Below are 72,089 nucleotides of genomic sequence, written 5' to 3' on the forward strand. Positions count from 1 at the left end.
ACCCATATGAGTGTTGTGTTTGTGCTGTATGGCAACAATGTTCTTAAGCTCATTATTCGAGAAACTTGCATCGTTATGTGTTGAGCTTGTGGTTGCTGTTGTAATTGTGTATGCACAATGATAAAAACACAATGGTCACTGTTTGGGTCCTGGAAAATGTACATGATGAGTGAAATACATTATCATGTTTAGCAAATATTGCTGCTCTTGGTTTAATTCACTTTAAAAATGAAAACAATCTTTTAAAGCAAACTTTTTATTTTTCACTGTTCTTAAAAGAAGTTGAACAAGTGTGTTCTGCAAACAGCTGTTGTATTGCGTACAGAGCTGGGACGGCGTGGAGCTGAATACCAAATGTTACCAGATGTTACTAAAGACGGTGTAATGTGATGTATACATTTATCACATCCATATGGCAGAGTTGGAACTTGCATACATTAAAATGGGAGTGTCATTGTCACATTTGCAACCGATATCCTTAAGCCCTTCTAGAAACGTAAACATATAGCACATAAAAACAAGCGTTTTTTTTACAAAGGGAACACATTGACAGTAATAACAAGGTTGCAGTCAAAAGTATCAGCGCCATAAGAAAGCAACACACTGGTAACACTGGTAAATGCTGCCCTCTCAGCCCCCACCTTAAAAAGCAGTGAACTTTGCTGTTTTGGCATTTAAATGGCAAAAAGAACACATTTCATTCTTAGAAAAGTCTGTGGGTTTTCAGGGATTTGGCTGTGTGCTGCATTCTAAGCTTCACACCTACATAGGAGTGCCTAATTTCCAAGTAAAGTGTGGCCAATATTAGATTGAAGAGCGCACTTTTACTGAATGCAGCGTAATGTGTATATTGATCCCACAAGGTCATGAACTGGCATAGTGATCCAGCTTTCCTGATCTGTAAGGCTCAGAGCTAACATGTGGAAGGAGCTGCTTTTGAGGGCTGGCTTTGGTGCACTCAGAGATCACGCATGTGTGCATTCCATGGCTCGTGCACTCAAGGAGCATGCATGTGTACATTCAATGGCTGGTGCACTCAAGGAGCATGCATGTGTGCATTCAATGGCTGGTGCACTCAAGAAGCACGCATGTGTGCATTCCATGGCTGGTGTACTCAAGGAGCACGCATGTGTGCATTCCATGGCTGGTGCACTCAGGGAGCACACATGTGTGCAATCCATGGCTGTTGCATCCAGGGAGCACGCATGGGTGCATTCCATGTCTGGTGCACTCAAGGAGCACGCATGTGTGCATTCCATGGCTGGTGCACTCAGGGAGCATGCATGTGTGCAATCCATGGCTGGTGCACTCAGGGAGCACGCATGTGTGCAATCCATGGCTGGTGCACTGAATGAGCACGCATGTGTGCATTCCATGGCTGGTGCATTTAGGGAGCACGCATGTGTGTATTCCATGGCTGGTGTACTGAAGGAGCATGCATGTGTGCATTTCATGGCTGGTGCACTCAAGGAGCACGCATGTGTGCATTCCATGGCTGGTGCACTCAGGGAGCACTCAAGTGTGCCTTCCATGGCTGGTGCACCCAGGGAGCACACGTGTGAATTCCATGGCTGGTGCGCTGAAGGAGCACGCATGTGTGCATTCCATGGCTGGTGCACTGAAGGAGCACGCATGTGTGCATTTCATGGCTGGTGCACTCAAGGAGCACGCATGTGTGCATTCCATGGCTGGTGCACTCAGGGAGCACGCATGTGTGCCTTCCATGGCTGGTGCACCCAGGGAGCACGCATGTGTGCATTTCATGGCTGGTGCACTGAAGGAGCACGCATGTGTGCATTCCATGGCTGGTGCACTCAGGGAGCACGCATGTGTGCCTTCCATGGCTGGTGCACCCAGAGAGCACGCATGTGTGCGTTCCATGGATGTTGTACCTGTTATTTAAAGAGATAGCTACTGGCCACTTAACACTCAGAAGCTTTATGGTGGCTGCGGAGAAGAAAACTTTTGAAACATTGAGAAAGAACGTGGGCCATATGTAGGAATGTACTAGGCGCAAAAAGCGGTCACAATTTGTTCCCAAAACAAGGATTGATAATGAACCGCATGCTGCCTTGCCGAATGAAAATGTGGTAGGTAGAGTACCTGATCGCTGTGTGGAAGGGATACCGCAAAATGCCCCTTCTAGTGAATTATAAACTATTTCTAAACCCATTTCAGGAGCCAGTCAAACTTTACCAGTGCCTTTTTCTCCTAGTCTCCTGAAACCAGTGAAAATTAGAAGACTTCATGTTTAAATGGAAGCGAACTCTTGCACATGATTTGCTGAAACAGCAAAGGAACTGATTCCAAAAGCTTTTTCTGAGAGGACGCTTGACTTACTCCAGAATTACTTCTGAATTCCCATTCCAGCCAGATTGGAAACTGACAACAGCCTTTGCAAAAATGATCAAGCTAACCTCAAACTGGATGATCAAGCCAACTGCACCAGTTGAAAAAATAAGGCAAACAGCACATTTTGTAGGACAATTGTTTTAAAGATATTAATCAAAGAGCCATGTGTTCTGCACTTTTGAAATATTCCAGACGTATGGATGCTCCAACAGTACCCAGGAGCACAATTTCTCCAATGCAACGAATCAGGCATGGGCCTATAAAGAAATGTGCGCCTTAGGAGAACATGTGGTTAACATTTATTATGAATCACTTTTCTCTTATCCTTTAGTACCTCAACCATAAATTGCAAATAATGTTTGCACATGTGATGCAGTCTCAGTGCCCCCCAAAAAACCTTCTTTGTTTCTCACAAAACATGGCTAATGCATTAACGCACGCTAATGTATAGAATACCTTATGCTAAGAACACAAACTTCTGTAACATGCGAAGAATAAAGATGAAATGTCTCCATGTTGTTACTGAACTGGCCATTCTAATCATGGCACCCTCTGCAAATACAATCTTGATCTTTGCACAAAAGCACTCCTTTGCCTAAAAATGTAATTCCACACATTCCTTTGCCTATCTTCTCAGAGGAGAATTCTACTGAATAGGGATGACAATCATGTAGGGGAAGTTATATGCAATATTTTCACCTTTACAGAACTTTTTGGCTGCTACCCCTATCAAACAGGTTTTCCTTCTCAGTTTTGACAAGCCAAGTTTCAAATAGGCATTAGCCCATTACATGAAATAGTTCTGTTTTTGCTCATGGTCTACAGCCTGCTCTGAAGAAAATGCTCAAGTACGTTCACCTTTCTCCTGTTATCAAAATACACAGTTAAAACAACAATTCTTCATTAAAGTTGGGTGATTCCACCATACCGCAAGGGCCCAGGGTTTGGTTGGATGATAATTCCCTATTGAAGAACTGTGCTTGGATTTCTCAGCGAAAGCTGCCACAGAGGTCTGACTGACAGTGTGCCCAAGAACCTCACCGTAGAACAGTTCAATACAAACATGGTGTTGTTGATTAGAACAGGCAGCTGGTGAAATTGACCACCTTGATTCGTGCAGTGCATTGCAGAAATGGTGGTTGACTCTCGGCTAAAGACTGCACACCAGTGTGCAGGGCCAGCTTTAGCACTGGTGGCGCCCTGTGCGGCAGTGTTTGTTGGCGCCCCCCAATGACTATATCTAGCATGAATTCCCTCTCTACCACCATTTAACAGTGTTCCTCAAGTCTTTATAAGCACTCTCTCTCAGACAGTTTTAGCTTTATAGCGCCACTCATAGAAGTGTAGGGTGTCAGAGCACTTCAAATCACACACATTGGCACAAAGACAATCATACATGTGTAAATCAGTGTATGGGAAATTTTACATAAGACAGAGGACTACATTGTGTAGGAGTCACATGTCATCTGTACTGGTAAGCAGTATAGTTTAAGAGTCCTTGGTCTGGAAAAGCACAAATTCAGAATTTAAAACTTAACATCATCGTTAGGGGCTTTCTTCAATAATAAAAATTGATTTCTTCCACCCAAATGAACCCTTTTTGCAAGTTTAGGATAATAAAAGACAGGGAAAAAGACATATAGCTCTGATATATATCTTGTAGTTTGCATGGAGCTCTTTGATGACAGTTAATAGCTCACTATGCTATATTAGGATTTTAACTTCTATACTGCAAGTAACAAAGGATCCCTGGGACACAACCCACTGACCTGTTTACATTATACGTACTTTGTGATCTGCATGGGGCACATTCTTTGTAATAGGCATATTAACCCTCTGCGCTACCTTATGATGAGTTAAAACTTCCACTAGACAAACCTATGATCTCTCTGGCAGGAACATTAATCACTGGAGTGATCTTAACGTTTTTATTGACGCTTGAAAGTTTCTGGAAGCAAGGAACGTGGCAGCAGGTGCTTTTAAAAGGAAAATATACTTGCAAACAGGGCGCGCCGACCCCAGGTCAGCGCCCATTGTGGTGGCACCGATCGCACCGCCCTAGAGCCGGCCCTGCCAGTGTGTTATGTTCATGATGATTAGCACAATTAGTGCTGTGACCCAACGCTAGAGCAGACTGGCATGATTGAGCTGTCTTCCTTTCTTCTCTCTCACCGCCTCTTCTAGCTCTGTGAATGCCTGTGGTGGCAACACCGTAGTTTCTTTCACAGCACACGTGACAGCATACACATGAAAGCAGTTGCACTACAAATAAAGCATTGCAAAAATGTTTCACACTCACAATATGTCAAGGATGGCCACATTACGCTCTAGTCATCATTATGCCAGGAATGGCCACAATATTCTATTGTCCCTGGCACCCAAAATATCCCAGGGTGCACCTTTTACCAGAGTAATTTATAAGCCAGTAACAGGAGCAATAATTCCAAGCATTGAGCACTCACATCATCATACAGACAGATTATATTCACTATGGATCTAAAAGGTACAGACTGGGGCAGCGCAGTGATGCCTGAGGGAATGTGTGTAAAGAAGGTCTGCAAGATGGCCCATGCTTAGTATTGACAGATCTTTTTTTAAGTATCCACCACCAACTACATGACATTGGTGCTGTGATAAGTGAGTGGCACTGCCAGTGGGTTGATGTCTAGTGAGTTATTAAGGTGTTGGGGACGAATAAACATATACTAAATTAAAGGTGCTAAATTATGACCGGTATTTGGGGAGTTCATAGAAAATCAATTATTTTTCATATTGTACCTTTATTGTTTGAATGTGCTTTTAATGTTGTTGTGTTGGTTGCTTATGCAGTATTGGCAATGATATTAGATGCTATTGGAAGCCAACAATAAGGCATATCTGTTCTTTCCAGAATGTTCTGTTGGATATTGGTTTGATTTGTGGGAGCAAATAGTGAAAAACAGTGCTTTCAATGGAAAGAAATAAGTGCAGGTACTCAGCAAATGGAGCAGCTGTGGACTAGATGTGGTGTTTGGAGCTGGGGAGAAGGGTGGGGCAAGGGGTGGGGCTAGGATTTTTAACTTTTTCAAGCTTTGAATACAAGAAATATGCATGCTTTCAAAGAATGTTGGATGAGATGTGGAAAAGAAAGAATCATCTCAGTAACTTTACCAGACAATAAATATGGCTGACTCCCTCTATGCAGACACACACAAATTCAATATCTGGGCTCAGTTGGGATTCAAACCTAGTTGAAGCATTCCGAAAGTGATCTGACAACCCCATAAGGATTCTAGAAGTTTAGAAAGTTACCATATTCCTGAATTAAATAAATGCCAACATCCCAATGAATACTTACTTTCATATTTGTCCTTGTTGCCAATTTATTTGGGGCTGAGTTTAAAATAAATGCGTTTATAAGTTCACTGACAGGGTGTGCTCTTCCTGACTTTGTCCACTTTCTGCTGCCAACTCTTAATCACAAAGTATGGGATCTCAAAGGACTTTATACCATTTCCAAGACTTTTTATGAACCTTCCCAATTAATAAAACTGGTGTTGGTCTCAGAAGTGCCCATTTTTAAAATACATATGACAAACCTGCTGCATCATTTGCTCACAAAGTTAAAGATATTTTGTTAATGAAATTCACATAAAATGTCAACAGCTCCTCAACATCCAATTCAATTTCCATAGCCAAGTAAAGGAAAAAAGCTATTTCTTCACCCAGGCTTCGACGTTCTGGAGTCAGAAATGCTGCTGCTAACACCTTCTTTTGTATCTACACTGCTGAGGTAATTATTTATGCCGAATACATAAAGATTGTAACTTGACTGTTCTGGGTATAAATGAGATGGACTGTTGTGTACTTGTGTACTCGCTCACTCATACATGTCAAATATAGCCTCCATCTTTAAGTCACACATACGTATGAATATATACACACATACACACACTCAAAACCACCTCTTTGCTCATTTAAACCCCCCATTCATACTGTTTCAAACATTCTGTCACTTGCACACACAGCTACACACTGTACTACGTTTCTTTCTCAGTCATACTTGCGCACACACAAACATTTATGCTTTACTTTGTCTCCCACATCCCCTTACACGTGCTCTCTTTTTCGCACACATATACATACTTACACGGAGTGCAGCTGCAATTGTTCTTGTTGGCAGAATCAGAGCCTGTCCATGCCAGCTGATTGTAGGCTGCATTCCTGAAATTAGGAAAGTGTGTCACTTTACTAGGTCTGGGCCTTGGTTTACCAGAAGCTGAAGGAGGTATAAATCGTTCTGTCTCCTCCTGGGGTTCCATTAAGAGTTCTGGAGCTGTGTCGTAGTCAGGCTCAGACCAAGGTCCTTCAGCCAACTAAAGTGAGCCCGGTTAAATTCTCCCAGACCAGGCTGGATGGCACAAGGACAGTCTATTACCGAACAGAAGAGACACACTGATATGAGATTAGGTTGCTTTTGCAACAGCCTAAACATTCTGAGCGGATCAGGCAGAACCTAACCAGCTAATTGAATGCCCTTGAAAGAGGCAGGTTGGGACAACAAAAAAAGAATTAAGAAGAAGACGCTGCACAATGATAGCGTTAGCAATATATTTCTACTGCTCTCTTATTGGCTGAACAGGTGCTGCAGTTAGATGCTCAGAAGATGCATGGTTCAGTCTTGAGTGCAGGAAAGGTGCATAGTAAATTTTCAAAATGGTGCCAACCATGATGGTTTGATTACAGCTGTTGAGCAGGACAGCATCTGGGTTGATGCTCGGCCCTTGTGAGTACCAGTATTCTCCTTGTCTGAGGAGAAGTTATGGTACTCGTGAGATGAAAATTAAAAAGTGATGGTACTCAGTACCGGTGAGTATCTGCCCATTTGAAGCGCTTGTGAAAGCAATGCAATCCTGGCAATCATAGATACATAAATCCCTTACTAATCACCTAGCTAATATAAGACTTTGAATAGACAAGTCAGCTTTCCATTCAAATCTACATGAGGGATGAGCTGGTGAGATGAGGCATTGGCATTGGCACCGGTGTCTCATGATGTTCCTCTGTCAGAGCCTCTGTGTAGCTTGTGTTAGGTGATGGATCAGTGATGATCCAACTGAAATGTACCATCTGAGTTTGTGATAGAACTCCAATTGATTGCTTTTGTAACCACCCTATAGAAGGGAGTGAATATAATAAAGGCATGAGATGAAGAAAAGAAGGCAACTGTGGGCAATGCTTTAGAAAGAAGAGGAATGACCAACTGGATAGAGTTGAATGAAACAGAGAGTAGCATTCAAAAAACAACTCCATCTAAAAACCAAACCCAAGTATGTCTTGATATCCAGCACCAACTCCCATCAGAAGAAAACAGTATGCACCACAACCCTCAGATAACTCTTCACTCCATGACAAAGAGAACAGAGTTAGCTTCAAGTGATAACAAGGCTTGCATGTTTTGGCAAACGACAACTGAGCTTTTCTCAGGGTGGATTACATTTGAAGTTTCAGATTTCAGGCTTCTTGAACTGAACTGAGTATTCCATATGAGGTGTGATGACCACGTTGTGAAAGCCTCACAGGTAAAATAATGCATCAAGCAGGAATACAACATATAGTATTATCATCAAAATGTTCGTTTGGTGGGTTTGACAAGAATCAATGGTGATTTTAATTTATTGAGAAGAAATATTTGACAAAGTCATAATAATACCAGAAAACATATCTATATATTGTACTCTCAGTATACATTACTTATATTCAATACATAATATCAAAATTCATACTTTCAATTTCTTGCAATACTGTCTGAACTATAAGATGTATCTCCTAATTCAGGTAAGTATTTCCACATTTCCGATGCTTCACTTGTGGAACACACTCCGTCTGAATAAATGCTTTTAACTATATAACTACATGCATTTTATTGAACAGATGTTAAAAACGAGGAACATGCAAAGATGTTCCATGCCAATTAAGCATCTTGTGAAAAGTATTCGAATAAATAAAAAATTCCTTACTGGACACTTGTAAAATTGATCCCAACTGCACAATCAGAGGAGTAGGCAAGATGGAGCATATTTTATTGCTTAAAAATACAAATATAAATTTTTAAAATTGTTCTAGCTCTGGAAATCCCATACCATAAGCTGGATTTACATTGATGCAACACATATTATAGCATCCGTTTTGCAAATAAATCCAATCATCTGAAATCGGCTCCTCAAATTCATTTTAAATTAAATATTATTTCTTTATTACACTTTTTTGTAATAATTATTCACACTTCATTTTCAACATTTCAAACAAAGTTTATATTATTTTAATTTGTATTTGAGCGTAAAATATTGTATACCATTTGACTAGGTCAAATATTAGGAACTTTTCTCAATTATATTTTCAAAAGGTACAGGATTATAATTGTTGCTCTCTAAATTCAACACTAAAGTTGCCTTCGTTTGTTCACATGAAAGCCAGCACCAACTTTTTTGTTCTGGATACAATAGCACCATCACATTCCAGACTTTCAATTTTCCCCCTCAATGAAAGATATTAAAAAGATATTTTGAATAGCAAAATGATCATGTCACCTTACCATCCGACAATGCTTTTTGATGATCAGTTGTATTACTTTTACATTAATTTAAAAAGATATATATTTTTTGACAAAATGTAGTTTAGACTTTTAGCAGACTTTCTTTGGGTTGCATGTTTTAATTTAGAAAATGTGACAGATTCATTCCAAAATCATGTAAGGTCAACTGTAAAATGGAGCTATAAAAACCAGCATCTTCTTCTTGCATATTCGATCTGGAGGTAATATTTACAAATGCTGCTGGATAATAGTCTAAAAATCTAAAATGTGGTAAATCCAATCCTCTTTCTTCCTTAATTAAGCATAACTTTGACAACCTAATATAGGGCTTCATATTGTGCCATAAAAAGGTTTGCACCATACCGTCTACTGGCTCAAAGACTAAGAGGCCTATTCACAAGAAGAAATGTATAGTGGGTTTTATAGTACTGCAAAATGTACTACAAAATGATATTCACAAACCTACATGGTGAGTTTATGTCTCTGCCTCTTCTATCTTTTTCTGTGTGGAGATCTCTACCCTGAGTTCAGAGCATCCGCACCGGTAAGTATATATTTTAGAGGGAAAGAGGGGATATGCTACGAAATAGGGAGTGCTTACTACAAAAAGGAAGAGAATACAGAGACAAAATGAAGGGTTAAGAAGGGTATGGGAGCGGTTTACGGAGGAACAGCCACATATCCAGGATAAGACCCATTCCTAAATTGCACTTCTAAAGTTAGTACAACCAAAAAGATACACAAAAAGGTAGCAAATTACTTACCTGAAGTAAGTCCAGCACCACTCTCACATAGAAATCAATGGAGTTAGGGACTTAAAATAAAACCCCATAGGAAATAATGTTAAAATAAACTGTTAATTTAAATAGTTCAAAATATTAATAAATATAATTTAATGTGACAAATATATAAAACAGTACGTATTTTTAATGTAATCCTAAAATATGTTAATTACTTTGTTGTACTTAAAAATGAATTTAAAATTAAATGTAATTGCATATAATTAAGTTACTTTTAATTAATTATTTAGATCACTTTTAATATTTCTTAATGAATGATAAAAAATGGTTTTTTTACGTTAGTTGGGGAACACATTTTATTAAACCTTGAAAAAAATAATTTTAGTGAAATTAAAATATTTTAAATCATTTTAATTTTCAATTACACATTTAGTTTATAGTGCTGTAGCATGGTATTTCTTTAGTTCTATATTTAAAATAAACATGTATATATATTTTTTTTATTAGCATTTAAAACCACAACAGGTGCACCAATCAATTTCCCACCCAGTGAAAGTTTTCTCAAAATACATTAACTACCACAAATAATTGATCAGTTGTATCCTTCGGGAATAAAACAAATGAGTTTTAGCAACTGTGAAAATTTAGCCATAAGGATTATACAGTATGGTATACATTAATAATGACTAATGTACAGTACAGTATGGATTGATGCAGTACATTGGAGATCCCAAAGAGAGAAAAAAATGAAAGTGCAGAATACCATACTTAAAAAGATTAAACATGGAAATCATCCATGATAAAATTACTATATACAAGGAGTATTTTATCTAGAACATCAAGCGTGCACAAGGACTTCCCTAGCATATTTAACAGGTCAGCTTAAATAACGCAGCAGAAAATCACACTACATAAGCCCCACCCCAGATACCTTATCTGTGGATGGGACACAACCATATGGTCATCAAACAAAGCTGTCCATCCATTGTGTGACAGAGCACCAGATCCAAGCTCCCCATTTCTGCACCTATCATCCTTTACACTCATATAGCTTTATCTCAACATTATACATAGCCAGAAATCTAGATCTCCATTTAAAAAATATGGGGGGATCTGGGTTTAACCATCTTTTAACAATACACATTTGTGCAACTGCCAATGCAATAAAAACCATAGACCCCTCTTTTTTGGCTAAATGATTTTCTGTCGATTCCCCTACCATACCTAATACCCCCAATATAGCATTCATTTTAATCCGACCCCCAGAGACCTTTTTTACCAATCTCTTGATAGAAAGATCCTAATGCCGGACATGAGCTAAGCATGTGTACTATTTCAGCGGGTCCAGTGCCACATCAGTGAGCAGCAATTATTATCTCTCCTGTCCAACTTGAATAATTTCTCTTGGGTATAATACAAATCAAAGATCATTTTAAAATGTTGGCTCTTTAAAAAAGCTGTTAAAAGTACTTTGCTAGCTATATCCTGTGATTCTTGCAATATCGACCATCCACTCCCAGCCTCTTCTCCCATTTAGCATTTTGAGACTCCAAATCATCCAGCAGTTCTTGTAACAATAAATCATTGAGAGCGCCGATCTTAACCCTCTAGTCATTTGCCTTCACAATAGGGATTTTCACCAATGACCCTAAAGTCCTATGCAATTTATTAATATAATCCCGGATCTGGAGGTATCTGAAAAAATGTTGTTTAGTGAGCCCAAATTTCTCCTGAAGATCCCTGAATGGGCATAGTTGTTCTCCATCAAACAAATCCCACAACTTTAGAATCCCTCTCTGTCTCAAACTCCTAAATGTCAGGTCTTGAAATATCAATGGCAAAGATTGTGTGCCCCAAAAAGGTGTATAATAATTATATTTGGGAATTTTCATGTTCTTTTTAAGCTGTTACCACAACAAGACATCCCCCTTGCAAAACGTTACATGTTTTTCATATAGTAACTAAGTTCGATGTTTTTCAGAAGATAGCCTTTAGCCTCCTCTCCCATTATCAGCTCATATGTTGACAGGGAGACAGCTGGTCTGAGTGTGTATGTACTTCCTGTGATTAATATTCCTATATTTTGCAGCATACATGCCTAGTATTACAGAGCTATATTCAGTACACCCCATCCCCCACAATCCTTGGTAAGAGTCATGTATTTAAAGGCCCTCCTTGTTTTTTTTAAAATGCCCACTCTAAGCCATAACACAGGCTCTTGAATTTTACTAGCCACCTACGATTGACTTCTAGCGGGATTTCCCTAAATAGATATAATATTTTGTTAAAAATAGTAATTTTTTTAAAAGTTCCCCCTTCCCACCAGTGAAAGATGGAGATAGTTCAGTCTCCCAAGTTCCTGTTCAATTGAGCTTGTTAGGGGAGTGGTGTTTAAATCTACCATATGCTCTACCACTGATGAGATCCGAATCTCCAGGTAGGTTGACTCTTCCACCACCCGGGTATCAAACTGCCCAATATTACTGGTACAGACCACTGGGATTTTTCCCTGATTCAATTTATACCCTGACAAAACCCCATATACCTTTGCTGCTTCCTCTATCTCTCCCAAAACTTGCTGAGGGTCTGTTTTAATAATTGCTACATCATCTGTTTATGCTAATACCTTATATTACATATAAAAAAATGTACATTCATATTTAATGTAAAAATATTTCAACAAACTTTTTCCAAGTTGAAAACCCCCCTTTATGGCCATCATAAGAACATCATCCTTAGTAGACGCCACAATACAACACAGTCTTTGGTCCCAAGCTCCTTCAAGCAATGCTCACTCCACAAAGTCTGTTTCCTCATCCCCAAGCCACCAACTCTCAATAGAAGCAGCCAATGGATGCCATTGCTCTGAGGGGGGAGTGTCCTCCAACAGTGGTCAAGCTGCGAGGCCGTGCCTTAAGTGCTAGTTCTGCTGTCAAAGAAGGAATAGTATTGATATCAAAACTTTAATGGTTGTTCTTGAAACATAGTTTCAAATATCTGGCTTAGCCTGGTGAGGCAATCGGTACTGTCTCAGGAACCAAACATGAAAACCATTCCACGGGCTCCATAAACTAAAAGATTGTTGGCTTTAAACTGCAGAGATAATCATGAGGAATTACATAAATGTCAGACTGGATCCGCTACCAAGTCGAGCCATAATCTCCATGAAGATGTCACATCGAGGTATGGAAAAATGATTTGTGAAATGCAACCTGCATTGGCTGTGGGGTACCTCGGATCTACATAGTAAACAGCTTCCTTCATGGAGAAAAAACACCTTGAAAGGGAACAGAAACTACCCCACACTTTTAAACATTCTAGATTATATAAATCAAGTATGGTGATCTTGGTGTCCTTCCTCAAGGAGGCGTGTCGTTTTCAAGCTTTTGTTTCTGCATTTGGCTGCAATGGCCTTTGCATCTAACCATTACACAGAAAATGAAAAACGATAATAGGAAATCTTAACCTGGGGGCTCTTATGATGCTGACCACATTAATCACCCTCCACAACCCCACTTCTATGCCTTGTTAGATTGACTGACTCTCATCAAGTAAGTAGCCAGGTGCTTAGTGCATGGTAAGTAAGATACAAATGGAGTGAGCGGCATTCAAATTCACAGTTCCTCCCCTTCCAACTCTCACTAACGGGGGGCAATCATGCAGTACCTGAAGGGCTGGTATGACAGGTCAGTGTGTGGGCCAATGTTTTAGCTGTTTGTGGGCATGTTTTATGGTCTGGGGTTACGTTTCTGCTGGTTTCTCGATGATGTAGCTACAATTTGTGCCGCCCGTGGCGGTCCTTGCGTTTACCACCCACGCAGCCGCTGTCCGTGCAGGTAACTGCGGTGGGGCCATGGGGCGTGTATAGGGATATTTCGAGGGACGATGCTGAGGGAAAATTAAATATTTCATTTTCCTTCCGCATCCTCCCTCGAAATCCCCCTTTACTTGGCCCCACCGCTGTTACCTGCACGGACCGCGGCTGGGCCCACGGTGGGCACATGTAAGAGCAGGAGGGCAGCTGCAGCCAAAACTCGTGCTGCTCAGGGCAGACCTCGCCCCCGCCTCCCTGTAGCTATGCCACTATGGTTTCTATGATACTACCACAAACGTTTCCTGCAGCAAGCACAAATGCATTCAGTCTCCCATACCTTGCAAAACACCTACACTGCGTGTCTTTACAAGTTTAAAAATGCCCCAATTTTTGGGTGACCAGGCGTCTCGCATTTGCCAGGACAGTCCCGGATTTTCACCAGCTGTGACGGCAGATTTTAGGAAATGTAGCTTATGTCCCGGTTTTTAGAGAGGGGGACTGAAAACGGTGGGGGTGCTTTTTTTTGTTTTCCAAAGCAGGGGTAGTTAACAGCTGTTATAAGAGAGCAATTTTATTAACAGGCATGCTACTGACTTTAAAAATTGCATTTTATTCATGTTCTTACTGCCTGTTCTGTAATTCTCTGCTGAAGGGAGCTGTCATTCTCTGTACTCCGTTGAAGTAAAATTGTAGTCCTTCTTCTATGTTTTGTGAAATGTCCCGGTTTTTGGCTTTCATATTCTGGTCACCCTACCCAATTTGCGTATGTGGCCTACTTGTTTAGCTATGTGATTCGCCAATTGGGGGCACTTCTATTTTGGTGCCCGGGGCTATTTTTCTTCCCAGTCTGACCCTGTCACTAACTCACGTTCTAAAGTGAATTCTACGCGTTTGAACGGAGATATGCGTGTCGAATAACTCAAGCAGCATTTTCCCTAATCTTTTTTTTTTTAACGGCCTACCCTGGCATCGTCTCGTGCACCATTTCCTCGATTTGTTTTCTGCATATGGCTTCCAAGCGCGCGAGTAACTCTGCGGCGTAACCCTTCACTGTGCGCATTATTTCCCTTTCATAGCAGGCTGCGCCCGCTCTCAGCTTGCGCATTATTCTCTTTTAAGTTCTGGCTGCCACCAGCAGACTGTCCCACAATCAATATGTTTTGTCAGGGAGGAAAAAAGAGAGAGGGGCTCCGATAACGCATGCAGAGCTTAAGCCCTGGCCTCTCACATGAATAAAGCACTTTAGACGAGAACTGTATAATTAAGTGCAGGCTTGCACTCAGGCCTCCCAGCGCACCCAGGCAGTTATTAAGATGAGTGAAACCCACTATCATTATCCGGCGCAGGCCATGATGATTGGCTGCTCCGTGTCAAGCCTCTGGTGGCCAGCTTTGTCACAAATGCGGAAAGGAGAGTTCTCTTTCTGTCAAAACCGACTTGGCCAAATGTTATCATTTTAAATGCCGTGAAAGAGAGGGGAGCGGGGCCTAGGGGTATACACAGCCCCATATGCCGGTGACAGTGATACAAGTGTAATTCTAGACTATTAGAGTGACACATAAGATCATTTCTGCCCCAGAACATGAGACAGCTGAGGGGATTATGCAGGACAGGCTGTCACGCAATAAAATTTTCAGAAATCTGTTAACCCCCAGCTCCGATCCGGTGAATATTTCATCGAGTACCTCTTGGAAGGCGACATTCATTAACGGGAGGAAGATACAGGTAAGAGGCTGAGCAGATTAAAGGTTACAGGATGGCGGCCCTGCTTGACATCAGAATGTCTGCCGTGCTGAGGCAAGAAGCAGCCCTCTGCTGATTCAGACTTCTATGTGCCGCGCGCGAGACGTCTTGGTGAAAAGTTTGATACTGCGAGGACAGCATCTGAAAGAAAGATACGGTACATGCTCTGTCAAAGCGTCATATTATGAGGCGCTGAGGCAGGGAAGGACCTTTCACGGGCACTCTGCGCACCTGTCAAGTTTCACTCATTTACAAGACTTACTCCTTCCAAGAAGTGCCCCCACACAAAACCCAATTCCAAGGACCTTTTTGACATTGATGGAGTCCCACTGAATTTTCAAGCATTCCATTAATGCTGCTCAGCATGAACTTTACATTGTATTAGGTATACATTTTAAAGCTTGCTGTGCTCTAACTGGCATTTCTCTCCAATGTAAAGATTATGCACTTTGTTTCTTATTAATAAAACCCAGACTGTTTATGCACAATTAAAACCATAAACAAGCTATTCAGATACAATTCCTACTTATTGTTTTATGAAAGCAACAAGTGTCCATTGTGCTCAAAACATAAACACACCAACATTCGAAATGTGAGACTATCTATGTCACTGTGTTTGTAGGGTGAGAGCATGTGTATATTGTCTGTGCTGTGCATGTGTGAGAGACAGCATGCATACAGGTCTGGTGGAGAGTAGACTGCACATGAATGTGTGAAAAGGAGAGTATTAGTTAGTATTTGAGTTATAGTTCCTTAGTGGCCCCTCTGGGCTCTGGTGACTTATGCAATTCAAAACTGATATTTGCTATTTCACCAGAACTTCTCAGTAGCATTATGTGAGGGTGAAGTACAACCACGGCCACTGGAATTATGTAGTAGTGGAAGACCAGATTAAATATCCAGACTTTCCCTCTAAAACCACCAAACACTTTAGATACCCTCATCCTTTACCCCATTGGTTGACACATATCATAGTGAGATTAGAAAATGCAGTGGTTCAAGCACTCACAAAACACCAGACCTGAAGAATGGTCCCTGCCCTCACCATGGTCACAAATATTGCCACACCACATTTGTGCTTGGGACAAGGCTAGTAATGTTATTTTCTTATTACAGGTTATCAGCTTCTACATACTCTCATGGGGGATTTCAGTAGGCTTCCTAGTAGTGTAGGCAGTCAACCAGAATTCTTCAATTTTGCAGCAGCTGAGTTTTCTGTGTAATTAGAGAATTTGGCACTTGCCACATAATCTACCATCTGCTGCTAAATGTGGAAGATTCAGAAAAATACAGTGCAAGTCTACTTCAACAAATATCAAATATTACTAAGAATTATTCATATTGTTTTAATTGCCAAATACTTTGTTAACTTTCATTTGTTGATTGTTGCGTTCAAACAGAGAGGAAACAATTTTGCGTAGATGGCGTTAATAGCCCTAATGCATACACAAACATAAGCACACATTTGTATGTTACCAACTATCATCTTATATACAATACCATTCTGCAGGGTGGTCTCTAGATATAGAGATTTCCATTCAGAAGCTCCACAATGTATCCACAAAATGTTGTCTATTTTAAACAAATATAACAAATTTTCCTCAAAATAAAAAGTTTTCATTTTTTTATAAATACTTGTTTGATCTTGCAAACAAAGGTTTGTCATTATAATCAAGTACCAGCATTTAGTGAGTTTACACTTGGTCAGATTCTGGCTTACATGCTCATGTAAAACCATCACATGTCAGGGATCATCATGTACAATGGATTACCCGCATTATAACCAGACTCTGTATTATGTCGGGTGTGACATCCATCATGCCTACAGTACACCAAGAATGCTCAGCATTATACCATGGTCAGAAATAAGCAAGACATGATCTCGATAAAACCAAAGAATGCATTCTCTCAGTAGGTCAAACATATGCAAAAACAACAGTTGATGGACAGAATGTAGAACAATGTCATACATTCACCCCAGTACAGAGATATGGGCCTAAATCCATCGTTTTTTTGCTCACCATGCCGTTCCAGTTTGAACCCAGCCATATGCAAATCAGTCTTGACCCTGTGCCTCATGGGAACAGTCCAGCCCGAACTGCCAAGCCAGGTCCTCCCTGGACTGGAAACAAGCATCCTAGGACCGGTTTCGGAGTTTCACCCCGCTTCAGCCAGGATAGCTTGATTCCAGTGGCATGGAGAGCACGGGACCCACGTCTGGGCATATCCTTCCCACTCGGTGTGACAAATGCAAAAACAACAGTTGATGGACAGAATGTAGAACAATGTCATACATTCACCCCAGTAGAGAGATCTGGGCCTAAATCCATCGTTTTTTTGCTCACCATGCCGTTCCAGTTTGAACCCAGCTATATGCAAATCAGTCTTGACCTTGTGCCTCATGGGAACAGTCCAGCCCGAACTGCCAAGCCAGGTCCTCCCTGGACTGGAAACAAGCATCCTAGGACCGGTTTCGGGATTTCACCCCTCTTCAGCCAGGGTAGCTTGATTCCAGTGGCATGAAGATCACGGGACCCATGTCTGGGCATACCCTTCCCACTCGGGGTGACAAATGCAAAAACAACAGTTGATGGACAGAATGTAGAACAATGTCATACATTCACCCCACTAGAGAGATCTGGGCATAAATCCATTGTTTTTTTGCTCACTCACCATGCCGTTCCAGTTTGAACCCAGCCATATGCAAATCAGTCTTGACCCTGTGCCTCGTGGGAACAGTCCAGCCCGAACTGCCAAGCCAGGTCCTCTCTGGACTGGAAACAAACATCCTAGGACCGGTTTCGGTGTTTCAGCCAGGATCGTTTGATTCCAGTGGCATGAAGAGCACGGGACCCACGTCTGGGCATACCCTTTCCCACTCGGGGTGACAAATGCAAAAACAACAGTTAATGGACAGAATGTAGAACAATGTCATACATTCACCCCAGTAGAGAGATCTGGGCCTAAATCTATCGTTTTTTTGCTCACCATGCCGTTCCAGTTTGAACCCAGCCATATGCAAATCAGTATTGACCCTGTGCCTCATGGAAACAAGCCAGCCCGAACTGCCAAGCCAGGTCCTCCCTGGACTGGAAACAAGCATCCTAGGACCGGTTTCGGGGTTTCACCCCTCTTCAGACAGGATAGCTTGATTCCAGTGGCATGGAGAGCACGGGACCCAAGTCTGGGCATATCCTTCCCACTCGGGGTGACAAATGCAAAAACAACAGTTGATGGCATTATTCCAGGGTCACCATTAACCTAGGAGGGTGTCCCAGAGCTCCAAAGAATGCCCACCATTTTATAAGAATAATGATTCCGATGATAAGCTCAGCATCATGATAAGACAGAAGTCCTTAATGTGAACATCATCACATCCTTGTGTTTGCTTTGTATGCCCTAAGTTGGCAGGGTATCCCCAGACGTGGGTGGCTTGCTCACTTTGCCACTGGATTCAAGATAGCCTGGCTGATGAGGGGTGTTACACCGAAACCGGTCCCAGGATGCTTGTTTCCAGTTCAGGGAAGACCTGGCTTGGCAGTTCAGGCTGGACTGTTCCCATGAAGCACAGGGTCAAGACTGATTTGCATATAGCTGGGTCTGAACTGAGGTGGCGAAGTGAGCTAAAGAACGATAATGGATTCAACCCAGATCTGTGACTGGGGGTGAGTGCCTGAAAAGTTTCAGCGCTCTGTCCATCATCTCCTTGTGTTTGCATCATCACAGTCTGCCATGAATAGGCTCCATCTTGTCTGTAGTCACCTCTGCAACCTACCCAATTTCTAATCATCATCACAGTATGCCAAGAATGATGGTTATGCCTGAATCTGCATGATGCAAAGGACACCAACCCTTCAACATGACTGCAAGACCATACTAATGACAATACAATGCTATACAAATCTCTGCTGCATAATAACATAACATGACATTTAATAACATAACATCACATAATATCACATAACATAACAACATAATATAACCAATGAGAACCACAATTATGCCAAGAACAACATTATATCAGGCATGAACTCTCTACTGTCAAAGGTTGGCCACAATATAACAAGCATAGCCAATGGTATGCCAAGTCCAGCAATATAACAATATAATGTCAAAGAGATTTCCACAAAATTCTTAGAAGGTCCACCATTATGTCAAGAGTGGGCCCATCATCCTAAAACTCTTTGCGGTGTGCTGGAGGCTACCATCAGATTAAATATGTGATAGGCTAGAGATGAAAGGAGTAAGATTAAAGTGGTCACAAAGAATGGCCACTGCTACCAGGTCAGAGAGTCTCTGCCTCTCTCTCTACACACACACACAAGAAACATGTGCGCACACACACACATTCTTACATGCACACACAAAACATGTCTGCACTAGCAGAGATGCACCCTCCCACCCCCCCCACACACACATGCACAGACACACACACAGGTACGCAACCAAGCTCCCAGCCCCACAGCAGAATCTTATATTATTTACCCCTGGGCTCTGGCACTCCTAGACTTGCTCCTATCTCATTGTCTCAGCCCACACTCTTGCTATGGCAAATCACCATGCACCACAGCTTCTGATGGGGTATCAGCCAATACTCACATTCAGTCTGACTAACCCACTAACTAGGTGCAACAATTCAGTCACCCTGTACTTTTTTGCCACATTGTGATTGACCTTATTGTAAACTCTGCACAGAAAATCACACTGACTGAGAATATTGGGCCCCGCCATTGCCTGGATGCTCGTTGGGGATGTATACAGACAGTCATCTTCTAGACAGCTGACATATGTGGTTTTATTTCCTCTTCCTCTCCAACAGAGCCTTAGCAAACTCACTCTCAAATGAAACTCAGGGTGTGTGAAGGGCCATTCACCACATTAGATATGTGTAGTTGAAATTGAACTATGCAATAAGCTTCAGCTCTGCAGCTCCTCATCCTATAAGTGTGCCCTACATAACACTAGACACTCCAATTGACAGAATTTCTGGTGGGGCCTATATGTGTGTGGCGTGAATGGTTCAGTGTAAAAAATGGGTTACTTGGTTGTCCAAGTTGAGTGGTAAGTGACAGTACCCACCACAGACGCTGCCCTGTAACGATTAACCCCCTCGTGACTCACGCTCAGAGTTTTTTCATGCTTTTGTCTGGTCTTGCCACATTCATTTGCAGTGGTCCTGATTATAGCGACCAGAATATCCTGTTATGTAGAGAGAGTTAGAGGGCATGTATACTTGAATGTGCCTGTGTATCTGTTACTGGATGTCACGCATTGTATGTGTGTGTGGACATGTATAGCCCACAATATGAAGACTACACATGACCTCAATATTAGGTGTGACCTAACGTATATGTTTTTGAGTGTTTGTGTGTGAGAAGAGACAGCACTTGGTTTGTCTTTGCATATATGTGTGTGTGTGTGTGTATTTGGTTAAATGTGGTTCAATCATTTTTTAAAGTTGATTATTTTAACTCCTCTTCTTCCCTACATTAATCACAATCCTAATTATCTATGCATGCCCACAATCTGAATATCTATCACATTTGGTGGGCTTGTGTTTGAATGGAAGATTGGAATACATTCTGAAATGCGTGTTCTATTAAAGCTTACCAACGTCTGACGCCATCTTCTGCTAATAAGAATTAAGCTGCAAAACCGCCACACTCATGAGCCTGCACACTTCATTTCAAAGCAATATAAAGATGACTTGTTCCCAAGAATGTTTTATGACTGCCTCGTTGTCGCTCTTGTACTCATCCGACCTTATTAATGTGTCTGGTATTAACAAAATAATTTTCTCTTTGCGGATCTTGCTTTATTGCTTTCCAAATTTAGAAAAAAAGAGAGAGATGATAACGAGCTGGCAAACAGGATAACACACTCGTCAAGCCAAGTTGTTTTTATTGCTCATCACAAAGGAATCAAAATGTGCTCCGAGCACTTTCAGTGCAGGTTTCCGTGATTGCCCGAGACAGCGTTTGCCCAACAATGTCACAGAGGTCAGCCGAGAAATAAAATATGATATGCTTTTTTCAGAAAGCACAACATCTGAATGCAGTGTCCGTGGTGTAAGAAGAGCCCTGGGGGAGGGAGCGAAAGGGATGCACTTGCAGAACAAAGGCAGACCTTCTGCTAATTGACTGAAAAATTAGCCCGGTCCCCCTGTGGGAAGCACGCAGGCCAGCAGCAGATGGAGACAGTTCGGACACTGTTGCAAGCCAGGCTCCCCACAACCTGCTGTGAAGCTGCCCGCAATTAAGGGTCACAACACTTTCTTGTTTAACAGAACACAAGCAAGATGAGAAAAATAAAAAGGTCACAGGCTGGCAAAATCCAGGCTCCCAGCATCAAAATGGCTAACGTTTCTCGCAGGTGACTAGAGTGATGTGTTGGTTTACACCGGCTGTGTCCTTTCCTTTGCAAATGACCTTTGGTGCATAGAGAATCAGGCAGTTGACATTTGTCAAGAAAGACACTCTTCGGATGAAACGGGAACAGCCAAACAAATGTCAAGGATTGGAATAAATGTAGCACTTTTAAGGTATAGTTCTAGCTAATGGTGCAACACACACCAGTTCAAAATAATATTCTTCAAAATGTGACTCCGAATGGGGTTTCTACCGTGTTAGCAATCCTCACCTATAGGATCCCTCAACCCACGACCGCTCCATTTTATCCTAAATTAACTTGACACAGCGTTCAACTAGGTGATTGCGTTACACAACGTTACACTGAAGTGACATTTTTATTTGTTGCACGATTGCCGCTTGGAAATCGACTGAACTGCTATGGAGAAAAATGCTCTGGATTCCATCTTGGACTTGGCTATTGCAGTCAAATGGTGGTTGTTTGATTTGGGATTTATATTACGCCAGCAGAGTGACCTTATTGGTTTTTTTGTGGGGGAATGTACAGATGTAAAAAAAAACATACTTGGCAATTGATTAAGTAAAAAGCATTTACAATTGGCTGGATTTTCCCACCAGCATTTATTTAAAAAAATAAGTAAATTGTGAATTCCCAGAATTCTTACAATTGGCAAAATCCTAGGGTGAAGATGTCCCATAATTAACGTTGTCTACTGCCATACATCACTTTTGCATCTTTCCTACATGCTGAGCTCTTAATGCATTAATTCCCCTAATTTCTCAAGTATTTTACTGCCTTTTCATCCCTATTGCTTTATCTGTGCTCAATCTACTGTACCTGCTGCATGCAAACGCATTGCCTGGCCCGCAGTACGAGGAGTACGAAGATTGTATAGATAGCGTTATGTGTGCCCATTCTACTTAAACACTTTTCTAAGATAAATACTACAAGCAGTGAAGGAAAACTGCATGTTGGGTCCTTCACCATGTTCTGCTACCTTGCCTCGATATATTTAGGTGTTGAGCCAGTTCCCTCTTCCTTGACACTCACGCTGCAGCTTCCCAAGAGTAAATGTGTCCAATCAGAGGTAGGTGCATTTAGGCGCTTGAGGTTATCATCTGAAAATGACCTGGACAGGAAATTTCCACATGTACAGGGGACTTCTCTATAGAAATCCCTTCTCGGCCACTATCGAGCGACAAAGTGCCCCAATTAAAGTTATGAATACTTGGTTACCCATCACAAATGTACGATTAGCGTGTCCACCAAACTGATGACCAGCCCGCCCTATTAGTCATGTGGACCTCAATTTTTCTACCATCAGTACCCCGCTGGCTCTGCAGGCAGAAATAGTACAATGGCAGAATAACACGCTTGGGACCATTTGTGAACGTACCTTGCACTCTGAGCCCTATTTAAGGTGTACATTCTGATCTACTTTTTTTCTGTTCAGACCACCAGAAACAGCCTTCCATTATGGAATAGAAAGAAAAAAAATTAACCTCAAACCCTGTGAGATATCTCCCAAGGTGCCAGGTTCATTAGATTTCTTTTTTTTTAAACGATCTTTTACTTTAGGAGTACGTTTTGGTGGAAAAGAAAAAGTTTGCTTAGTGACCATATGAACCATGTCGGCTGCTCAGCAAACTATTATTATCACAAAAAAACAAAGGTTACAGGGGCATTAGACTTCATTTGTGTACAAAACCAGTGAAATTCAGCAGTTATAGTTACCTGAGCTAACAATAACGCACGCCCCCGCAATGCACTGCTTATAAGCTTACATTTTACACCACTAATTACATCAACCAGTGATTATTAGTGCTTTCTAAACGTTTTTTTGTGTTAAACGTATATATACTAACATACCACAAAAGGTAAATTAGTATACTTTGGTACTACTAAGAAGTGATTCCTTTCTTTAACATAGTTTATGTGAGACGCTGTGTGACTGTGTGTATCTGTGAGTGAGTGGGTGTCTTAGTGACTGTACAGGTGACTTAGTGGCTGTGTGAGTGGCTGTATACATGAGTGAGTGGGTGTGTCAGTGGCTGTATGGGTGGGTGAGTGAGTGGCTGTGTGATTGGTTGTATGGTTGGGTGAGTGGGTGTGTCAGAGACTGTAAGGGTTAGTGAGTGGGTACCTGAATGGCTGTAAAATTGAGCGACAGGGTGTGTAAGTGGCTGTATGGGAGAGTGAGTGGATGTTTCAGTGAGTGTTTGGTTGAGTGAGTTTGTATTTGAGTGGCTGTATGGAAGAGTAAGTGTCTGTGGGAATGGCTGTATGGGTGATTGAAAGGCTGTGTGAGTTGCTGTATGGGTGAGTGAGTGGATCTGTTGAGTTGCTGTATGGGTAAGTGTGTGGGTATGTTAGTGGCTGTTTGGGTGAGTGACTGGTTGTATGATCAGGCTGTATGAGTGAGTGAGTGAGTGAGTGGGTGTGTAAGTTGCTCTATGGATAAGTGAGTGGTTGTGTAAGTACTTGTATGGGTCTGTGAATCGGTATACAAGAGGCCTGGGCAGTGAACTTCGCTCCGTTCATGGAGTTTGCAGAGTTTTCTGCATTCCGCACTCCACAGAGCTCGTGGAGTGCAGAAAACTCTGCTTCGCGATGTGCAGCGGAATTTTTTCCCCACTCGAGATCATGAACGGTAAGTTCGCGATCGCGAACGGTAAGTTTGCGAGTGCAAACGGTAAGTTTGCGAGCACGAGTTGTCATTCGAGTAGAATTTCTACCTTAGTGGCAGGAATACCAGCACAAACTGCAGTTCACACTGCACTCCACCACTCGTGGAACTTCGCGGAGCTTTTTTGTAACTTAACAGAGTTCTGCGTAGCAAAACTCTGCGAACTATGCCCAGGCCTATATAAAAGTGGATGTGTGGGTGCATGAGTTGGTGTATGAGATATATGGTGTCAGGTTCTCACCTGTGTTTCTGAAGGAACGACATGCAAGACGGAATTTCCCAACTTCCCCTATTCACCCACGTGACCGACTATGTCAAAGCAACAATGGTAAATCAGGGGAAGAGGCGAAGAAAGGAGAAAAATAAATGTCCCACGATGTCTCTTACTCAAGAATAAGGCCAAGCAGTCCGGAAGATTTCCTACATGAAACAAGACGAGCAGAACACCTGAGTATGTGGGATAAACAGTGAAATATATTAGTAATATAACAATGTAATGTTTCTCTCTCATACTACCTGAGCAGTTTCCCTCTTCCTCTCTATAGTAACTAAAAGTGTCTGAGTAAGATCAGTAATTCTTATTTATAGAAAAGAGAAAACACCGATGAGGTAATGCGTAAATAATTCATAGAGTAAAATTAAATACAAAACACAAAATAACACCCACCTATGTTCGACTGGGACTGACCCACTGCAATAGGAAATCTACTAACCAAAACAAATGATATCTAGCAACTTGCTACTTGTGATGAGAATACCCTGCTTTCCTTAACTTCAGTAAGAAGTGACAGAGTGCTCTATGTTATTATTTACAGGAACATCTTTATAGTGGGCATTAAATCGGAAAGGCATCTCCAAAGATGAAGGACCAACTCTTAGGTAAGTTTCTGATGCATTATCACAAGAGTCAATAGCAGGCACAGAACGCGCTGTTACCACAATTAAGGCATAACTGGTTGATGTTCTTTCTTTTCTGTTCTGCAGTGTAGAAGAGATCCTGAGACAAGAACGAGGAATACCGGTGAGCAGAGAGGTGGCTGTGACAGATTCAGAGGAGGAGCGCCAGACATTAGATACAGAGATGTGACCAGGATCCAAGAGACAGTAGAGGAGGAACAGCTGAAACAGCAAGAAGGAATGTCGAGCTTTGATTAGGAATCGGAAGCATACGGTAAGTGACCTGGAAGTAAAGGTCCAAGTGTTCCTGATGCATTCGAACGTGAAGCGTTCCAGTACAGGATTGGAAGATCTCTATAATCCTCTTCCATAGCCTACGCACCTGATGCAGCAGGACCAGAGGGACTGGCAGGCATGACATATGGGGGTGTGAGTGGGGGTGTGAGTGGCTCTGTGTATGATATCATCAGTGATGTCATTTGAGATGTCATCAGTGATGTCACTGACCATATCATGTGTGATGTAATATGTGAGGTCATAAGCAATGCATTGCGGGGTCAAGTTTTAGTTAGCTCAGCTAAATATAACTGCAGAATTTCACTGGATTTGTATGAGTGAAATCTGAGCCTAACTATAATGTCCCTGTAAATGTTGTATTTTTCAGTGAATTTACACAGTTTTTCTATAATACCTCTCTAACTTTGGTTTTTTAAGTGAATTTGTAAGGTTTTTAAAAATGTATTTCTCAACAGTAACCACTAACCTTTGAGACTGACCTTGTGAGTGAGTGCATGCGTTTCTCAGTGGGTGTATGAGTGTCTGAGTTGGTTTGTAAGTCGGTGTGAGAGAGTATGAGTGGGGCTGTAAGTGGGTATATTAGTGTCTGAGTGGGTATGTGAGTGGATGTCTAAGTCTCTGAGAGGGTCTCTGAGTCAATGCATGTGTATCTTTGTAGATCTGTAAGAGGATGAGAGTATGAGTGATTCTGTAAGTGGGTGCATGATTGTCTAACTGTGAGAGGGAGTGTATGTATTTGAGTTCATCTGTGAGTGGGTGCATGAGTGAATGGGCCTGTGAGGGGCTGTGAGAGTGTATGAGTTATTCTGTGAGTGGGTGCATGAGTGGGTTCTGCTCGTTTGCTGTTAATTTTCTGCCTTTTTCTGCTCACTTCTCACCTTACTTTCCCTCTATCTGCTCATTGCTGATGTCATATACCACCTTCCTGGAACCCAGATGATTCCAATAGGGCAGCGATGCTAGTTTCTGAATCCTCCCGAGACTTGCCCTCAGTGTAAAGGAGGAGACACTGCTCCGGTGGTAAATCCAAAGGGGAATGGGGTGGGGATAGAGAAAGCGTGTAGTGTCAAATATGTTGTTGCTTGTCTACTCAACAGCAACATTGCAGCAGGCATTCACACCAGTCTGATGAATGATACCAGCAGATATGGTACCTATAAACAAACAAATAACAAAGCTTTAGTCTAGCATTAACTCTATCTCTTAAGGTATGACCTCATGAAAGCTTTTCAAATCCCAACCAACATTTAGTTTTGTTGTTGTCGTGTTTTCATTTAGATTGTCCGTAAAGGCTCCTTTATCAATATTTTCAAAACTCTAGTGAGTATAATTTCAGGATCAAACCCATATGCAAATTTGAATGGGGTTAGTTTCACCCAAGTCCTCTCTGGCAGAGCCCTAACACCAGTATGTACAAGTTGAACAAAAACACTGATTACCTTTGTTGTGACTGAGCTCAGCATGTAGTAAAATCAAGTCTGTTAATGCGTTTCTCCTTTTCATTTTGTTCTTCTTTCTATTCAGGTGTGAGACTAATGTGGGATGTTGTTTGCGGTGAGGACAAAGCGGAAGGATTAAGGGAGCCGGCAAGACAGAGTTCTGGAAGCCGGAAAACAGGTAAATGGCTGGTGAAAAGGCTAAGTGAAGGAGAGAAGTGTGGACGGTCTTTAAATAAGCCTGCTTTAGAACATTCATTAAGGTCACATTCTAATTGTTTGTAACAAGGAACAGGTGCTGATAATTAACTTGATGAGGCTGCCTTCTAGAAGATGCTTTAGAATGTTCGCAAAGGTTGCATTCTAATTGCTTATAGACAAGTGAAGATGATTAATTTTATGAGGTTGTCTTCTAGAAGGTGTTTTAGAATGTTCACAAAGGTTGCGTTCTAATTGCTTTTAGCAAGTAGTAGGTGCAGATGATTTATATAATGAGGCTGTCTTCTTAGAAGGTGTTTTAGAATGTTTACAAAGGTGCATTTTAATTGTTTATAGTAAGAACAGGTGCAGGGTATTAATTTGATGAGGGCTGTCTTCCGGAAAGTCAACGTTGAGTTAATCTAAGCTGGTTGTTTGATACCTGTTCTAGTGGATTTTCTGGATGTTTCCGTGGCGCCTGAAACCCGACCTTGCATATGCATGGAAAACATTTGTAAAAGCTTTAATCCATTTCAATCAAACTGGGGAACACCAGCTGCAGCTAGCTATTACCAACAGCATGTAATATGGTCAAAAGTCAGTATACAAGATGTTTGTTCATTCAAAAGTGTTAGGAGGAATGATATGAGTCATAATGGTAAATTGTGGTAGTCAAGAGAGGTGAGGTGAGGCAGGAATCCTGACAGTTGCAACTCCCAAAGGCAGTCTTACAGGTCATAGTTTTGTGGGGTAGAGGGCATGAAATCGTCTTACCAGACGGGAGCATGGACTCAGGAGGCCGGTTCCCAGGAAAGCTCTGAAGGGTCATAACCCTTCAAATCTATATGGTAATATATTTTTCCCTGAGATCGTTTAGAGTTCAAGATGCAGTGAACTTCATATTCTTGTTGGCCATTAACCAGAATGGGAAGGGATGGGGTATCTTGTCGTGTGGCGGGATGGTATGGCTTGATCAGTAAAATTTTAAACACTTGGTGGATAGTGTATTCAGTGGAAAGCCATAGCTTGATGGTGACTGGATTAATTATCTTGATAATGTTATAAGGACCTACAAACTGTGGTCTTAGTTTCCTTTGACCTTCTAGTTGTAGGTGTCATGTTGATACCCATACCCTGTCTCTTCCTTGTATATAGGTGCTGGGGTTCTATGCTTGTCAGCATGTGCCTTCGTGACCACTTTGGCTTTTGCTAAACTTGTCCTAGCATGATTTTGAATCTCATGCAGTTCTTCTAATCTTTCTGTGACTGAAGGCAGCATAGTAGAAACTCCAGATGTATCAATGTGAAGGGCCCAAGGATGTTGTCCTTCCAGGAAGAAGAAGGGTGTATAGTTTGTGGCTGAGTGGGTGCTGTTATTATAAGGTAATCACGATTCTCCTATCACCATGACTAGAGAATCTGGATTTCATTAAAGACACGGAGGCTGACACTATGCAATATCTTTTAATGCAGTCTCCAAGCAGCCGCATACATAACAATACAAAGGTTCCAGAAAAAATCATTGAAAGAACATAAATGGCATGAGCTGACAACAATCTGCCTCTTTTAAATGACATGGAGAAAATTAGTAAGTTCAGAGATATGATAAACTTCTGAGATTCCTGATTGAACACTTTTAAAGCTTCTAAAGGATCTTAGTTAAGGCGTGAAGAAGGAAGTAACCAAACGAGGAGTAAACCAAGGTGACGGGCGGTTATGATGAAGGGTTACCTGAAAAGAGAGAGAGCAGTAAATGTCTCCAGAACAAGCAAAGAATATAACACCTAGATAAATAAGGAAATAAGAGTTATTTCAAAAGCATCACAGGTATCAATATAAACAAATAAGCATTGTTGAGGAAATCACCAAACACTAGGGAATGGGATGGGTGGGATAATGTCAGCCTCTGTGTCTTTAATAAAATCCAGTTTCTCTAGTCATGGTAATAGGCGAATCGCAATTTCATTACAAGAACGGAGGCTACATTATGCATGTTGGTAGCTTTGTAACACTACATTAGACATATGTTTGATAGGCTTGCATTAGTGCCGTGCAAATGTGCTGGCGTTCGACCAGTTGGCTGCTTTAAGAATGTCATCCAACTCACCTCCAGACCATAGAGATTTACTGGCCATAGCACCTCTAACAGAATGAGCTTGACATTTTGTTAAATCAATACCTGCTAAGTTCATGACAGTTTTAACCCATCTAGCAATGGAAGTTGAGGTTATAGCTTTATGAGGTTTAACAAAGGAAATAAGTTGTTTCTCATCTGCGGGGAGTAGAGTAGACATTCTCTGTTCGTATACTTGCATGCACTCAACCACACAGAGTTTTGGGCAAGGGTCGAAACGTGGATAGAAGATTGAATCAGACATGGTTTTGGTTCTTCTGTAAATTTCTAATTTGACCCCAAAGATGTTATAAGATCTATTAGAGATCTCTAGGGCTTTGACATCAGAGACCCTACGACAGGAGATAAGACTTAGAAGAGTTGCAAGCATGATGGAGAGGAATTTCCTATTCAGAAGGGAATTATCTGGCCAGGAGTTGAAAAGGTCCAGGATTAAGTTTACATCCCAGAGGGTTTCGTATTTGGGTTTTGGAGGTCTTCTTAGCCGAATGCTTTTCATTACTCTGCAAACAATGGCATTTTTACCAACCGTTTTCCCATTGACGAGTATATGGCCAGCGGAGATGAACGACCAATGGCAATTGATAGACCTATAGCTTAAACCCTTATCACATTGTTCAACCAGAAAGTTCACTATGTCAACGATAGGTGCCTGTAGGGAATCCAAGTTCCTTTCCAGGCACCAACGAACCCACAGTCTCCAAATGTTGTTATATCTGTAGTGAGTGCCTGGGGCCCAAGACTCTACGAGGAGAGTTGCAGCTGATGACGAAAGCCCTGATATTTCATTGGATCTCCTGACACTCTCCAAGCAAGAAGGTTCAAACTCCCTGTTTGGATTAGGGGGTGAAAACCTCCGTTTACGTCTGTTAGGAGATTCTCTTGGGAAGGGATTAGGAAGGGGGGGCTGCATGCAAGTTCCAGAGTGGTTGGGAACCATGCCTGAGAGGGCCAGAACTGAGTTATCAGGACAAGGGAGCACTGGTCTTGTCTCACTCTCTGCAAGACACTTTGGATCATGGCAAAGGGAGGAAATGCGTATGCATTGATTCCGGACCAGGGTTGGAGAAAAGCGTTCACTGCTAGGGCACCGGGATCGGGCATCCAGCTGAAATATTTCTCGAGTTGTGACGTTAGTCTGCTCGCAAAAAGGTCTATTTCTAGTGGGCCCCAGATCTTGTTCAGGGTTCTGAAAATGAAAACATTGAGTTTCCAATCGTTGTGATCTAACAGGAATCTGGAATTCCAATCGGCAGAGATGTTCGACTTCCCGTGAAGGTATTCTGCTTTGAGCGCAATTTTGTGCTCCAGACAGATTTGGTACCTCCCAGATGATTGATGTAAGCAACCGCGGACATGTTGTCCATCTTTAGATGACTGACCTCCCTTGGAGATAATGTTTGAAGCTCATTAGGGCATAAAGGCCAGCTGTTAGCTACAAATTATTTATGTGGTGAGAAAATTCCTCTTGGAACCAGATCCCGCCCGTGTTCTGATTGAGAAGGCATGCACACCAACCATGGAGGGAAGCATCTGTTTCTAAGATAAAATCTGGCTCTGAACCAAAGATTGCTTTGCCATTCCATCCCTCTAAGTTGTCTAGCCACCAGGTTAGTTCCGATAGGGCTTCCTGGTCCAGGGTAATCTGATCTTCGTACCAGAGACCAGATCTTAGGGCTCTTCCTTTTATCCTTTGTAGGTCCCGATAATTCAAAGGTAACAGAGAAAGGGCAAACGGCAGACCAAGGTAAGGCACATCCAGACCACATGTACAATACATTTGGAAAAATGGTGCAATCCCTCCCTACACCAGCCGTCCGGAGGTGTCAGAAATCTCCAAGTTTTCAGGAAAAGAATGGAAGGTGCACTCGTTGTAAAGTCAATACACATGTATAACAATCTGTTCAAAAGGTGCTTCTTTTTTATTCAGGTTAATCTTTAAAAACTGGCACACAACCAACGCGTTTAGTTCCCAAGTTTTTTGCCAGAGGGATCTTCGTCAGGGCTCTTCTATGTGAAGCTGGTCTGTAGCAATGACAAGTAGTTAAAGTGGATTGGGCACAGCAAAATATTTATTGTGGAGTCTAATACCTCAGGTATATAATGTAATCCAAAAAAATACAGAAAGGAGATCCAATAAGTGCTACACCATCCAAGAATTTTATTTAAATGACGGCATTCTGTATGTGCTATTAGTGCAACGTGATCTCCTGAGGCAGCATCTCTGGTTTGATTGCCAGAAGTTCTCTTTCAGCCACCATATAGTTTTGCTCCACTGGTAGAAGGTTTTTGGAATAAAATGCTATGGGATGCATGTGGCCTGTTCTTGTGTTTTTTTTTAGATAAAATTCCTCCTATGGCTACCTGCGAACCAACAGCTTTGATGTTATAGGGCTGGTTTGGATTGGGATGCTGAAGAATGGGCAAAGTGGTGAATTTAGTTTTTAACAGTTGAAATGACTGATTGGCTTCAAGAGACCACACAAATGATTGCCCCTTTTAGCAGCTGTGTTATGGGTGCCACTATCTCTCTATCTCTGAAAAGTGTGGGATGAAACAAAGATAAAAATTGGCGAAGCCAAGTATCTGTTGAATTTCCTTGACATTTGTTGGAGATGGCCAACTGGTAATGGCTTCTTTCGTTTTAGGGTCCATAGTGATGCCTGTCGGAGATAAGTGATACCCTAGAAACTCTACTGACTGTAAATGGAAAGAACATTTGTCTAATTTAGCAAAGAGTGCTTTTTTCTAAGGCGTAGCAAGATGGCGCGTACATGTTATCCATGTTCTTGTTCTGAGTTTGAGTAAATCAGAATGTCGTCTATTTACACAATTGCACAAACATCCGGAAAATTACTTCCAAACCTCGTTGATGAAATATTGAAATGCTGTCGGAACAATACATAGCTCAAAGGGCATAACAGTATACTAGAACAGTTCGAACATAGTCCTAAAGACAGTTTTCCATTCATCACCTTCTCATACACAGATTAAGTGGTAAGCACCCCATAAATCTAGTTTTGTGTAAATGGTGGAATTCGGACTTGATCAAGTTGTACCAGAATTAATGGGAGAGGATAGCGGTTCTTAACAGTCACCCTAATGACCGCCCTATAATACTCACAAGCCCTCAACTCCCCATTGTTCTTGGGTACAAAGAAGAGTGGGGAACATACATGTGACGTGCAGTGGCATATAAAACCTATCTCTAGTAGTTCATCCAGATATTTGCATAGATATTGAGTTTCAGTTTCTGTCAATGCGTAAACTCTACTGCAGGGCAGCCTTGCTTCCGAGAGGAGATCTATGCGGCAATCAAAGGCTTTTTTGTGAGGGTAGTTGGGTGATTTTCACAGGAGCAAAAACATCTCCAAAGTCCTGGTATTCTTTGGGTAGTTTAAGGTTTTCTGTTCCTTAGACCAAGGTGCAAATTAGAGGTATTCCCACCTCTGGAGCCTCTTGGAGGCATGTAGTAGTGCAGAATGGTGAGTCTAAGGTTATGGTGCGGTGTACCCAATCGATTTTTGAATTATGGTGTTCTAGCCAAGGTACTCCCAAAATTACCTCAAAGGATGGAGTGTCTTTTAGAGCAAAGAAAAATTGTTCAGTATGCCCATTATTGCACACTAAGGTTAGAGCCTCTGTCTGAAAACAAATTAGTCCAGAAGACAACTCTGAACCATTTACTGCTCGCACAGGCTCCGTTTTTTTTCTTTGGCAACTTTTGTGAGCCTGAGCTTGGCAGCTAGGGTCAAATCAAAGGAATTACCTGTGGCCCCTGAGTTAATAAGCATGGATATTATGTGCCTCCGCTGTGGGGATCCTATTACTGTGGCATGGAATTTGTGTTTAAATACTGTGAGATCTGTACAGCTTTTCTCAACGAGGCAATCTCTCTTCTGGTCAATGGCCTTAGTTTTCCCTGTTCCTGATTGACCTCTACACTAGCCACAGCCTTAGTCTTTTTTGGTTTTGCAGAACTTTCCCTAGTGAAATGACCAGCTTTGCCACAATAAAGACATGGACTTAATTTGCAGCAACATTCCTGTTCCACATTAGATAGTGGACCCTTTATACCTCCCGTCTGCATAGGTTCAGTATCAAGAGTCTTGCTGTCATACTCCTTCTTCTTGGTTTTGAGAACAATTGCTCTGGTGTCACTGTGAGATCGGTCACCATTTCGTTCGCACAATCAGTGATCTAGCTTAACCACAAAAGCAATAAATTCTGCACAATCGTAGGGCAGATCAACGATGTGCGAGAGGGAATCTTTAAGGTCATCTCTTAACCCTCAATAGAATAAGGATGTTCTTTTCTCTTTTGGCAAGTGCGTTTCTGCCACCATTCAATTGAAAGTAGTGATATAAGTCAGCAGGTCCTTAGAACCTTGTCGTAGGTTTAATAACACATTGTCACTTGCTTGGATAAAAACATATTTTGCAAATAACTTAGTCATGGCAGCCTTAAAAGTCAGAATAGTTGTACAAAAGGAGATCATTTGTTTCTATTAAAGGAATTGCTCAGTTAGCGGATTCACCTCCCAAATAAGAGATTACAAATGCTACTTTATTAGCGTCATTGGGGAACGCCTGAGGTTTGCATAGGAAATGCAAGTGGCATTGACTCATAAAGGCTGTAAATTTAGTACTGTCACCATGAAAGTGTTCCTGAACTGCTAAGGGCACAAGACTGGGTGCAGAGATAGATACATGCAGATTCTGGCCAGTAGATATAAACTCCTGTCTCTGAAATGGTTCTCAAAACACAGGCTGGGTTTCTTATCCCTCCACTGTGTGAAATGTGTCCTCTCTCATTGCAACCCTCGTTAAGTGTTGCATTTTCTGCTTTTAACCTATTCAGATCTCTTTGCAACTGCTGCATTAACTCAAACAGATTTTTAATGTCATTGAGGTCCCCTAAATATTTGTTCTTGATTGGTCATCTTGCCGTCCGAAAGGAATGTTAGGTGTGTGGCTTAGCCTTCTGTCATAAGCCACCTACCTGAATTTCAGATAATTCCAATGGGGCGCCGACGCTAGTTCCCGAATCCTCCAGAGACTTGCCCTTGGTTTATAGGAGGAGATACTGCTCCGGTGGCAAATCCAAGGAGGAAGGGGTTGGGATGGAGAGACCGTGTAGAGTCAAAGATGCCATGGCTCGCCTACTCAACAGCAATGCTGCAGCAGCCACTCACACCAGTCTGATGAATGGTACTGGCAGATTAGGTACCTATAAGCGAACACATAACAAAGCATTAGTCTAGTGTTAAGTCTATCTCTTAAGATATCACCCCACGAAAGCTTTTCAAATCTCAACCAACCTTTAGTTGTGTTGTTGTTTTGTTTTCATTTAGATTGTCTGTAGAGGCTCCTTTACCAACATTTAAAAAACTGTAGTGAGTATGATTTCAGCATCAAACCCACAAGCAAATTTGGATGGGGATAGCTTCAGCCAAGTTCTCTCTGGCACAGCACTGCCAACAGTATGTACAAGTTGAGCCAAACACGTGTTATCTTTGTTTGCAGAACCATGTTGCGACCCAGCCTGTAGTATAATCAAGTCTTTTGATCCGTCTCTACTTTTCTGCTTGTTCTTTTTTCCATCCAGGTGCGTGACTAATGCAAGAAGTTCTTTGCAGTGAGGTCGAAGTGGGAGGATCAAGAGAGATTGCAAGACAGAGTCCTGGAAGCCTGGAAACAGGTAAGTGACAGGAGAAGAGGCTAAGTGAAGGAGAGGAGTTTGGACGGTCTTTAAATAAGACTGATTTAGAACGTTCATAAAGGTCAAATTTTAATTGTTTGTAACAAGGAACAGGTTCAGATAATTAATTTGATGAGGCTGTCTTCTAGAAGGTGTTTTAGAATGTTCACAAAGGTTGAGTTCTAATTGCTTATAGCAAGGAACAGGTGCAGATGATTAATTTAATGAGGCTGTCTTCTTAGAAGGTGTTGTAGAATGTTTACAAAGGTTGCATTCTAATTGCTCATAGCACGGAACAGGTGCAGAGTATTCATTTGATAAGGACAGTCTTCTGGAAGGTTCACATTGAGGTAATCTATGCCGGTTGCTTAATGCTTATTCTGGTGGATTTTTTGGATGTGTACATGGTGCCTGAAACCTGACCTTGCATATGCATGGTAAAACATTTGCAAAAGCTTTAAGCCCTTTCTAACAAACCGGGGAACACCAGCTACAGCAAGCTACTACCAACAGAATGTAATATGGTCAAAAGTCATTTGTTCATTCATAAGTGATGGGAGCAATGAAATGAGTCATGCCGGTATATTGTGATAGTAGTCAAGAGAGGTGCACTTTGGCAGGAATTCTGACAGCTGACATTTATTTTTCCTCTTTCTGCTCGTTTCTGATATGTATTTTTTCACTTCCTTTTTGTTTCTGACATTTATCTTTCCTCTTCCTGCTGTTTTCTGACCTTTATTTAACCTTTTTTTGCTCGTTTCTAATCTCTATTTTGCCTCTTTCTGCTGATTTGTGAGCTTTATTTTGACTTTTTCAGCTCATTTTTGAATTCTATTTCCCTCTTTCTGCTCATTTCTGAGCTTTATTTTGCCTCGTTCTGCTCATTTATGATATCTGTTTTGCCTCTTTCTGCTCTTTCCTGACCTTTATTTTGCCTCGTTCTGCTCATTGCTGATCTTTATTTTGCCTCTTTCTTCTCATTTCTGGTCTCTATTTTGCCTATTCCTGACCTTTATTCCGCCTCTTTCTGCTCATTTCTGACATGTATTTTGCCTCTTTCTTCTTGTTTCTGACCTTTATCTTGCCTTTCTGCTAATTTCTGATCTCTATTTTACCCCTTTCTGCTCCTTTCTGACCTTTATTCTGCTTATTTCTAATTTCTATTCTGCCTCTTGCGGCTCATTTCTGACCTTAATTTTACCTCTTTCTGGTCGGTTCTGACCTTTATTTTGCCTTACTGCTAATTTTTGATCTCTAATTTGCCTCTTTCTGCTAGTTTCTGACCTTTATTTTGCCTGTTTCTGCTAATTTCTGATCTCTGTTTTGCCTCTTTCTGCTCGCTGCTGGCCTTTGTTTTGCATCTTTCGGCTTGTTTCTGACCTTTATTTGTCTCTCTTTCTGATCTTTATTTTGCCCCTTTCTGTTAGTTTCTGACCTCTATTCTGCCTCTTTCTCCTCATTTCTCACATTTATTTTGCATCTTTCTGCTCATTCCTGACCTTCATTTTACCTCTCTGCTTGTTTCTCACCTTTATTCCATCTCTTTCTGATCGCTTTTCACCTTGATCTTGCCTTTTTTTTGCTCATTTCTGACATTTATTTTTCCTCTTTCTGCTTGCTTTCAACCTCTATTCTCTTATTCTACTAATTGCTAACCTTTATTTTCCCTATTTCTGATCATTGCTGACCTTTATTTTGCCTCTTTCTGCTTGTTTCTGATCTCTATTTTGGTTCTTTCTGATTATATAAAAGCAATTGTGGGACAGACACCCACTCACAGACACACAGACACTCACAGACCCACTCATCCACTTACACTGAGGTAATTCAGTTTTCCAATCCCGTGCATATTTAGCCACCATTTTGTGTCTTTCCGCCATTTTGTGTTGCCCTCACTCAGGCAGCACGGTGAACGAGGTGTTGTTTTCCTCTTTCCTTCTGCAACGTGTCAAATAACCTCCTGCCTCTGTTTAAGCTGGTGTCAGGGTCTGGCCGACTCCACTAATCCTCGTCTGGTTGACTGATCCCTGTTTCAACTATCTGTTGGTTCGCACCATTCTTTCCTGACTTTATCTTATCCTCTGGCCTTCGCTATTCTTTACCCATATTCTCTGATTTCACAACTGTCCTCCGGGGCATACAAATGTGTCCCGCCACGTACAAGTCGACTTGTAAACACTACCACTGATTAACTTGTGGAGAAGGATGACAAACCCAGATGGAAGAGAGGCTTATTTGAGTTACTTAATATCTTGTTTTCACATTCTTCTGATTGGTTAACCCTGTATGCATTGGGAGTGTTCTTGGTGAATATGTGTATTATAAAAGATTGTGCGCCACAAAGTAAAGTGGCAGTCTCCTGAGAACATACCGAGTGTACTTCTGGGACAACTGTACTTAGCTGCAGCTAATAAACCTTATCTTCTACGCCTAACGGAGTGTCCCGTGTCTCTGTTCGACAAAGCAGGTGAAATCAGGAGATTAAGGTGTACCCTGCGCCGCCAAGCCTTAAGTTCTTGGTTCTTCAACACCCCCACTCTCAAAGGTGACAGGTTACTTTTAGGATTAAATGTTTGAATACCTTAAAAATTCACAGAAAAAACAAAGGTTACAGGGTTATTATATTTAGGCTCAGATTTCACTAATACAAAAAAATAGAAATTCAGCAATTATAGTTTCCTGAGCAAACTGTAACTTACGCCCCCACAATGAACTGCTTATGACCTCATATATTATTTCATTCATGACATGGTCAGGCACATCACAGATAAAATCACTGATGATATCTCAGATGGCATCACTGATGACATTATCCACAGAACCACTCACACACCCACTAACACTCCCATTCAATCTCTCGTATACCCTATTATGCATGCACACAACCACTAACATACCCATTCACAAACCCATACAAATAATAATACACTCACTCACTCACTCACTCATATAGCCACCCACACAGCAACTCACTCACTCATACTGCCAATCACACAGCCACTCACAGACTCATACAGCCACTCACACACCCACAAAACCACTCACACATCCACTCACAGACCCATGTAGCCACTCACACACCCACACAGCCACTCACTCAACTGCTCACTCACCCATATAGCCATTCACACAGCAGCTCACTCACTCATACAGCTACTAACAGAGCTACTCTCCCATATAGCCACATACCCATTTAGCCACTTACACATCATTTCACTCATCCACAAGACCACTTACATGCCCATTCAAATATTGACATAATCACTCATGTGCCCACTCACTCACTCCCTCCCTCATTCAGTCACTCAGTCAGTCAGTCACTCACTCACTCACTCGTACAGCCACTCACACAGATACCTACTATGTAAAATAGCTACTCAGGCACCCACTCACTTACCCAAGCACCCACTAAAACAGCCAATTACCCATGCATCTACATGCACACCCAGTCACTTACCCATAGAGCCATGACACAGCCATGTCATCACCCATAGAGCTACTCACACACATTGACTTACCCATAGAGCCACTCACACAGCCACTCAGTCATCAATATAGTCACATAAACAAACCCTCATCCACCTATACAGCCACTCACACACCCACTCACTCACCAGTCCAGCCAGTCACACAGCCACAACCTCACCCACACAACTACTCACACATCTACATATGCACTCATACAGCCATTCACACATAAACACCCATACAGCCACTGAGACACCCACTACAAGACTGATACAGACAGTCACAATGCCACTCACATCACATGAAACAGTATCATTCATTAGTAGTACTAAAGGAATAGTAATTTAACTTATGCAATAGCTTAGTATATATCTACCCTTTCAGGCCCCGGAGACCCATCCTCCAGGGCCTCGGCCATTTTCTCATTATTAAAATAAATGGGGAGGGGGCTGTGCGGCCCCCATCCTGAGGCTGATTTGGGCCCCGGGGACCCCATCCTCCGGGGCCTTGCCAATTATTTTTTATGTTTATTTTCAAGGGAGGGCGGTGAGTGGCCCTCCTTCCTGGCCATTTTTGGCCCCAGTGTCCCTATCCCCTGGGGCTAGGGCATTTCTTTTTTTTGTCTTTTAAGGGAGGGGGGCCACAGGGCAATTTCAGCCCCAGGGACCCCATTCCCCGGGGCCAGGCCATTCCTTTTTATAAACAAAAAAAAGGGAGAGGGGACCAAGCAGCCCCCCCACATGGGCCATTTTTGTCCTGGAGACTCGATCTCCCGTGGCATGGCCAGCCGGTCAGGGACCGTGTGGGAGCCTGAAGACCCACGTGGTTCCGGCCAGTTCCTGTCTCCTGCGGGAACTGGCATTGCTTTTTCCCCCATGGAGCTGCTATAATCCAGCTCCCTAGGGTAGAAAGCAAAGTGTGCTTACTTTGACCAAGCGAGAGCAAAGTGCTCTTGCTTGGTCAAAGCGAGCACTCTTGTTTTCTATAGGATGGAGGGAGCACAGATCCCGCCATCCCTTAGCAAACTGCATTGTCCTTGGCCCCTTCCCTTCCTTGTGATAGCCCCAAGGAAGTGGCTGCCCATGGGGCTGCGTGGGGACCCATGTGGCCTCCCCACACTTGAAAGTATGAGCCCCAGTGAGGTGGTGGTCCCCGGGGCTGCTGGGGTCAATGCGGTCCCCCGCATGCTGGATTCACGATTCCACGTAAAATCATGCTGAAAATTTAAAAAAAAATGTAAAAATTTGTTTAGGTCGGTGGGGGTCCCTGTCGGACCCCACTGAATAGACCCAGGGGGTCAGGGTGTTTCTACCCTGCCCCTTTTCTTTTTTTCACGTTTTTGCTTGTGAGATGGCTGCCAACACTTCCTGCTTTAAAGTGTTGGCAGCCAATCAGATCTCATACACGAGATCGGGAGGGTTCGCAGATCCACAGCGGCCACAGTTGTATATTAGAGAAATCTTTACATTTCTCAGGAACTACTGAATGGATTTACACCATTTAGAGCAATTCCGTTCAGCAGCTCGGGCTGTAACTGTGTCTAAAATTTCCTATGGAAATTAACATGAAGAAAAAGCTTTTTTGGACCCCACCTTTTTCTCGTCCCTCACTTTATGGATCACTCCATAACATTTTCAACACAGCAACTGAGGTGAGTGGCTCATTCGTTTTAAAAATTTTGTGAAGATTCGTCAAGTGGCGCTAAAGTTATTCGCAAATCAAAAAATGCTTTTGCTATGGAAACTAGGTCCTAACTATAATTACCTACTGGCAACCGCCAGTAGGTAATATATATATAGTTAAACAGTAAACACCTGCAACACTTGTTGTTTGAAGCATTTGTTAAAGGCAGTCATGCAGAAACGCATCATGCTGGTTCATAAAAGCTGCTGGTTCCACTAAACCGGGTGTGCTCGGATCTTTTTCTAGGGAGGTCCTGGACTTGGATATATATATATATATATCTATATATATCTATATATATATATATATATATATATATATATATATAAAAAACATTCTCCCCAACCTTCTTCTGATTAAGGAGCCTGCACTCATGTTGTGGGTATTGCTCCCGTTTATTTCAGGATTTGCATCAGTTACATCGTGGAACACAAGAGGGACGCGTTTCGGCAGTCATGCTGCCTTTCTCGACCTCTCTATATATATACATATATATGGAAACGCGTCTTGTTTCTCTGCCGAATAAATAATTTTCAAGCATTCTCGACCGGAGTGGCCCCTTCCTTACCCGTTCCGTTGGAGAGGATCTTTGCAATATATATATTCCGCAGGCTTGCGGTTGAAATGCGTCATCTTGACATGTATATTAAATAAACGTTCCGGTTTGCATCTATTTCGGAGTCTGTGCCTGTGTTTGGGCGTGGTATTTCCTTGGGTTCCTGCTTATATATATATATATATATATATATATATAATCAGTGATATCACTGACCATGTCATGAGTGATGTAATATGTGAAATCATAAGCAGTGCATTGAGGGGGGGCAGGTTATTGTTAACTCAGGTAACTATAATGGCTGACTTTCTCTGGTTTTGTACGAGTGAAAGTCAGCCTAACTATAACGTCCCTGATACCTATGGTTTTTTCAGTGAATAAATATATATATATATATATTACCTACTGGTGGTCGCCATTTGGTAGTTATAGTTAGGACCTTTTTTCTATTCAAACAGCATTTTTTCTTTTGCCAAATCCTTTGGCGCTGTTTGGCGAATCTTCGCGAAGTTTTCAAAACTAATGGTGGCGCTCTGGTCAGCTCCTGTCTTCAAAGTTTTGGGGTGATTCGTAAAGCGGGAGCCGGGAAAAAAGGGGGTCCCAAAACGCTTTTTCCCCATGTTAATTTCCATAGGAAAAATTGGAACAGGCTACAGTCTGAACTGCTGGACAGAATTACACCAAATTTGGCAAAAAGGTGGCCCTTGGTTCACAAAGTGACCATTTTTTAAATGGTGTAAATCCGTTTGGTAGTTCCTGAGAAATTAAAAAAAGAAAACTTTCGATATCTGAGCACAGAGGAGTCGCGACTCCTCCCGGGCACGAGCTTCACTCTGATTGGCTGACAACACTCCAAACCAGGAAGTGTTGGCAGCCATCTTGTGACTCAGTAACTGAGTCACAAGAAAAGAGTTAAAAAAAGGTGAAAAACAAGAAAAGGGGGCTGGGTACAAACACCCTGACCCCCTAGGCCTGCTCAGGGGGTCCCACAACGACCCCCAAGGCCAAAGAAAGCATTTTTTTTGTAAATTGTCCGAATTTGCGCTGTATGTGTGAATCCTGCCGACAATTTGTTTTTAAAACGAAGTACGGGCTCCCACGGTTCGTTGTATTTAAGCCCCCGGTTGGGCCAGGTCCCGGGGGCATGCCAAATTATGTTTTTAATCACATATTGTGCCACATTCCACAGCTGTCATTTCATTTACTATAATATTAATTAATCAGTGCTTCATCACTATTGATCTCATTATAGGTAGGGGTGTTATCATGATTATGGTTTTTGCTTGTGTCCAGACTCCGTGTTGTCGGCTCCCTGCCAGGACGATGCTCGCCTGAGTTGAATGTTCCTCGTTTTCTTGCATAGCGAGTTTTGGAAGTGTTGCTTGTGGGGTTGCTGTTTGCAACCAGGGTTCCGGCCCAGGTATGTATAGGGACGGATCCAGGTCTGCTCCCAGAACGCACTGCTCTGAACACTACTGACCCCAGAGCAGGCCCCCTGGACTGGGCACAGACCTGTGCGTGTCCAGTAAGGCCATCCCATGTGCCACGTATGCTGCGCATACTGCAGGGAGGGCCTTTCTTTTGATGCCTTCTTTCCCTTTCATTGGAACCGTGACTGCTCCATGGCTCCTCCCACCGCCAGTATTGAGTAGGGTCCCTGCAGGGCGGCTACTCCTCCCTGAGGCACACCCTGAGTGAATAAAGCCTGCATTGAACCCGAAGCCTGCAGATGCCCAGAGGGCCTCAGCCTGACTCCTGGCACAGTGGAGCTTGGGGTGCTTCTGACAGAGACTGGCACGAGCTCAGATACAACCCAGTCTCATTCATCTCCAGCACAGCCCAACCCAACCAGCCAGTAGAGCCCTGAGGCTCCTGTTTACAGCCAGGAGGAGGCATCTCTGTAACCACCCCATGCCAGCCTGTCTCTATTCCTCAGCAGAGCAGGCATTAGACCCCCCCACTTCCTACAATGTCTACCCAGAAACAGAGGAGCTCACCTTCTCGCCTGTCTCAGGATGTTAGAAAAGAAGAAGGGTGATTCAGGACCCCCGCTGCCACTGTCCGGTTTTGCAACCTCAGCATAGCAGTGATGGAGATACTCGACCCTCCCACACACAACAGCCCCCACCCACTCTCCCGTCCCACAACCACAGAAAAGCGCTTATACGCTTCATCAGGGGTAGTAAGTAAGCGCTATCTAAATGCAATTCCCATAGAATATAGAGCAGATAGAGGAAAACGGCCCCCCTTTCACCTGCTCACACCGCCTCACAGCGGGACAGTGAGGGTGATACACCCCTCTTCACACCACACCACCCTCTCACAACCTCTCACAACCTCTCACAACCTCAGCCAGAAGAAGATTCAAGGATACAAGGCCCTCCTCCAAAAAAGCTCACCCCGCCTCACAACAGGACCAGAAAATCTCCATCACACCTCAGAAGAGGAGGGAGAGACCACAAACCCCCCTGCCCGTCTCACAACCTCCAGTGCAGCAGGGAAGTCCCTGCCTCGCAAGCTAGGCAGAGCAGTAATAGAAATGCACAACTGCCGCCCCTGTCTCACAACCTCATCCGCGACTGGGCGAGTAGAGGGGTGAAAGAGCTGGGGGAACCACCCCCATCCCCGGTCCCTGTACCACCCACCACACACGCACAGGAAGGAGGCGGCTGTCCATGCCATCTCTCAGGTCAGTCATCCCTCCTGGAACCAAATTTCTGACTTTAGCTGCCTGGGACAGACAGCTGGAGCTGCTGTTCCGTGGTATTTATGCCCCAGTAAAAGCACACCCCGTGACTGCTGCAGGATTGAGGGGAGAAGTAGAGAGTAGGGGTCTTTGCACCTCCCCCCACCACCATCCGTTCCCAGGGTACTACCAGGTTGCAGAGTGCGGGTACTGCCCCCGGGCCCGAAGGAAGCCCACTCTGATGTCTATCTAGGAGCACTTCTGTCCGCCCAGCACAAGAGCCATTTTAACTTGTTCTACAGCTGCACATGTTTTATTTATTTGTTTTGGGAGAGGTGTTTCACAGCCTATGAAGTCTCAACAGGTCCCGGTATTTATGGATGACCATGACTCATCTTGCACTGCTTTCATAAAGTTTATATGCTAAACACAGACTGACATGCACCGATTAAGGGCCCACCATGCCCACTTTTCCAAAATCAATCAAACTACCTACCTACCTATTGTTCGTTTTCTTTTATACCGAATTTCCGGTGAACATATTTAAAAAGCAGAAACACCTCTTTTCGGATCCCTCTATTCTCATTGCAAGCTTCGGGTTTGCTTTATTTGGATTCATGCAAACACTATGTTCATGGATGGTTTTAGCTCAAAATAAAATAGCGCGAGGCGAGCATGTGTGCCACCGAACGAAACACTACACAATGTGATGCTTTGAAAGCCAATTTTCGATAAACGATCAAAACTAAATTAACATACCGAGGCACAGACTCCTGATACGTATCTTTCAATTTGTTTATTGCCTGTTCGTCTTACGGATAGTTTCGTTTCCATTGTGCCCACTGTTTATCTTGGATACTGCAGGAGATGGACAGGTGGTGATGAGCCACTGTGCACGCAAGGGGCTGTCCCGGCAGTTCACACCGAGCACACTCATACCCCGGCTGGGCCTTGTGCACTTAGCTCTACCCGCAGCTCTCAATTTGCTCAACTGTGTCAAAGGAAGAGAGCACGCACCTCCTGACCCACTGCACACAGGGCACGGGATACCTATGGATGAAGCACTAGAACCAGTTTGCACACTGCACAGCCCCTCCCCCTTTCTTCTGCCTCTTTCCCTCCTCTCCCATATCCTGTATATCTCTTCGCCGCTCCCGCTCTCTCTCTCTATGCCTCTCTGACACGCTCCTTATATTTTTTATCTCTGTGGAGATTATATATCTATTAAACGCTTCAAACACAAACACCAGTAGGGGTGGACAGTAACATGGCCCTTTGACCTTTGTTTGTGGGAAAAAGCACCCGCTCCACCCCCTTTTTAGCAATGCTGTAGTTGATAGCGCCTCGGACGAGACCAGCACCTGTATTTAACTGGACTCATATATGAGCGGGGGCATTTGTTGGCACTTAAGAACACATAAGAATGATACCCCATCCCCACACTCATGCTGTGCACCCCCCCATTACCTCTTGTTTAGGCAACATCTGGGGAGAGGCGGGCTGAGAGCCCATGAGGACCTCAGGACTAAAGTGGACTTCATTCCCCAAACAGCATTGTGCCTGGAGGTGTGTTTGCAGAGTGGTGCAAAAAAGGGGGCGTGGCCTTGGACCACCTCTCTGCAATCCAGTTGTGTGGTGCTTACTGGAGGTACACGGTGGGCTAGTTGGCCCCCAGGGACCCTCAGTATTCAAGGGGACTTAATCCCCAACTTAGAACGCACCAGGAGGTGCCTTTACAGAGTGGTGGAGAAAGGGGGCATGGCCTTTGTCCACCTCTCAGCAATCCCACTGTGTAGGGCTTACTGGAGGTAAGTGGTAAACTAGTTGGCCCCTAAAGGACCCCCAGCAGCGAAAGGGACTTCAATCCCCATCCAAGAACACACCAGGGAGCCCGTTTGTAGAGTAGTGGGCAACGGGGGCATGGCCTGCTCTGAGAACTTAGCAATCCTGCTGTGTGGGACTTACTGGAGGTAATAAGAATGTCCTTGTGGGCCAACTACCCCTCTTGTTACCTCCAGTAAGTCCCACACAGTGGGATTGCTTCGGAGGCCATGGCCCCATTTCTCCACCACTCTGCAAATGCGCCTCCTGGCAGACTACGGGATGGGGGGTGAAGTCCAATTTACTCCTGAGGTACTTTGGGGGTCAAGAAGCCCTACTGGCTCCTCCTGTAAACCCTACGCAGCAGAATTCCTGAGCGCTGGTCAGACGCCCAGCCAGCACCCTTTCTCCACCACTCTGCAAACGTGACTACTAGTTAAAGCAATGTAATAGGTTACGCATTTGCGAGAATCAGACCTATTGGCGTAAATGCAAACGTTTTTTGCTAATGCTTTTTGGAGTGGAGTGGATTCACATTGTGTGTAGTGGAATTATGTGGACTGTTGTGAAGTGAAATTATGTGGATAGAAAGTATGTGGTATTTAGTGTATAGGAATTATGTAGAGTGGGATTATGTGTTATGGAGAGTAATTATGTGGTATGGTAGTCTGTGTTGTGGAGTGGTAACCTCAGATTTAGTCTTCCTCGTTTCCATAGAAGCTCAACTATGAACTCAGTGAAACAAAAAAAGATGGAATCACTGAGGAGCACTTGTGGGCCTCGTCAGAGGTATGAGCAGGGCCACTGGAATTATGTGACTGTTTGGCTGCACCGACTTTTGCACAATTATACATTTTCTGCATTAGCCACATAATTCATCATCTGCACCCAAATCTGCAGATTTGAACAAGTGTTACAGCATGATGGAAGGCCCTTTGCAAACCTAGAATGGTCACCTGTTACTTATTGCTAAATGTGGGTGTTAAATTCGTACTAATGGTGTGCAAGCAACTCTTGCTTCCCTCTGTGCCTCTCTTGCCTCTTTTAGCATTTCTGTTGCTTCTTTCTGCGTGTTTGTTTCTTTTTCTGCACTCCTCTTGACCTCATTCTGTAAATCTCCTGTACTTTCTGCACCTCTCTTCCCTCTTTCTACACGTCTGTTGCCTCTTTCTGCACCTCATTTGCTTCTTTCTGTACCCCTCTTATGTCTTTCTGCACCCTTTTTGCCTCTTTCTGCACCTCTATTACTTCTTTCTGCACTTCTTTTGTTCCTTTCTGCACTTTTTTGCTTCTTTCTGCACCTCACTTGCCTCTTTCTGTACCTCTATTGCCCCTTTATGTACCTCACTTGGTTCTTTCTGCACCCCTCTTGCATGTTTCTGCGCCCCTCTTTAATCTTTGTGCAACTCTCTTGCCTCTTTCTACACCTCTCTTTCCTCTTTCTGCACCACTCTTGCCTCTTTCTGTACCTCTGTTCCTTAATTCTTTACCTGTCTTGTCTCTTTCTACAACCTTTGTGCCTCTTTCAGCACCTCTGTTGTTTCGTTCTGCAGTTTTCTTCCTCTTTCTGCACCCCTCCTGTCTCTTTCTGTACCCCTCTTGCCTCTTTCTGCACCTCTCTTTCCCCTTTCTGCACCCCTCTTGCCTCTTTTTCCACCTCTGTTGGTTCTTTCTGCACCTCTTTTGCTTTGTTCTGCACTTCACTTGCCTCTATCTGTACCCCTCTTGCCTCGTTCTGCCCCTCTGTTGGTTCTTTCTGAAGTGCTCTGGCTTCTTCCTGTACCTCTGTTCCAAATTCTGTCATACCTCTTGCCTTTTTCTGCACCCCTCCTCCCTCTTTCTGCACCTCTCTTGCCTCAGTCTGTCTACCTCTTCCCTCTTTCTGTATCTCTTTTGCCTGTTTCTGCAACTTTCTTGCCTCTTTCTGCAGTTCTCTTGCCTCCTTCTGTACCTCACTTGCCTCTTTTTGCACCTCTGTTGATTCTTTTGCACTGCTCTTGTTCTTTCTGCACCTCTCTTGAAAGTTTCTGCACCCCTCTTGCCTTGCTCTGCACCCCTTTTACCTGTTTCTGCACCTCTGTTGCCTCTGTCTGCACCTCTGTTCCCTCTTTTTGCACCTCTTTTGCTTGTTTCTGCAACTCTCTTGCCTCTTTCTGGAGTTCTCTTGCCTTCTTCTGCAACTCTGTTGCTTTCATTCTGCACTTCTCTTGCCTCTTTCTACACCCCTGTTGCCTCATTCTGCACTTTCCATGCTTCTTTCTGCACCTGACTTGCTTCTTTCTGCACCCCTGTTGTCTCTTTCTGCACTCATCTTCCCTCTTTCTGTACCTTTCTTGCCTGTTTCTGCATCTCAGTTGCCTCTTTCTGTACTTTTCTTACTTCTTTCTACACCTCTGTTGTTTCTTTCAGAAATTCTCTTGCCTCTTTCTAAAGTTCTCTTACCTGTTTCTGCACCCCTCTTGACTCTTTCAGCACCCATCTTCCCTCTTTCTTCACCTCTCTTCCCTCTTTCTGCACCACGCTTGCCTATTTTTGTACCTCTGGTGCTACTTGCTGCACTTCTCTTCCCTCTTTTTACAACCTTCATGCCTCTTTCAGCACCTCTGTTGCTTCTTTCTGCACTTCTCATCCTTCTTTCTGCATTCCTAGTGCCTCTTTCTGCACCTCTGTTGCTTCTTTCTGCACTTCTCTTGGTTCTTTCTGCACTGCTGTTGCCTCTTTCTGTATTCCTCTTGCCTCTTAGAGCACCACGTTTGCTTCTTTCTGCACTTCTCTCTCCTTTTTCTACACCCTCTTGCCTCTTTGTGTAACTCTGATGCTTCTTTCTGCACTTCTATTCCCTCTTTCTGCACCTGCCATTCTTCTTTCTGCAGCTGACTTGCCTCTTTCAGCCCCTCTGTTGCCTTTTTCTGTAGATCTCTTGCCTCTTTCTCCACCTCGCTTGCTTATTTCAGCACCTCTGTTGCTTTTTCTATAGATCACTTGCGTCTTTCTGCACCCCTCTTTTCTCCTTCTGCACCTCTCTTGCCTCTTTTTGCACCCCTGTTCCCTCTTTCTGCACCTCCCTTGACTCTTTCTGTACCTCTGTTGCCTCTTTCTGCACTTCTCTTGCTCTTTCTGCACCCTTTGTGCCTCTTTCAGCACCTCTGTTACTTTTTTCTGCACTTCTCTTCCTTCTTTCTCTACCCCTCGTGCCTCTTTCAGCACCTCTGTTGCTTCTTTCTGCACTCCTCTTCCTTCTTTCTGCATCCCTCGTGACTACTTCTGCACCTCTGTTGCTTCTTTCTGCACCCCTCCTGCCTCTTTCTGCACCCCTCTTCCCTATTTGTGTAATTCTCATGCCTCTTTCTACACATTTCTTCCCTCTTTCTGCACCACTCTTGTCTCTTTCTGTACTTTTGTTGCTTTTTTTTTGCACTTCTCTTGTCTCTTTCTGCAACCTTCGTGCCTCTTTCAGCACCTCTGTTGCTTCTTTCTGCACTCCTCTTCCTTCTTTCTGCACCCCTCTTGCCTCTTTCTGCACCTCTGTTGCCTCTTTCAGCAACTCTGTTCTTTTTGCACTGCTCTTGCTTCTTTCTGTACCTCACTTGCCTCTTTGTGTACTTCTCTTGCTTCTTTTTGCACCCCTCCTGCCTCTTTCTGTACGTCTCTTGCCTCTTTGTGCACCTCTCCTACCTCTTTGTTTACCTCTCTTGCCTCTTTTTGCACCTCTGTTGGTTCTTTTGCACTGCTCTTGTTCTTTCTGCACCTCTCTTGAAAGTTTCTGTACCCCTCTTGCCTCGCTCTGCACCCCTTTTACCTGTTTCTGCACCTCTCTTGCCTCTGTCTGCACCTCTGTTCCCTCTTTTTGCACCTCTTTTGCTTGTTTCTGAAACTCTCTTGCCTCTTTCTGGAGTTCTCTTGCCTTCTTCTGCACCTCTGTTGCTTTTATTCTGCACTTCTCTTGCCTCTTTCTGCACCCCTGTTGCCTCATTCTGCATTTTCCATGCTTCTTTCTGCACCTGACTTGCTTCTTTCTGCACCCCTGTTGTCTCTTTCTGCACTCATCTTCCCTCTTTCTGTACCTTTCTTGCCTGTTTCTGCATCTCAGTTGCCTCTTTCTGCACTTTTCTTTCTACACCTCTGTTGCTTCTTTCAGAAATTATCTTGCCTCTTTCTAAAGTTCTCTTACCTGTTTCTGCACCCCTCTTGAGTCTTTCAGCATCCATCTTCCCTCTTTCTTCACCTCTCTTCCCTCTTTCTGCACCACTCTTGCCTATTTTTGTACCTCTGGTGCTACTTGCTGCACTTCTCTTCCCTCTTTTTGCAACCTTCATGCCTCTTTCAACACCTCTGTTGCTTCTTTCTGTACTTCTCGTCCTTCTTTCTGCACTCCTAGTGCCTCCTTCTGCACCTCTGTTGCTTCTTTCTGCACTTCTCTTGGTTCTTTCTGAACTGCTGTTGCCTCTTTCTGTATTCCTCTTGCCTCTTAGAGCACCACGTTTGCTTCTTTCTGCACTTCTCTCTCCTTTTTCTACACCCTCTTGCCTCTTTGTGCAACTCTGATGCTTCTTTCTGCACTTCTATTCCCTCTTTCTGCACCTGCCATTCTTCTTTCTGCAGCTGACTTGCCTCTTTCAGCCCCTCTGTTGCTTTTTTTCTATAGATCTCTTGCCTCTTTCTCCACCTCGCTTGCTTATTTCAGCACCTCTGTTGCTTTTTCTGCAGATCACTTACGTCTTTCTGCACCCCTCTTTTCTCCTTCTGCACCTCTCTTTCCTCTTTCTGCACCCCTGTTCCCTCTTTCTGCACCTCCCTTGACTCTTTCTGTACCTCTGTTGCCTCTTTCTGCACTTCTCTTGCTCTTTCTGCACCCTTTGCGCCTCTTTCAGCACCTCTGTTACTTTTTTCTGCACTTCTCTTCCTTCTTTCTGTACCCCTCGTGCCTCTTTCAGCACCTCTGTTGCTTCTTTCTGCACTCCTCTTCCTTCTTTCTGCATCCCTCATGACTACTTCTGTACCGCTGTTACCTCTCAGCAATTCTCTTGCCTCTTTCTACATTTCTCTTGCTTGTTTCTGCACCTCTGTTGCTTCTTTCTGCACCCCTCCTGCCTCTTTCTGCACCCCTCTTCCCTATTTGTGTAATTCTCATGCCTCTTTCTACACCTTTCTTCCCTATTTCTGCACCACTCTTGTCTCTTTCTGTACTTTTGTTGCTTCTTTTTTGCACTTCTCTTGCCTCTTTCTGCAACCTTCGTGCCTCTTTCAGCACCTCTGTTGCTTCTTTCTGCACTCCTCTTCCTTCTTTCTGCAACCCTCTTGCCTCCTTCTGCACCTCTGTTGCCTCTTCCAGCAACTCTGTTCTTTTTGCACTGCTCTTGCTTCTTTCTGTACCTCACTTGCCTCTTTGTGCACTTCTCTTGCTTCTTTTTGCACCCCTCCTGCCTCTTTCTGTACGTCTCTTGCCTCTTTGTGCACCTCTCCTACCTCTTTGTTTACCTCTCTTGCCTCTTTTTGCACCTCTGTTGGTTCTTTTGCACTGCTCTTGTTCTTTCTGCACCTCTCTTGAAAGTTTCTGCACCCCTCTTGCCTTGCTCTGCACCCCTTTTACCTGTTTCTGCACCTCTCTTGCCTCTGTCTGCACCTCTGTTCCCTCTTTTTGCACCTCTTTTGCTTGTTTCTGCAACTCTCTTGCCTCTTTCTGGAGTTATCTTGCCTTCTTCTGCACCTCTGTTGCTTTTATTCTGCACTTCTCTTGCCTCTTTCTGCACCCCTGTTGCCTCATTCTGCATTTTCCATGCTTATTCCTGCACCTGACTTGCTTCTTTCTGCACCCCTGTTGTCTCTTTCTGCACTCATCTTCCCTCTTTCTGTACCTTTCTTGCCTGTTTCTGCATCTCAGTTGCCTCTTTCTGTACTTTTCCTACTTCTTTCTACACCTCTGTTGCTTCTTTCAGAAATTCTCTTGCCTCTTTCTGAAGTTCCCTTACCTGTTTCTGCACCCCTCTTGACTCTTTCAGTACCCATCTTCCCTCTTTCTTCACCTCTCTTCCCTCTTTCTTCACCTCTCTTCCCTCTTTCTGCACCACTCTTGCCTATTTTTGTACCTCGGTTGCTACTTGCTGCACCTCACTTGCCTCTTTGTGCACTTCTCTTGCCTCTTGTTGCACCTCTGTTGGTTCTTTCTGCACTACTCTTTCTTCTTTCTGTACCTCACTTGCCTCTTTCTGCACTTATCTTTCTTCTTTTTAAACCTCTGTTACTTCTTTCAGCAATTCTCTTGCCTATTTCTGCACATCTCTTCCTTTTATTGCACCCCTCCTGCCTCTTTCTATACCTCTCTTGCCTCTTTTTGCACCTCTCTTACCTATTTCTTTACCTCTCTTGCCTCTTTTTGCACCTCTGTCGGTTGTTTCTGCACTTCTCTTTCTTCTTTCTGCACCCCTCCTGCCTCTTTGAGTACCTCTTTTGCCTCTTTGAGTACCCCTCCTACCTACGTATGAACCCCTCTTGCCTTTTTCTGCACCCCTGTTCCCTGTTTCTGCCCCTTTCCTGCCTGTTTCTGCACTTCTATTTCCTCTTTCCGCACCTCTGAGTTAGACATAGTTTTAATCCCCCTGCCCTATTATTTACTAGGGCCTTATAGGGGAGGTCATGCCAATCACAAGGGTACTCCAACCCATAGTGTACCCTAGTGTATGTAAGTGTTTTCACTGTATTCTAAGTGTCTTTCAGTATAGCATTGTCTCCAGGCCTGGTTATTCAGAGTCAGTTACCACCAGTACCAGTCAGCAAAGAGTTGGGGGCACAGGATGACTTTGCAACAAGACCTCTTTCTGCACCTCTGTTGCCTCTTTCTGAATTTCTCTTGCTTCTTTCTGTGCCTTTCTTCCTCTTTCTTCATATGTCCTACCCCTGTAGGCATACTTTGAAATTATCATTTTAAAAAACTTGGAAATTCACTAAAAAAACATAGGTTTCAGGGACGTTATAGTTAGAAATTAACTTTTAAAAAACCTTTGAAATTCACTGAAAAAAACATAGGTTTCAGGGACATTATAGTTAGAAATTAGTATTTAAAAAGTCATAGAAATTCACAGAAAAAACCATAGGTGTCAGGGACGTTATAGTTAGTTGGACATTTCACTCGTACAAAACGGGAGAAATTCAGCTGTTATAGTTAGTTCAGCTAACTATAACTTGCGCCCCTGCAATGCACTGCTGATGACGTTACATATTACATCATTCATGACATGGTCAGTGACATCACTGATGACATCACTGATAACATCTCAAATGGAGGGGGCGGGGCCTGATGTGAGATGTGTACTTATCCAATCACTCTGCCAAAAACCATGCACTTATACATTCACCATGCACTCTCCTTGCAGTACTCTAATCATCCAGTCAGTACCCATGAAGGCACTAACTCATACACTGCTACAATACCCTCAGCACCACCTATGCAGTCCAGCCATCGCCCTGGCAGTACCTATGCACTCCTTCAGTCACCCAGCCAGCCCATGTACTTATCCAATCACTCCACCAAAACCGAGGAACTTATAAATTCACCATGAACTCTCCTTGCAGTAATTTAATGTTCCAGTCAGTACCCATGTACTCATGGCATGGCCCAGGCACTAACACATGCACTGCTATAATCCCCTAAGCACTTCCCATGCAGACCTCTAACCACCTACACATTACTGATTCACTCCTCTAATTACCCAGGTAGTACCCATGCACTCCAGAAATCCCTCTGTCACTACCCATGCACTCCTCCAATCACCCAGCCAGCACTATGTACTTATCCAATCATTCCGCCAAAACCCAAGCAGTTATCAAATCCCCATGCACTGTCCTTGCAGCATTTTAATCATCTAGTCACTACCCATGTACTCATGCAATGACCCAGTCATTACCACATGCACTGCTGCAATTCATTGAGGACTACCTATGCAGTCCAGTAATCTCCCTGGTACTACCTATGCAGTCCTCCAATCACCCAGCCAGACCTATATCCTTATCCAATCACTGCACCAAAACCCAAGCAGGTATGAATTCACCAGGCACTCTCCTCACAGTACTCTAGTCATCCAGTCACTACCCATGAAGTCATGCAATGATCCAGGCACTAACACATGCGCTGCTACAATCCCTGTGTACTACCCATGAAGTCCTCTAACCACCTACACACTTCTCATTCGCTCCTTCATTTCTCCTGGTAGTACCCATGCAGTCCAGCAATCACCCTGTCACTCCCCGGGCAGTCCTCCAGTCACCCAGCCACTACCATGTACTAATCCAAACACTCCGCCAATACCCAAGCACTTATAAATTCACTCAGGTATTCTCCTAGCAGTATTCTAATCTTTCAGTCAGTATCTATGTACTCATGCAATGATCCAGGCACTAACTGATCACTGTTACAATCCCATATGCACTACCCATACAGTCCTGTACCCACTTACACTCTTCTCATTTGCTCCTTCAGTTCCCCAGGTAGTACCCATGCAGTCCCGCAATCACACTGTCACTCCCTGTGCACTCCTCCAGTCACCCAGCCACTACCATGCACTAATCCAAACAATAACACAATTGCTGAGGCACACATAAATTATAATAAACCAGAGGGGCTGGTATCCACAGTTAGTTTAGACGTGTCAAAAAAAGGACAAGACTTTTTTTATAGAAGTCCATCAGTCGCTTTGGATTTTCGTTTAAATGTTTCTTTAATATGTCTTCTTTCAAAATCCAGACAGATGCACAAAACAGCCGACACGTGTTTCGTCCAAAAGGACTTTTTCAAGGCTAGATTCAAATAGATAGATCCAAAAGATACTTTCCATAGATCATCAAGCATGAATAGGGGGCAATGTAAGCCAGCCGAATATTTGAGATTCCTTAAAGTGTATTGATCATAGATCTCCCCGGATCAAGTACATTGCATAACTGTAAGCGTCTTCATCAGGTCATATTAAACCCAGAACGGAGTCTTCATGTTGCCTCCAAACGGAAAGAAAGCATACTAATCCAAACAATCCTCCAGTACCCAAGCACTCATAAATTCACCACGCACTCTCCTTTCCTTACTCTAATTATTCACTCAGTGCCCATGTACTCATGCAATGATCCAGTCACTAAAACATGCACTGCTGCAATACCTTGAGGACTATCTATGCAGTCCAGTAATCTCCTGGTACTTTCTATGCAGTCCTCAAACCACCGAGTCAATCCTATGTGCTTATCCAATCACTGCACCAAAACCCAAGCACTTATAAAATCACCATGTACTCTCCTTGTAGTCCTCCAATCATCCACTCACTACTCATGTACTCATCCAATGACAAAGGCATTAACTCATGGCAAATACAGAGGAGTCCATGCTAATCACAGGGGTACCCCAATGCATATTGGTCCCTAGTGTATGTAGGTGTTTTCGCTGTATTCCAAGTGTCTTTTAGCATAGCACTGGCTCTAGGCCTGGCTAATCAGAGTGAGTTACCACCAGTAGCCATCAGCAAAACGTTGGGGGCACAAGAGGACTTTCTGCTCCTCTGTTGGTTCTTTCTGCACATCTCTTCTTCTTTCTGCACTTTTCTTCATCTTTCTGGACTTCTGTTGCCTCTTTCTGCATTTGTCCTACTTCATTCTGCACTTTTCTTCCTCTTTCTTCACATGTCCTACCTTTGTAGGCATACTTAGAAATTAGCATTTAAAAAACCTTAGAAATTCACTAAAAAACTATAGGTTTCAGGGACGTTATAGTTAGAAATTATCATTTAAAAAACCTTTGAAATTCACTTAAAAAAACATAGGTTTCAGGGACATTATACTTAGAAATTAGCGTTTAACAAAATATAGAAATTCACAGGAAAAACCATAGGTGTCAGGGACGTTATAGTTAGTTGGACATTTCACTCGTAGAAAACTAGAGAAATGTGGTCGTTATAGTTAGTTCAGCTAACTATAACTTGCGCCCCTGCAATGCACTGCTGATGACGTCACATATTACATCATTCATGACATGGTCAGTGACATCACTGATGACATCACTGATAACATCGCAAATGAAGGGGGCGGGGCCTGATGTGACATGTGTGTATTTATCCAATCACTCCGCCAAAACCCAAGCACTTATAAATTCACCATGACTTCTCCTTGCAGTACTCTAATCATCCAGTCAGTACCCATGCACTCATGCAATGACCCATGCACTAACTCATGCACTGCTAGAATACCCTGAGCACTACCCATGCAGTCCAGCTATTGCCCTGTCAGTACCCATGCTCTCCTTCAATCACCCAGCCAGCACCATGTACTTATCCAATCACTCCACCAAAACCAAGGCACTTATAAATTCACCATGTACTCTCCTTGTAGCCCTCCAATCATCCACTCACTACTCATGTACTCATGCAATGACAAAGGCATTAACTCATGGCAAATACAGAGGAGTCCATGCTAATCACAGGGGTACCCCAATGCATATTGGTCCCTAGTGTATGTAGGTGTTTTCGCTGTATTCCAAGTGTCTTTTAGCATAGCACTGGCTCTAGGCCTGGCTAATCAGAGTGAGTTACTACCAGTAGCCATCAGCAAAACGTTGGGGGCACAAGGGGACTTTCTGCTCCTCTGTTGGTTCTTTCTGCACATCTCTTCTTCTTCCTGCACTTTTCTTCATCTTTCTGGACTTCTGTTGCCTCTTTCTGCATTTGTCCTACTTCATTCTGCGCTTTTCTTCCTCTTTCTTCACATGTCCTACCTTTGTAGGCATACTTAGAAATTAGCATTAAAAAAACCTTAGAAATTCACTAAAAAACTATAGGTTTCAGGGACGTTATAGTTAGAAATTATCATTTAAAAAACCTTTGAAATTCACTTAAAAAAACATAGGTTTCAGGGACATTATATTTAGAAATTAGTGTTTAAAAAAACATCGAAATTCACAGGAAAAACCATAGGTGTCAGGGACGTTATAGTTAGTTGGATATTTCACTTGTAGAAAACTAGAGAAATTCGGCCGTTATAGTTAGTTCAGCTAACTATAACTTGCGCCCCTGCAATGCACTGCTGATGACGTCACATATTACATCATTCATGACATGGTCAGTGACATCACTGATGACATCACTGATAACATCGCAAATGAAGGGGGCGGGGCCTGATGTGACATGTGTGTATTTATCCAATCACTCCGCCAAAATCCAAGAACTTATAAATTCACCATGACCTCTCCTTGCAGTACTCTAATCATCCAGTCAGTACCCATGCACTCATGCAATGACCCATGCACTAACTCATGCACTGCTACAATACCCTGAGCACTACCCATGCAGTCCAGCCATCGCCCTGTCAGTTCCCATGCTCTCCTTCAATCACCCAGCCAGCACCATGTACTTATCCAATCACTCCACCAAAACCAAGGCACTTATAAATTCATCATGCACTCTCCTTCAAGTACTCTAATCTTCCAGTCAGTACCCATGTACTCATGGAATGGCCCATGCACTAACACATGCACTGCTACAATCCCCTAAGCACTTCCCATGCAGACCTCTAACCACCTACACATTACTGATTCACTCCTCTAATTACCCAGGTAGTACCCATGCACTCCAGAAATCCCTCTGTCAATACCCATGTACTCCTCCAACCACCCAGCCAGCACTATGTACTTTTTCAATCATTCAGCCAAAACCCAAGCAGTTATACAATCCCCATGCACTGTCCTTGCAGCACTCTAATCATCCAGTCACTACCCATGTACTCATGCAATGACTCAGTCACTAACACATGCACTGCTGCAATCCATTGAGGACTACCTATGAAGTCCAGTAATCTCCCTGGTACTACCTATGCAGTCCTCCAATCACCCAGCCAGACCTATGTCCTTATCCAATCACTGCACCAAAACCCAAGCACGTATGAATTCACCATGCACTCTCCTCGCAGTACTCTAATCATCCAGTCACTACCCATGTAGTCATGCAATGATCTAGGCACTAACACATGCACTGCTACATTCCTTGTGTACTACCCAAGAAGTCCTCTAACCACCTACACACTTCTCATTCACTCCTTCAATTCCCCTGGTAGTACCCATGCAGTCCAGCAATCACCCTGTCACTCCCCGGGCAGTCCTCCAGTCACCCAGCCACTACCATGTACTAATCCAAACACTCCACCAATACCCAAGCACTTATACATTCACTCAGGCATTCTCCTTGCAATATTTAATCTTTCAGTCAGTAGCTATGTACTCATGCAATGATCCAAGCACTAACTGATCACTGTTACAATCCCATATGCACTACCCATACAGTCCTGTACCCACTTACACACTTCTCATTTGCTCCTTCAATTCCCCAGGTAGTACCCATGCAGTCCCGCAATCGCACTGTTACTCCCTGTGCACTCCTCCAGTCACCCAGCCACTTCCATGTACTAATCCAAACAATCCTCCAATACCCATGCACTCATAAATTCACCACGCACTCTTCTTTCCTTACTCTAATTATCCACTCGGTACCATGTACTCATGCAATGACCCAGTCACTAAAACATGCACTGCTGCAATACCTTGAGGACTACCTATGCATTCCAGTAATCTCCTGGTACTATTATGCAATCCTCAAACCGCCGAGCCAATCCTATGTGCTTATCCAATCACTGCGCCAAAACCCAAGCACTTATAAAATCACCATGTACTCTCCTTGTAGCCCTCTAATCATCCACTCACTACTCATGTACTCATGCAATGACAAAGGCATTAACTCATGGCAAATATAGAGGAGTCCATGCTAATCACAGGGGTACCACAACGCATATTGTTCCCTAGTGTATGTAGGTGTTTTCGCTGTATTCTAAGTGTATTTTAGCATAGCACTGGCTCTAGGCCTGGTTAATCAGAGTGAGTTACCACCAGTAGCCATCAGCAAAACATGGGAGGCACAAGAGGACTTTCTGCTCCTCTGTTGGTTCTTTCTGCACATCTCTTCTTCTTCTTGCTCTTTTCTTCGTCTTTCTGGACTTTTGTTGCCTCTTTCTGCATTTGTCTTACTTCATTCTGCGCTTTTCTTCCTCTTTCTTCACATGTCCTACCTTTGTAGGCATACTTAGAAATTAGCATTTAAAAAACCTTAGAAATTTACTGAAAAAAACATAGGTTTTAGGGACGTTATAGTTAGAAATTAATATCTAAAAACCTTTGAAATTCACAGAAAAATCCATAGGTTTCAGGGACGTTATAGTTAGAAATTTTCATTTTAACACCTTTGAAATTCACTGAAATAACAATAGGTTTCAGGGACGTTATAGTTAGAAATTTAAAAAAAACCTTAGAAATTCACTGAAAAAACATAGGTACACACTCATATACTGTCTCTCACCCAAAGAGTTACTTATACATCTGGTCAGTCATGCAAAGAAACTATCACACACCCATTTCCTTGCTTATACAGTCATACACACACCACCGCACTTATTTATACAGATACTAAGACATACTTACTCTCTTAAACAATCACTCATAGAAACACACACTCATCCATACAGATACTCTTGCAATCACTCACTTTCACATATAGTCATTTATATACTCCAACACTCCCATATACTGCTTTAAACATATGTTGTTGATCACACATGCACCAATGAGACATCCATTCACTCACCACCACACCCATACACACACTCACCCATCAATACAGCTGTTTACATATGCACTCTTGAACCCATACACCCAGTGAAACCACCACTCACATATCTATGCACAGAATTACACACCCCCATCCACCCACAAAGACACTCAGGCACCCATACAGATACTCAGACAGCCAATAAATAACCCATATAGACACTCATGTAGCTACTCAGTAAGCCATGCAGACAATTACACACCAACTAACAGACTAATAAAGACATTCACACAGTTTAGTCACTAACCCATGCATTCAGTAAGACACATTTAATCACTCACTTATACAGTCAGTCACACACCTACTAAATCATCCATTCAGACACTCATACACCCACTCATACTTCAATACATATATATAAAACATTTTTTTATACTTTACAGAAACACACATTCACTGGATGATGTCATAAGTGATGTCATCAGTGATGTAATTTGAGATGTCATCAGTGATGTCATCAGTGATGTCACTGAGCATGTCATGAGTGATGTAATATGTGACATCATCAGTAGTGCATTGCGGGGGCCTGAGTTACAGTTAGGTCTACTAACTATAAATGCCAAATTTCTATGGTTTTGTACGAGTGAAATCTCCTACTAATTATAACGTCCCTGAAACCTATGTTTTTTTCAGTGAATATATATATATATATATATATATATATATTACCCCCAGTTGGCTCCACTCACAGCGCACTGTCACAGACGGTGCCGGCTTTTGGGATGGAACCATGTCCTGCATTAATCTCTCCCCAACAAGTTAATACGCCGCACCCCAGGAGTTGCTTTTGTTAACATATTTATTTTATTACACCATCACCAACGTGTTTAGACTCAACAAGTCTTGATAGATAGACAGACAGACAGACAGACAGACAGACAGACAGACAGACAGACAGACAGACAGACAGATAGATAGATAGATAGATAGATAGATAGATAGATAGATAGATAGATAGATAGATAGATAGATAGATAGATAGATAGATAGATAGATAGATAGATAGATAGATAGATAGATAGATAGATAGATAGATAGATAGATAGATAGATAGATAGATAGATAGATAGATAGTCTTTAGTCCTGCTGCACCAGACTTTAACCAAGCTTAATAACAAGCAGCCGGCTTATCATAAATGTGTGTTCCCTCAAATACTTTTGTCAGTCAGGTGCCTAAGATTGGCATGCAATAACATGATGTCTCTCTAAGAGTGCCCTGGAACTCCTGTTGGGACATCATCAGGAATAACAAACTCTGTGGAACCACCATGCCCCTGACATGTTTGTCCTCCAAAATATGTCTTCGAAATCAGCCAAAATCTTTATGGAAATCACAGGTAAAATGAATATCTTGGTGGATCGGACTGAAAATTAATAAATTGCCCAGTAATTCATGCTATTACAGGGAATTCTTACGCCTGGAATACCCATTTAATGTTCATAGTGGTAGTCATAATGAACCAATAGTTGTTTACCTTTAAGCCTTTTCCACCAGTCAAGATTTTCCAAGTCATGCTTCCAGTTTTATGGCACACCTGATAATGTGCCTTTCCTTCTTATCTCTCTCACATGATTCTGAAATGGCTATTCTCTTTATGAAAGCCAATAAATAAAATAAAATAAAAAAGAAATAACAATTAGAAAGCCTTCTCTGATGGTTCACAGACGACTGAAGTAGCAAAACGTGACAACTTTACCTCCAACTACCTCCTAGCAACTTTGTATACTGAATTGATATGCTCCCTGCTACCAGAAAAAAATAGAGTGATGCTTTCTGGGAAATATTGCTTTTAATACCAGTATATTGACTTTATGGTTTGGGCAAATGTGTCAAGTCAAGTGTATTCAAATGTTCGGTCTTTTAAAACCATTACACCGAATAATTTCATTTACATTACTTAAAGCGTCCTATAAAAAGCGTTAGTAAAAAGAATAAAAATCTTTGTTCATTGTTCTACACTTAATAAAATCAAGACCCAATTATATTGTCCCTAAAGTGCTTCAACCCTAACATCATCCTCATCTTAAAGGCCATCGTCATCATAAAACTGTATATTAGATTGTTTGATTTTCTTCTGCAACTCTTCCTAATTTGTTTAGATACAAATTTATGAATTTAACCCCCCTGCAGACCAGAGGAATCGAAGACCCACCTAACCAGGTGGTTACATCTTTTCTGCATGTTCGTATGTTCATATTAATGAATATTTCTTTCAAAAGTATCTTTCTTTCTTTCTTTCTTTTAATAACTTCGGACATGCACAGAGAATATGTGATAGGGATTCATGTTTGTAATTGCACAATCTGCAGTCTTGATTTGGATGCTAGTCTTTCCAGGCGGGGATAAAATCCTTTGTTTCCCACATACCAAAGCTTAAATTCCTGATTTGGCTTTTTAAAATTGTTGAGAAATGCGTTGATAAATAAACCTGAGGTTTCCTTGTGCCATATGAATTAATCACCGTCCAGGCATGACATCTTTATAATAAGTTGTTTTTATCTGTTATGATAGGCGTGAGTTTTGTTGACAGATTTAATGCTTTGGTACGGGTCTTTTTCCCTACGGCTGAGTTCCAAATTTCTTGAGCGCCAAGATCCTCAATAACCTGTGCACAGTAACAGCCCCAGCAATCTTGTATTTTGTACTCTCTTTGAGCTTCTATTTCTTTCCAACACAGATTCTCAATAGAGTTGGTTGTGGATGCTCTAAGCCTTATACATAGTTTAATAAAAGCACTTTTACTCTGGAATATTTGCTTGATCTAACCAAACTCTAGTCGGACTTGAGCCGGTGATGCTGCTTGCTGAATGAGGAAGGCGTTTTTATAAACCTTTGTTTGGATGTTGTTTAGGATTGAGATTTTGCGACCCCTCATAATTTCACTATCATATGTTACAGAAGGCTTTAACTGTGCCGACATAACGGATAATAGGTGGCTGTAGGATGGACAACTTAATTTATTTTTCTTTTTATTAAAGCCGTATATGAGATTTTGGGCTTTAGCCCTCATTGCTTGAAGCTGATGCTTATAATTCAGTTTTTTCTCGATTTTAATCCCATAAAATTTGTATGAGGCAACAACCTCGGCTTTTTTCCGTCCAAAACCACACGTGCTTTTTGTATTTGGCATCCACTAACCGCACTACCTTTGTTTTAGATCAATTTAATTCTAACCTGTGCCGGTCCATATACTTAGTTAGTGTACTTTTGCTATATTGAAGCCCAATTGGGGTTTGGCTGAGAAGCACTATGTCATCAGCATACTGCAGGTACCTGATTTCCTCTTTGGCTAATGTTGGTGGATGGCTATTTGATTCACTGAGTTCTTCTTCAAGATCAGATAAATACAAATTAAAGAGGCTTGGGGCTAACACGCACCCCTGTTTTAATCCATTGTGGGTGCCTATTTTCTTTATTACACAACTGCCATCACCTTTTTTTACCTGAGTCCAGGTATCAGTGTACATTTTTTTGATGGCGTTCAGTAAGTTGTTTGGAATGCCCCACGTTGCCAGTTTTCTCCATTAGAGTTTTTGGGGAACACAATCGAAAGCTGACTTTAGGTCTACAAAGCATACAAACATCCACTTGTTATGTTGTTTGGCATTTTCGGTTAGTAGCGTTAGAGCTGAAAGATTAGTTAGTGTGCCTGCCACTACCCTGAACCCAGTTTGGGACCAAGGTATCCGTTTCATGTCATGTGACCATAGGCAATGTGTAAAGTACTTGTACTCAAAACACACAGTAATACAGTGACAACACCACAAATGGACTCCACACCAGTTTAGAAAAATAAGGTATCTTTATCTAAACTCAACAAGACCAAAACAGACAAAACTCTAACATACATGTAACAAGAATATGACTTTTAAAAGGTTTCAAGCAGCTCGTCCATTGAAAAGAAGAGATGCGTGATTTCTCACAAAGTACCTGTAGATGCATCAAAATTCACAAAGCCAAACAGCTGCAGAGATGAGAAGCGTCGAGAAACAAAGAGATGCGTCAGTTCCTGAGACCATGGGGAGGTGATGCAACAAATGAGGTCTGTAAGGTGAAGTGATGCGTCGACTCCAAGACGGTACTGGTCTGCGGGTGATGCGTCTGGAAAATTTGCCACACAGGAACGATGCATGGAAATTTGGGAAGCATCAGTAATCGATGCGGCAGCATCGAGCAGCACTGCGTTGGTTTCTTTAGCCGTGATCCCTCAATGCGTCAGTTCTTGCAGCGGCGACAGGTGCTGCATAGGTTTCTGCAGCAGCGCGGCGATGTGTGGAGATTCTTCTCACACAGCGGTGCTGCATCAGAAAAACAGCCGCAAGAAGAGCGATTCATCGATTTTCTTAGTTCTTCAGGTTTCTTCCAGTTCCCAGCAGCAAGCATAACTTCCAGACGCCCAGAACTGGAACAGGCACCTGCTGGCAGGTCATAACTCTCAGCAGCAGAGTTAGGGGGAGCTGGGGTGAAGTCTTTTTGTCCCTGAGACTTCGGAACAAGAGGCCATCACACACAGGCCCTTGGAGGTCTTCTACAAGCTGGTTCAAAGCAAAGTTCCAGTCTTTGTTCTTTTCTCAGCAGAAACAGCAACTGCAGGCTAACCCCACACAACACACAGCAAAGGGGCAGTACTCCCCCTCCCAGCTCTTAAGCTCTTCTCCTTGGCAAAGGTTCCTCTTGAGTCCAGAAGTGATCTAAAGATCTGGGGTTTTAGGTCTAATACTTATACCCCAAAAAGTATTTGTTCTCTTTGTGCAAGGGTCTCTGAGCCCAGTCCAAGCGAGTTCTGTCCTCACTGGTGCAGTATGACCACAGGGGGCGGAGACAGCATTGTGCAAGACAGACAGGCCCTATTCAGTTGCAAGGAAATCTCCACCCACCACTCTAAATTCAGTCAAGGTCTATTCAGCTTAGCTCTAAGTCATCCAGGAAGGGCCAGGCACACCTCAACCTGCCCCCCCCCCCAGTAGCGGTCTACAGTGAATACACATCCCCAGCCCAGGCCTCTCCAAAACCAGACAGTCAATACACAAACAGGCAGAGGCACACAGAATGGTTAAACAAGAAAATACTACTTTTCAAAAGTGGCATTTTCAAACAGACAGTTTAAAAACCACCTGCACTAAAAGATGTGTCAGGGAGCCTAAACTTTATTTCTCTAGCTTGTCCCAATAGGAAGTTATACTTGAAAGATGTTACAAAGCACTTCCCATTCAATCCTATTGGGTGATATAGCCTTTCAATAGTGAAAAATGAAATTGGAGTTATTTCACTATCAGGACATGTCACACACACCAGTACATATCTCACCTTTCACATACACTGCACCATGCCCAGGGGGGTACCTTGGGTCTACCATAGGGGTGCCTTACATGTAAGAAAAGGTAAGGTTAGGGCCTGGCACGTGGGTGTACTTGCCAGGTCGACATGGCAGTTAACAAACTGTGCTCAGACACTGCAGTGGCAGGTCTGAGATACCTTTTCAGGGCTACTTATGTGGGTGGCACAATCAGTGCTGCAGGGTCCACTAGTAGCATTTGATTTACAGACCCTGGCACACTCAGTGTACTTTACTAAGGACTTACCAGTAAATCAAATATGCCAATCAGGGAGAACCAATAGTAACCACAATTTACACTGGGAGCACTTGCACTTTGACACTGATCAGCAGTGACAAAGTGCCCAAAATATCTAAGCCAGCAAAAACGAAATCCAGTCCAGCATCAGAAATGCAGGCGATAGAGGCAAAACGACATGGGAAACCACACCAAAGATGTCAAGTCTAACAATAATTATGCAGAAAATGCCACAGAATCATATACTTTCCGTGGTCCAGAAAATCACATAACTGAATTCTAGTTGGCACAGTGGGGAATAGTGGCATGTGTACATATAGTGCTAAAAAGTCCAAGCCTGTGACAGAAAACACTGAGAATATTTAAGTCATCATTATCTATATATTTTAGTAATAAGTAGTCAGACTACATCTGGAAACATTTTGATGAGTGTTTGTCAAAAAGATGCACTCGAGAACTCAACTAGTGATACCCTCACATTGCAAATACAATAAGATGATGGACAGAGCGCTGAAACTTTTCAGACACTCAGCCCCAGTCACTATTAGATCTGTGTTGATCCATCATCATTCTTTTGCTCACTTTGTCATCCCAGTTCAGACCCAGTCATATGCAAATCAGAAATGCAGGCGATAGAGGCAAAACGACATGGGAAACCATACCAAAGATGTCAAGTCTAACAATAATTATGCAGAAAATGCCACAGAATCATATACTTTCCGTGGTCCAGAAAATCACATAACTGAATTCTAGTTGGCACAGTGGGGAATAGTGGCATGTGTACATATAGTGCTAAAAAGTCCAAGCCTGTGACAGAAAACACTGAGAATATTTAAGTCATCATTATCTATATATTTTAGTAATAAGTAATCAGACTACATCTGGAAACATTTTGATGAGTGTTTGTCAAAAAGATGCACTCGAGAACTCAACTAGTGATACCCTCACATTGCAAATACAATAAGATGATGGACAGAGCGCTGAAACTTTTCAGACACTCAGCCCCAGTCACTATTAGATCTGTGTTGATCCATCATCATTCTTTTACTCACTTTGTCATCCCAGTTCAGACCCAGTCATATGCAAATCAGTCTTGACACTGTTCCTCATGGGAAGAGCCCAGCGTGAAACTGCCAAGCCAGGTCATCCCTGTACTGAAAGCAAGCATCCTGGGACCGATTTTGGGGTAACATCCCTCATCAGCCAGGCTAGCTTTAATCCAGTGGCAAAGTGAGCAAGGGACCCATGTCTGGCCATACCCTGCCAACTGAGGGCGAACAAAGCAAACACAATAAGATGAAGGAAGCTGTGCTTAAACTTTTTAGACACTCAGCCCCTGTCACTATTAGATCTGAGTTGAATCCATCATGGTTCTGTAGCTCACTTCGCCCCCCCCCCCCTAGTTCAGACCCAGCCATATGCAAATCAGTCTTGAACCTGTCCCTCATGGGAACAGTCCAGACCGAACTGCCAAGCCAGGTCTTCCCAGGACCAGAAACAAACATACTGGGAATGGTTTCGGGGTAACACCCCTTATCAGCCAGACTAGCTTGATTCCAGTGACAAAGTGAGCAAAGGACCCACGCCTGGGCATCCTCTGCCAACTTAGGGCAAACAAAGCAAACACAATAAGATGATGAACTGAGCGCTGAAACATTTCAGGCACCCTCACATGACCTCTCAATAATAAAAAACATTCCTGTAGCTACAAGTGGCTCCATTGGTTCAAGCCTTTGTTGGCTCCCAGTGTTCACTCAACATCCCGTTGGCAAATCACTTCATCTCCATGTGCCTAAAAACAAAACAAAACATCTGACCCTGTGCAATGTAACTGGTGCTCATGTAAAGGAGCACTCCAATGCCCTTGGGCCAAGTTTGCGCAGAATAGAACTCCCAAAAAACAAACGGTACAGAGCCTGTTTCAAGACTGTAGTGATTCTCAGGCATTGGTGGGAGATGGGTGAAGGAGAAAGGGAGATATCATTCTACTTATGGCCGCTGCTATCTATTACTAGTGCAACAGGTGTAGTGCATAAGTGCCAGGTGTGCAAGGTGAACAAAACACACTGATTATAGGGAGCAGAATTTGTTGGCCAATTTCTGTTTATTTTATTTAATGAATTTGCTTTTTGTAAGTTTCAGATTTATTGTGAATTATGAGCTACTGAAAAAGTATCCATGAAATTATCTCATAAGCTTCGACAACCTGCACTCAGTCCTGCCCCTCCACTTCCCAGTCATTGCCATTGAATTTTGAAGGGAGGGGGGCAACTTTCAAATATTTTGCTTCCTGGGACCTCAGAGAAAAAACGTTTGAAGACCTCTGCTCTATGTCAATGTGATAAATGTGGATCCAGTTATAAATACAGAAGCTGTTCATTGCAGAACACCGATGACAACAAATAAGCTACATTTTGCTAGAAAAAACAAATATATACAACACTTCCCAAAACATAGAGGTTGGGACCAATATGATATAATGCAAAATGTAGAAGATCCAGAGTTCCATCAGCCAAAGAACATCTTAATTTTTTTAGGAAGAACTCCAAAAGCAGCAGAGAATGCGGCTGTTTTTGATCATGTCTATACGCAACTTTCTTAATGTGTCACTGATAGAAAACAATAGTACTGGTCCACTATAATGGACATCATTTCCTGGTATTGATGCAGGCCCCAAATCCAGCAAATCTAAGCTTTATAAGATTGTCTTCTTTGTACACCTCTGTGGTTGTCCAGCTGTTCCTTTTTGGAAAACGTATCTTTCAGTTTGTCTACAAAATCTTAAATCTATATGTTAGCAGTTGGGTTTCCGGTTTACAGAAGTATGCACCGGGTCAAGGCAGAAACCACAATCCTAGCCAGGGTAATTTTAGTACACGCTAAAAGTTTACCTATGCTCACCCTGTGGTAGTGTGGCACAGAGCAGCAGGCTAAACTAAAGAGGCGATGTGTAAATTATTTGCTCACACACGCACAGTAGCACAGTGAAAACACCACGAAAGTACTCCACAGCAGTTTAGAAAAATAGTCAATATTTATCTGAGTAAAACAAGACCAAAATGACAAAAATACAATATGCACAAATCAAGTTATGAATTTTGCAACATTGAATCAAAATTCAGTGCTTAGAAGTCAATAGCTCCAACTGGGACTATCTGGTCGAGCTTGACAGGAGCAAATCCAGGGGTTCAGTCTGACCGTGAAGGAGCATGAGCCAGATACAGGAGTTATGCAGACTCGCTGACAGTACATTGGATGTGTCAAAGCATGGTGACGATGCGTTGAAAAATGGAGGGGATGCGTCACTGTTGAACGTAATGCGTTGGTTCTGAAGTTGGGAAACGTTGTTGATGCATCGATGTCAAGAGTGTCAAATGTCAGTTCTGAGGTGTCGATGTCTACTCGCTGATCTTTAGGCGATGCATTGGTGCAAGGTTGTGCCGGGCCAGGAAAGTTGTGGCTGTGTTATAAGTCGAGGCCATTGCGTCGGTGAGTGGTGTCCAAAGCTTTGGTACAGGCAGCAGTGATGTAACAATATCACAGAGAAATGAGGCTATGGTGTTGATGTGTAGAATTCCTGGGTTGCAGCACCAACCACTCACTTCCAAGTGCCCAGGACTGGATTTGGCACCATTTGCCAGAGCAAGACTCACAACAGAGGGGCCCAGCTTCTGGTAGCAAGATGCAGGTGAAGTCTTCGATATCCCTGAGACTTCAGAAATAGGAAACAAGCCCAACAAGCCCTTGGAGAAGATTTAGAGATGCAGGATGTAGAGAGTGAAGTCCAGTATGCTCACTCCTAGGCAAAAAGCAGCAGGCAACAGGCCAACACTGTAAAGCAAGCAACAAACTGGCAGTCACTCCTGGCAGCACAACAACTTTTATTTCCTGGTAGAATGTCCTCAGTTCCAGAAGTGTTCTGAGTATATAGTGTCAGAGGTCCAGCAGTTATGCCCATTTTAGCCTATGAAGAAGGGAAACTTCAAAGAAAGGTCTTTGTAGTGCACAAGACACTGCCCTTCCTTGCCCTGGCTCCAGACATACTACAGAGGGGTATGCAGCTCATTTTGTGAGGACAGACACAGCCCTATTCAGGTGCAAGTGTTAGCTCCTCCCTCACTCTAGCACAGGAAAACCCATCAAACTGGTGAAGGGCCATCAGGATAAGCAGGGCACACCTCAGCTGCCCTTGAGTGTGACTGTCTAGAGGGAATACACAATGCTCAGCTGTAAGCCAACCCAGACATGTATTTCAGAGTCAGACAGGGGCATAGAATGGTTAAAGTATGAAAATGGCAACTTTCTTATAGTGCCATTTTCAGACCTGCAATTTAAAAAACAACTTTACTAAAAGATGTGTTTTTAAATTGTGATTCCAGAGACAACAAACAAATTCTTCCTATCTTTTACCAATTGAAAGTTAAACTTGTAGAGTGTTACAAGGAAGCTCCTATGCTAACCTATGGAGAGATAGGCCTTGATGTGGTGAAAATGAATGTAGCAGTTTTTCATTACCAGGACCTGTAAAACTCAAAAGTATATGTCTTACCGTTTAAATACACTGCACTCTGTTCATGGGGATACCTAGGGCCTACCTTAGGGGGGACTTATATGTAGTTAAAACGAAGGGGTGGGCCTGGCAAGTAGGTGACCTTTCCAGGTGGAATGGTAGTTTAAAACTGCACACACAAGCTCTTCAATGGCAGTCCTGAGACATGTTTGAATGGCTATTCATGTTGGTGGAACAATCAGTGCTATTTTGCTGCAGGCACACTAGTAGCATTTGATTTACAGACCCTGGCCACATGTAGTGCACTGTCCTGGGAACTCATCAGTTAATCAAATATGCCAATCATGGTGAAACCAAATGACATTACATTTTAGGCGCAGAGCACATGCACTTTAGCACTGGTCAGCACTATAAAATGTGTGCAGAGTCCTAAAGCCAGCAAACATGAAGTTAAAAACAAAGGAGGAAGAAAGCAAAAAGTTTGAGGTAACCCTTCAAAAAGGGCTATCTCAAACACGACCTCCTTCCCGCCTAAACCTAGGGAAGACTAATCAATTCCTTGATATGGTTACTAACCCCAGGCGTAGTGCGCGTAGCGGGGCTACGCGGAGGTCCACGGAGTTGCAAACAAACTCCATGGAACTCCACTACGCCACTCGCCTCCACCCCCATAATAAAAAGTAAATAAACATTAATAAAAAATCAATTTAAAACCACTTACCTGTTCTGCGGTGTTCCCGAGCCGCCCTCCTCCTCTTCTTCGCCGTCTCGCTAATCCTTGTGAAAACTGCACATGTGTGTGCGCCCAAGCAAGCGCATTTCTTGCAAGAAATGTGCATGCTTGGGCGCACGCCCATGCGCAGTTTTCACAAGGATTAGCGAGATGGCGAAGAAGAGGAGGAGGGCAGCCCAGGGATGTCGCAGTACAAGAAAGTGGTTTTAAATTCATTTTTTATTAATGTTTAATTACTTTTTATAATGGGTGGTGGAGGCGGGGTCTGGCCAACTCCGCTCCGCTGTGGAGTGTGCGGAGATTTGCATTCTCCACGGAATGTGGTGAAGGCAAATCTCTGCACACTCAGTGGGCGAAGCGGAGGTCTCCGCCAGGGGTTAACGGTTACCTGCTCAGGGCGATAGAACGTGGACAATGACCCACTACAGCTCCCTGGATCTGAATCCTGTCCACAACCTAGGGAAAACTCTGACCACAAGGATAACAACCCACAGAGGCTACTGACAGCTGTAATTGTAAAGAGCCAGACCCCAGTCCATCTAGGGGACTCTGACCTCTGTTGTTTATCAAAGTGGGGGGCAGTAGCCCAATGTGCCTTGCACCCTTTTCCACTTCACTTCTCTCCAGTACAGTGTTGATATCTTGCAACTAGTCCTTCAGCCCAGTGTTTTTACCTCAGGCTGAATAGGTGTCTGGCAAGCCAGGACTTTCAGGAGAGTACTAGTACCCCCCAAGGGAAACACTTACAGTAAGTGGTGTGCAACAGTTTGCCTGGTGCAGGTCTCCAGCCTCTCTGTCTTGGCGACAGTGCATGGATTCCCCACAGGTCAGACGTGGCCTCTCCAGGGTCAGTCTTGGGGTGCTCAGACCTCAGAGCTGACAACTCCTGACCCACTGGTCCTCCCACTGTGGACTGTATCCACCTCCTGGCCGCATCTCTTGGAATTTGTACCCTCTGCCATTAAGTAGTACCCTCAGAAGACAGAACTAGTAAGGGGCTGTTATAGCCACCCCACCCAGCTCTCCTGACACTGTGGGACTCTCCCCAGTGGCAGGTCTCATAGTACAGATGAGGTCCCCCTGCTTGGGCCCCCTCTGAAAACAACCCAAGGTTAGGGGCTGGGAATAGGGCACCCTGGGCCTCTGCCCACCCCCACCTCTCCTCCTTAGAAGAGACATGGGACTTTAACCCAAACACTATACTGGGACCTGTCTGGGTCATGGCGAACCTCCCTCTCTCTCTGTGGAGGGAAACCTGACCCACCCTCCTTGAGATTGTTCCCCTATGCCTTCTTACCAACCCTAGTGCTTGCCCAGATGCCCACCTCTGCAGTAAGCAATCTGGGGTCAGAAATCTTACCGTGCTTCGGGTGCTGGCACAGCTCTATAACACTCAGACTGAACATGTGATCTGTCTCAAACAAATTATGCAGCCCTTCTGCAGTGTTCACCATCCTGCCTTTCAAGCAACCATCCAGTGCCCTGGAAAGGTACCCTGCAAAATCCCCCAGGACTGGTGAGACTGTTTCTTGCGGCCCTGCACTCTTCTGGGGTGAATCCATACATCCTTACCATGGGGGTGTACCTCCTCTTGTCACTCTTTCTAGGGCCAGTACAGTATCCCTCCCACCACCAGGAATATGAATCCACATTCCAGTTCCTCAATTCTCCTCAGGATTGCACCTCTAGAGCTACCTGATATGCCTGAATTCACTGGTGTATGTCACCCCCCTCCTTGAAGTTAGGCGCCAAGTCTCTTGGTATGTGGGCCTTGTCTTCAGTATTGGGCATGGTACTTTCACTTCTACCATCTGTGCTCGACTCAGCCCTCCTGGCTTCCAAGTCCAGCTCTCACACACTCAACTCATAAGCTAGAATCATTTCCTTTTCCTTCATATCCAACATCTTTTTCTTCATATCCCATTTGAGTTTTGCCAGCTCCAACTTGAGCTTTCTGGTTTTCGGTCAGTCCTCCAGCTCCTCTGGGGACAGACCTATAGAGGAAACACTGCTGCCTGTTCTGGATTGTGCGTTCCCTCCATTCAGGTTGGGTCTTACCCCATAGGGGCTCCTCCAGCCACTCCAGATGCAGACTTTGCTCCTTATCCTCCAAAACATTATCCTCCTCCTCTGGGTTCACAGCTGCATCCCTGGCTGCGAACCAGGCACTCAGCACCTTTTGCAGCTCCTCAATTTTAGTGAAGCCTTTAAAAGAACATTTGAAATCTCTTCAGAAACCTTTGAGCTGGTTTACCGTGTAGGTTTCCAACTTCTCTTGCTCAAATTCCAATGCTGCAGGTACAGCTGTTTGCTCCCCAGATTGAGACATGACTGTTTCAAAAACTCTAAAAATTGCCAAAGAGAATCAAAAGGAAAAATGTATATTGGTATGTAATGATGTGAGATATGGGAGTAGTGTACACCAATCACTGTATGCAA

Source organism: Triturus cristatus, chromosome 5_1 (assembly GCF_964204655.1).
Source record: "Triturus cristatus chromosome 5_1, aTriCri1.1, whole genome shotgun sequence".
NCBI lineage: Eukaryota > Metazoa > Chordata > Amphibia > Caudata > Salamandridae > Triturus > Triturus cristatus.